Consider the following 72,089-nt stretch of genomic DNA (forward strand, 5'->3'; position numbering starts at 1 on the left):
GATTGGTCCGGTGGCTTATAAAATTCGACTACCAAAGGAACTTAGTAACATACACCTCACCTTCCACGTACCCAGTCTACAGAAGTGTCTATCCAACGAGACTCTTGTTATCCCACTCAACGAAATTGAGGTAAATAAGAGCCTCAACTTCACCGAAGAGCAAGTTGAAATCATGGATAGGGAAGTCAAAAGGAAAAAAGCAAAGTCGTATACCAATAGTAAAAATTCGTTGGAGCACCAAATGAGGACCTGAATTCACATGGGAACGAGAAGATCAAATGAAACAGAAGTAACCACATCTTTTCCCCAACACTTGATGTCCCACTCAAAAATCTAATTTTGGGATGAAATTCCCACTAACGGGGGGATGATGTGACAATTCGCAAGCTTAGAGTCAAACCAAGTCAAAAGATGTACCATGTATAAGTGAAAACCACATTGTAACCTTGTTACATTAAATCACCATTAGCCATGAGGGCATGTTTGTATATGTTAATATAAAAATATAAATTACAAAAAACCATGTTAGAATGAACCTTTGAAATCAATACAAGTTAACAAGAGATTAGGGAGTCAAAGAGGTTAACAAAAGTTAAATGAATTGCATTGTTTTAGTGATTCCGACTTCTAGGCTCCATACCAATGAGTTTTCGGTCGCATAGGACAGAAATCATCCTCATGGATGTACACCATGAACAAAAACACTAGCTTTAGGCACATTAAGGCCGAAATCCCTTCAAAATGGACCAAAATCTCATTCTTGGATGAAGCTAGGACCAAAATCAACACCGTTGGGTGTATGCAAGGAGATTTTTGTCATGCTAGACCGAAATCACTCCCACATTGGCCGAAAATCCCTATAGGATTAAGATATTTTATGCCACTTGATTGGTATATTTGTTTTCCTAAGAAGATTAATTACATTTACCAAAACAAACCTCACATCACCTTATCCTTCCCCTTTCATATCTATCTATATATATATATATATATATATATATATATATATATATATATATATATATACATGAATTAGGATTCATCCAGCCTCATTGACGGTAACACTTCAACACAAATTCTCTGTCAAATATCAAACCCCATTTCTTTCCAAACTCAAAGATCAAACATCCCCTGAAACTTTATACTTCAAGCTATTTCCTTAGGATGCATTGTAAGTTCTTATTATCTAGTGTTTTACAAACCCTTTCTTGTTAATTCATATATTCACACATTATTATGTGTTACGAACTATTAGGATCTTGACTACCTTCAAGTGTTCTAACTTAAAGATCGTCACCGTCACCTCGTTATCAAACCGCAACTACACAAAAAGCTGAGTTCATACCCCCTCATTCTTCACATCTTTTTCTTTATTTTAGGGGGGGGGGATACAAGTTTAACACAAGAAAACTTGAGTTAAAATACAAACCGTTTCTTATGTTTTCTATGTTTTATAAACGTTTTACGTGAAAATACTAATTACACGAAACAACGTTAATACCAAACATATAAATTTTACATGAAAAGTTGTTAAAACATAAAGGCTTTCATTTCAACGAAACAAACATTTGAAACTATAATAGGTATAGTTTGTGGTACATTACGCTATTTTACCCTGTCGGGGTTTAGAAATAATTATAGTAAAGTATAATTATTTTCATACTTGACACACACTATGAAACAGTAATACTTACATCTACAACAAAAAGGGTTTTCATTTAATTTGATGTAAACCTGTTAATGAATAAACTTGTGAGACATTCGGCTTCACGGTACTTTAAAAGTACTGCATTATAGTCCTGTAATTGTAAAAACGATCTCTTGCAGGGAGAGCTTGATACTTGTGTATAGTTATATACGGGACTGACAGTCCCGCACCTAAACTGTTAGCTACAGTTAGACCGCCAGGTATAGGTTGACAAATGTCATAACATTCCAACGCCTGAAGAACGTCATTACAGGCCAACTAGGTCACTAGCATGGTTATGATAACTCATATGGGGTATTAACAATACATATGGTTTACGAGGCTAACAAACACTTAAATGGTTTTATATGTGTATAAAAACTGCATGGAATATTTTAATTATGGAAAAAGCTTATACATTTCAGTCTTCGCACATTTAAGACTACAGCTCATTTTATAGATAATATTGGATTTTCTGAAACAAAAGATATCATTTTTCAAACAACAGCTTACAACTCATTATATGGAAAATATTGGATTTTCTGGAAACAAACACGATTAATTTACACGTAAGGGCATACATTTTCTCATACAAAACATTTATGAACTCACCAACTTAGTTGTTGACACTTGTTCAAAAACAACTTATATTCTCAAGGAATCAGTAATACAGGTAATCACCAGCTTTTTAGGACGGGACACTAAGGCGCTAGTTAAAAACTCATTTTGTCATCATATTGTAATTTATTTTGAAACATGTAACTCATGCAACAATGTAACCTTTTAAATTATATTTATGATGGTTGTGTTTGCTTTCTTTACAATTACCCAATTGTTATGATACTATACATGATGTCATCAGCCCCCGAACGTTTCTGCCATTCTGGTTTGAGGGTGTGACACTCCCTACATGAGCACTGTGACATCCCCATTTTCACGGCTAGACAAGACCAATTTTGTTTATGCTTTGTAAAAATCAGAGTACTTCTTTTCATAAAAATGTTGCGGAATTTGTTCCCAGAAAAACATGTTAAATACGTTATCAAAACGTTATCGAAGAAACATATTTTATTCATTTTAAAACGTTTGGGATGTCATCGTCAATACAAAAACATAAGCATAAACAGAACTTACATTTATTTACACTAGTGATCTACATCTCTTTAATCTCTCAATGTAATGTGACTTCATTACAACACCTGTGATATAAATAAACTGAGTGGTCAGGTTGGGAAACCTGGTGAGTACATAGGGTTTTCAATCCACAATAATATAATTATTATGTTCAATCATCAAACAATTAAACCAATTACGCATTCACATTATCTTCTTTATTCCTAAGTACCCTCCCTAAGGATTTATCCTAAGGGTCGTCTCCTACATCATATTTTACCTCTCATCTCCTTACATCGCATCTCCTTTTATGTCTGTTCCTAACGATTTTCCCTAAGGATCATCACCTACATCGCCTAGACAGTATTGATTCATGGATTACTCCCTCAATACGTGCCTACCAAGGGTTAGGGTATCAACGCATGAATATGTAGTTACAACATCGTCTGAACTCGAAATTCATAGTAAGGGGGTTAGAGTATCATCGCATGAATACGTAGTTACAATATCGCCTGAACTCGTAACTAATCACCTACAGGTTATGAGCATGTTGGTGTTTCCACAAGGTTGTCTATAATAGTCCATGGTCGCCATTTATACTCTGGTAGATGACTATATCTCCAAATTGTCGGACAAGGTTGTAGTATCCTACATCACCAATTCATCATCACCTATCTATCCTCACCTAATTATCATCACCTTCCTATCATCACGTATCTCTTATTATTTTATTTCATCAGGCACCAACTATTTCATCTACCCATGTTTTATCCCAACATATTTGTAGATATAAAATAAATATACAGTTTAAATCATTTAAAACATGTATAAAATCATTCATCCAGCATAGACAATAAGTATTCAGATAATATGCACACATAGCGCGTAATTTATGTAAAATACTTGATATCTATGTGTAAGATGAAAGTAGCTATGCACTCACCTGAGTAGGTGGTGACTCGGTACTCAGACAGTACTTCGTAACTCTTAAAACAATTTTCCTCGACAAAACCTAGTATCAATACCACTAGGGTGTAGTCTAACATTAACCGCGACTAAGTAATAGTCTAGATGTTATTATTATTATTATAGAAGCTTTAAACAACACTATATAACTCATAATAATAGTCCAAATAATTATTTTAAGGTGCTAATAATGTTACTATAATTAATTAGAAGGTATATTAAAAATAGCATAGGCGTATCTCACTTACAACGAGTTTTTTTTCACAAAACCGGGCTTCGCTGGAGCAGCGTTCCCGAGCCGAAAGGCTCTTTTCTCGGAACTTTGGGAGCCTTGGGGCTTCCTTCGGGTGCTAGGGGTTTACCTAGGCTTTAGGGGCTTAAGGGGAGCTAGAGAGAGTTTAGAGAGAGAAAGTGGAAGAGGAAAGGTGTGAGAATGAATCGAACCCGGCACATCTATTTATAGTGTGAAATCCTGATGGAATTGCCGAGTAGGAGGGCCTACTCGCCGAGTTGGTGCCACGTGGCTTCCTCTGATGGCTTTCCTTGGAGAGAAAGCAATGGCTGTGATCGTGCCGCGTCACCCAATATCACGTATCAGCCGCCTGACTTAGAAAATCATAACTCTCGCATACGACCTCCGTTTTCGATGTTCTTTATATCCATGCGTAGTTAAATCAAGATCTACAACTTTTGTTTAGACTCTGTCGGCTAATTCTCGACTGATCTTAAATTTAACTGTAGGAGGAGATTAGACTCCTAAATGACCGCGAAGAATACGTAACTCCTTCATACGGACTCCGCTTTCGTCTATCTTTTTACCGTTGAGTTCCTATTAATGATATCTTCAACTCTCAATTAGGTCGCATAAGCCAAAAACCGCTCGAACTAAAATTCGAGTTTCGGGTCGTGCACTACTAAGCCGAATCTTAGAAAAATCATAACTTCTTCATATGAAGTTAGATTTGGGCATTCTTTGTATGGTTTTTTCTCGGTTTAACATATTCTACGACTTTCTTTTAGGTCGCTAAGGCTAAATCTCGCTCTATCGTAAATTCAGTGTTTACGCTTCCCGGGGTCGTGTCGGTTTCGTCTCGAAACTTCGACGGGTCATAACTTCTTCGTTATAACTCGAATTTCATCGTTCTTTATATGTACGGAAACCCTGAGACATATTCTACAACTTGGTTAAGACTATTTATTTTAATTGACTAGCCCGGATCTACGGGCGTTACAATTATCTCCCCTTAGGATGATTACGTCCCAGAATCATCAACGAAACAGGGCTCGTATAACGAATCCATACGTCATCTCTTCATCCTAGGTAACAATTATAACTTCTATATTCCTTCAAGTCTATCTATTAGACTCATTGACTGTAAGCAGTACTCGATCGTGCACCTGCTCTCTACCTCAGGCTAGACTCCAAATTATGACCTTCAAGTCACAATCTCAATCCTCACTGGATACGAACTTGAGATAAGTTCTTTTATTACTACTATGGATCGATGAGTCATATTCTAATGACCTATCATCATATGTTGCAACTCTTAGACTTACGTCTCTTAGAGTCAAATTCCGGAATGGAATATGCCTTCCTTCATGGTCTAATGTGATATAATAACATTTTAACATGTATCTTTTCTAGCTACCAACTTCTTTAACAACGAGTGTGATACTTCTATTGACCGCTTTGATTTTAATCATTTGGTTTCAGTCGGACGCTACATCAAACTTGGTTCTCTGAACCACGTAACCTACTCATCGTAGTCGGACTCAATGTGACATGACCACCACTAGGGTCGGAATAACAATCGTCTTCTTAGTCATTTACCAAAACGATGGTAACGACATTCTTGAATAAAACGGAATCAATTATTGGCTTCTTGGTAACCTTGTGACTTTCCCTAATCCAAGTGTGAGTCCTGTGCTTCCGGTAGTATAGGCCTCTACTACCATTCACACCTACTCATACTCGTCCCAAGTATTGTCTCGCAGTCTCCAAGTCACCATACAGGAAAATCACATAACAGTTTAACACATCAGATAACAAAACGAGGGCTTTATTATTTCTCGAAATCATTACATATGTGTTCAAGTTCGCCCTAGACTATGCCTCTAATAGGCTACATCATACGATACTATGGCTACTGCATAACTTGATCTTCGGATATGAAGTCCTCATCCTTGATTCCTCGCATGGTTTTCTGCTTTGTCGAGGATCATGTGGAATGCCCTTGGTTTTGGCGGTGCATTTGGTCTTGCTGCTTTGTTTTTCTTTGGATAATCCTTTGAAATATGCCCATTACTTCCACATTCGTAGCACTTCTTGCTGTCAAATGTACAATCTCTAGAATAGTGACCGGTCCTACAACACTTATAACACATCACTTCTCCATCGCATCTTCCGAAGTGCTTCTTCTTGCACTTCTCACACTACTTGGCTCCATTCCTTCGGTTTCCCTTATTATCGTGTCTTAAGGATCCTTTAAACTTCCTCTTTTCACCAACTTCAGATTTCTCTAGACCCTTTTCCCTTATTTAGGTCTCAACATTCTTGGCTGCCCAAATGGCGGCTTTCAAAGTGGTTGCTTGTTTGACCATTGGACCAAAGTCCGCTGGTAATCCATTGGCAAACCTGTTGACCTTGGAAATTTCCGTTGGAACTAGGTAAGGAACAAGCTTCATCTTCTCCGTAAAACTTGCAGCATACTCGGTGACATTCATTTTTCCTTTCTTTAGGTTCTGAAACTCGTTGTTGATCTCTAGTAGATCCTGCTCAGAGCAGTACTGCATTTTCAGTTGCTTCAGGAAATCCTCCCAAGACATCTTGCTTGCTTCTCCCTTGGGCATCGTATCTGCCAATAGCTTCCACCAGCTCAAGACTCCGGTCTTTAGTTGTTTGACCGCAAATACGGTTTTCTGCTTGTTGCTACAGTCGTAACTCTCAAACACCATCTCCATCTCGGAGATCCAGTCAATAATTTCTACAGGCTTCGGGCTCCCTGAGAGACTTGGTGGTCTTGCACTTAAGAAATTCTTGTACATTTGGCCATCCTTGTCGTTTCTCCTCTCCGGGCCATCCCTTCGTTCACCTTGAGTCCCTACTTGGCTCACTTGGCGGCTGTAGTTCCCTTCCTTAGATTGCTCGGGAATAGGCTCGGTCGGCTCCGCATGTATGTTAGGTTCGTCCCTATTTTCGTTGAAAATCTATCTCATTTCTTCCCTTTGTTCAGCTAGCATAGCCCGAATCATGGCTTGAACTCCAGCCGTGGTGATTGGCTTGGGTACATCTTCTACTACGATAGGTATTTGCTGAATCACAGGGGGTTGATTCTTATTCTCATTTGCATTCAAGTTTCCGCTACGGGTCCTTGCCATCTTGATCTATACACCGAATATGGTGAATCTAGATCTTTATTTAGGATAGACGTTTAAATCATCCTTATCACTCTGAAACGTTTACATGTTAGTTCTAATATTGTAGTCGTACGCTTAGAATCCTAAACACATAAGGTTTCCAGATCTGGTCGGCAACAGACCATATATCCGATAAATAACAACATATAAGGTATAAATCCTTTAGCACATAAAAGCATTTTAGGCATAATTCCTAAAATAAGCTAGTGCTCACACCTCACAATCATCGCTTAGCATTCTAAGTTTAAGTCTAGAAATAAATCCATATTCCTAGTTCGCTTAAACTAATGCTCTGATACCAACTATGACATCCCCATTTTCACGGCCATAAAAGACCGATTTTGTTTATGCTTTGTAAAAATCAGAGTACATCTTTTCATAAAAATGTTGCGGAATTTGTTCCCAGAAAAACATGTTATATACGTTATCAAAACATTTTCGAAGAAACGTATTTTATTCATTTGAAAACGTTTGGGATGTCATTGTCAATACAAAAACATAAGCCTAAACCGAACTTACATTTATTTACACTAGTGATCTATGTCTCTTTAATCTCTTAGTGTAATGTGACTTCATAACAACACCTGTGTTATAAAAAAAATGAGTGGGTCAGGTTGGGGAACCTGGTGAGTACATAGGGTTTTCAACCCACAATAATATAATTATTATGTTCAATCATCAAACAATTAACCCAATTACCCATCCCCATTGTCTTCTTTATTCCTAAGTACCCTCCCTAAGGATTTATCCTAAGGGTCGTCTCCTACATCATATTTTACCTTTCATCTCCTTACACCGCATCTCCTTTTATTTTTGTTCCTAAGCACTTTCCCTAAGGATCATCGCCTACATCGCCTAGACAATATTGATTCAGGGATTACTCCCTCAATACGTACCCACCAAGGGTTAAGTTATCATCGCATGAATACGTAGTTACAACATCGCTTGAACTCGTAATTCATAGTAGGGGGTTAGAGTATCATCGCATGAATACGTAGTTACATTATCGCCTGAACTCGTAACTCATCACCTACAGGTTATGAGCCTGCTAGTGTTTCCACGGGGTTGGCTATAATAGTCCGTGGTCGCCATCTATACTCTGGTAGATGACTACATCTCCAAATTGTCAGCAAGGTTGTAGTATCCTACATCACCTATCTATCCTCACCTAATTATCATCACCATCCTATCATCACATATCTCTCATTATTTTATTTCATCACACGCCAACTATTTCATCTACCCATGTCTTATCCCAACATATTTGTAGATATAAAATAAATATACAGTTTAAATCATTTAAAACATGTATAAAATCATTCATCCAGCATAAACAACAAGTATTCAGATAATATGCACATATAGCACGTAATTTATGTAAAATACTTCATATCTATGTGTAAGATGAAAGTAACTATGCACTCACCTGAGTAGGTGGTGACTCGGTTCTAGGACAATACTTCGTAACTCTTAATACAATTTTCGTCGACAAAACCTAGTATCAATACCACTAGGGTTTAGTCTAACGTTAATCGTGACTAATTAATAGTCTAGCCATTATTATTATTATATAAGCGTTAAACAACACTATATAACTCATAATAATAGCCCAAATAATTATTTTAAGGTCCTAATAATGTTACTATAATTAATTAGAAGGTATATTAAAAATAGCGTAGGCATAGCTCACTTACAACGGGTTTTTTTCACAAAAACGGGCTTCGCTGGAGTAGCGTTCCTGGTCCGAAAGGCTCTTTTCTCGGAAGTTTGGGAGCCTCGGGGCTTCCTTCGGGTGCTAGGGGGTTTACCTAGGCTTTACGGGGCTTAAGGGGAGCTAGAGAGAGTTTAGAGAGAGAAAGTGGAAGAGGAAAGGTGTGAGAATGATTCGAACCCGGCACATCTATGTATAGTGTGAAATCCTGTTGGAATTGCTGAGTAGGAGGGCCTACTTGCCGAGTTGGTGCCACGTGTCTTCATCTGATGGCTTTCCTTGGAGAGAAAGCAATGGCTGTGATCGCGCCACGTCACCCAATATCACGTATCAGCCTCCTGACTTATAAAATCATAACTCTCGCATACGAGCTCCGTTTTCGATGTTCTTTATATCCACGCATAGGTAAAATCAAGATCTACAACTTTTGTTTAGACTCTATCGGCTAATTCTCGACTGATCTTAAATTTAACTGTAGGAGGAGATTAGACTGCTAAATGACCGCGAAGAATACGTAACTCCTTCATACGGACTCTGTTTTCGTCTATCTTTTTACCATTGACTTCCTATTAATGATATCTTCAACTCTCAATTAGGTCGCATAAGCCAAAAACCGCTCGAACTAAAATTCGAATTTCGGGTCGTGCACTGCTAAGCCGAATCTTAGAAAAATCATAACTTCTTCATATGAAGTTAGATTTGGGCATTCTTTGTATGGTTTTTTCTCGGTTTAACATATTCTACGACTTTCGTTTAGGTCGCTAAGGCTAAATCTCGGTCTATCGTAAATTCACTGTTTACGCTTCCCAGTGTCGTGTCGGTTTCGTCTCGAAACTTCGACGGGTCATAACTTCTTCGTGATAACTCGAATTTCATCGTTCTTTATATGTACGGAAACCTTGAGACATATTCTACAACTTGGTTAATATCTTTTACCGAAAAGTTGTTTTCGACACTTATTGCCTCAAAATTAACTATCCCGGATCTACGGGCGTTACAAGCACCACCCCTAAAGATGTGATCGAAGTGTCACAATATACCTAAAAAACCTCAACACCGTCCAGCAGGGTCAATACAGAAGCCTCACATAACCTTGCCACAAGGTCTCAAATGCAGTCTGTTGCTCAGGCCCCCAAATAAAATCCACAATCTTTTGAATCAAGCGAGTAAGAGGAATAAAAATCTTGGAGAAAACATGGATAAACCTCCAATAGTTCCCTATCGACCCAAGAAAACTCTAGATCTCAGATGAAGATTTTGCTACCTGCCACTGAATAACCACCTCGATCTTAGTCGGATCAACAAAAATCCGGTTTTGATTAATGAGATTGTCCTATGAGGTCTTGACCTATCACAACCAAAACTCATACTTGGAGAACATGGCATATAGCCTCTCCAACATCAACACTCAATGAAACTCTTGAAAGAACATCTTATGTTGCTCCATGCTCTTGGAGTAAACTAGAATATCATCAACGAACACAATGATTGACCGATAAAGAAGCAGCCTGCATACCTGATGCATCAAATCCATAAATGTTGTAGGTGCATTGGTGAGACCAAACAACATCGCCACGAACTCATAATTCCTATATCGAGTATGTAATGTTGTTTTCTCCACATCCTCCTCTCTAACTCTTGTCTGGTGGTATTCCCACCTCAAATCAATCTTGGAAAACCAAGATACACCCTGCAGTTGATTAAAAAGATCATCGATCCTAAGAAGTGGGTAATGGTTTTTCATCATCCACTTATTTATCTACCGGTAATCTATACACATTCTATGAGAACCGTCCTTCTTCTACACAAATAGAATCGGCGCTCCCCAAGGTAAACTGCTCTCTCGGATAAAATGTATGTCTAACAACTTTTAGAGATGAGAGGACAACACTTTCATCGTTGATGGTGCGAGACGATACAGAGCCTTAGCAATTGGGGCCCCACCTAGGATCATGTTGATCCTAAACTCCACCTGCCTCATGGGAGGCACTTCGGGTAGATCCTTCGGAAAAACAACTGGAAACTCCCTGATTACTAGCATATCCAAAACTAACATCTTCCTCTTAACTCAAGTGTCAACTGGATATGCGAGATAACTTGAACATGCATGCTGGAGATACTGCCTAGCCCTAGAAACCGAAAAAAAATGTTGAACCAACCCTGGTAGCCATGCCATAAATGGTTACTTCTCCCCCATTTGGGGTTCGAACCATCAGAAGCTGCTTCTCACATTCAATCATATCTCTAAACTTGCTTAGCCAATCCATCCTTATGATCATGTATACATCTCTTATGTGAATGGGAATTAGGTCAATTGGGTAGGTCACCCCGAACATCTCCAAAGTACAATCACAGAAAACACTCGAAGCACAAACCATAGGTATGTTGGTGATGGAAACTCGCAATGGACACTCCAAATCCCAAAGGGTCATATTAAAATCCCTATTGAAAGACTGAGACACAAAAGACCGACTCGCAACGGAGTCAAAAAGTACAAGACTAGACAATAAATTCAATATGAATGTACCTATCACAAGCATAAATATAAGCAAATAAAAATTTAATTGGATAGAATTATAAATGATTACATACCAGTAACAACATCAGGCGCCGCCCTGGCCTCCTCTGCAGTCATTTCAAATGCATGAACTCTAGCATTCGGGGCCTTAGCCATGCCCTGAATTCCATTCGTGATCCAAAGAGTTGTAGGAGTTGGTGCATGTACAGGACTAGCAGCATGTAATGGATAGTTAGGCTTCACACAACCAACTTAATCACAGTGATAGCAAACTTGAGAGCCTTATTGTGGGGACCGCTACTGCTGCTGATGATAATCTATAGCAAATAGGCCCTCCATTCCACATTTAGGGAACCCGATCGCCAATCGAAATACACCATTATGCACCTTACCAATCTTTCCAGAAGTACGACCTTTATTTCCTCCAGATCAGGAATCAACAGGCATGAACTGCTTAGCTGCAGGTTAAGTTTGAACTGGGGCCTACCTCTTCTCATTCGCCTGCAACTCAATCTCAATTTCTCTCCTCCAGGAAAATGATTGCATCTATAAAAGAGAATGTTATTGCTAAGTCAACACAAACTCATGAATCTCAGTCTTGGGCATGCTCAAGTATCATGACATCTAAACTTGCTCTGAAGTACCATTCTCGGGGCAGAATAGGGCTATCTCAATAAACATCTTGATGATCTATGTCACTTATTATGTCGTCTGATTCAACGATACATACTCCTAGTCTAACCTCCTCTCTCTCTCTCAAGCAATGTTACATACTCAGCACAGAACATCTCAGTAAACTATCCCACGTCATCATAGCCTGCTCCGTAATAGAAAGACTCCGAGTGTAAAACTTCCACCAATCCTTCCCCCCAATCGAAGAAGGTTCGGTGCAAACTTCACCTTCTAGTTCTCCGTACCTGAACATGTGTAAAAAGACCCCTCAAACTTCGATATCCATCTCATATAAACAATAGGGTTTTTGAATCTGTCTCACTTTGGAGGATTCATGTTGTTGAACTCCTAGTACTGCATAGAACCTCCCCGTAAAGTCCTATAGCTACGATGGCCGCAACGACTGTGCCGGTAGTAGCCTCAATAATGGCAGCATAACGCTCATCAAAACACTCCATCAAGGTGATCTTGACAGACCCAAACACCTCCGAGTTTGCCTCATTTGTTGCCAAAGTCACCTATGTAGTGACCAACTCATGGATCTCATTGTCACCCAAACCTAGCCTTTCTATGCCATTAGCACATGATCCTCCTGAACCTCCCGTAGTCACCAAACTGAAATTAAATCAAAACTCATTAGAAAATTTACATTATTCCCTAACATACTACTCAACCAAACATTCCTTGTAACTTGTGACTTCCTCGATACGTGTATAGGTCCTGTGGTTCTAGCAGTATAGGCCCATACTGCATTTCACACCTACCTGTATTTGTGTCGGAGGGTCGCCATGAATTTCTTAGGCCACTGAGCCCAAATCAACTAGGATATACATACACCCTATACTCACTCTCTCAATAGTCACTATCAATTCCTTACTTTTGCTGGCACTCTAATAACCACGCACATCTCATGAAACCTTCGCTAACTTTATAGTTGCCTTGTCTATGTGTATCATACATCACACTAGATTCAATAGAAAATTGAATAACAGATTTTACTCTAAGCCTACAACCAAACAAGGAACATGAAATAAAGCTAAATAGAGCATTCTCAAGCTATAAAATGTTAGTTATGTACAATCATGATGCATACAATAAACTACAACAATAATAATCATAGTTTCATATAGCATAACATGAAATCCCTAGGCTATCAGGCATCATAAATCTGGAAATTATATCATGCAACTCCTGAATATCCCTATCCTATAAACTAGCATCTAGTTCCAACTTCCAACATATCAACAATATATATATAAAAAAGTGTGGGTATCTTGGGGAATAACTTTTTCCTTGAGCTCCGACTAATTGTATGCATTACATCCTCTCCATTGGTTATTTAAAAGTATTTACGAAAAACCTTTTTGCAGATCCATGGTTTCAGTTTGGAATCACACAAGGGTTCATCCAAATCCCTCAAAATAGAGCTCCGACACCAAACTTTAACATCCTAAAAACCATAGTAGAAATTTTCATTTTTCAAAGTTGTTTTCTTAAAACCACATGTCAATCAAACATTGTTTTTAAAATGTAGTAAAAAAATTAGAGGATCAAATAACATGTCTCAACATAAAAATCCACAATATGATGTATACGAGCAAGCGTTTTCCTTCCCCGAATCCTTCAGAGTACGTAAAGCATTTGAAATCCATAGCAGTACGACAAAGCTCAGTAAGTTCCCCAAAATACCCCACACAATAAAATGTGTAACAACCAAAGTTCTAGGTATAATTTCCTTTATGAATATAGACATTTAAGACTTAAAATAAGACTTTGTAGTGGCCATGACATGGTGATGTTGGCACCACGACGTGGCGGTACCCAAGTTAAATGTGCATTCTTCTTAGGTGTCACGACGTAGAAAGTTAATGGTCATGGCATGGCAACCGTCTACATGCAAACCCCTAGTTGTTCGGACCTTGGGCCCTATTTAAGGGGTGTGATGGCTAAGGTTTTCACACTCTCAGCCTCCATCACCTCCCTCTTGACCTAGAAGCATCCATAGCCTCTATTGTTGAGTTTTTGAAGTTTTCTGGTGATTTTTAGTGAGAAGAAGAAGAAGGAACCCACTGTGAGAAGATCCAACAAGAAAGATCCTATTCCATATTGTAGCACATATTTTGGACCATTAAGAGTGTTCAAGATCTAATCTTTAGGTGTTTCTAGATCTAGACTTTTATGCCTTTTTCTTCATGTTTAGTTTACTTAAGGTGGTAGGATCTCATAAAGTTGGCAACTATATGGATCCTTGAGGTCATATGTGATGGGTTTTGAGAATTCTAACACTCCTATGGTGTACATGATGGGTTTTGAGCATTCTAACACTTCCTAAGTGTACATGCAACCCTAATAAACCTTGGATCTATGTTTGTCTAAGATACATGCAAATAATTATTTTTCCAAGGCTTATATCCTAACTAGCATGGCATGGGGAACTTGAATCAAATAAAGCTAGTAGAAACACTTACCTTGTAGTTGTAGTTGATTCCTTGGAGTTTTAGAGTCTAGCACCAATAATGTGGATGCCTCAAATGAAAGTGACAAATCAGCACAAACTTGGAACTTTGAGAGAATAGTCACACTTCTCTTGAAATCGGCCCTCACCTCAACATGTGTCAACTAGTGTTCACTAGCTTGATTTCAAGAGCCAAAGCCTCCTTTATATAGTGTGGTGGATTAGGGTTACATCCATGTAAACCCTAATACCCATGTCTCTTCATTTCCATGAGATCCATGGGTTAAAGCTCCATGGAGTATCCATGGACTTCTCCATCCAAGCCTAGCCCATTCCAAATAAGCATAAGCCCACACTATATAAATATAGAAGCCCATATTTAATTAGTAATATCTTTGATCACTAAATTAATCCTAGATTAATTATAGATCACTACTAATTAAATAATATGATCTTATATTAATATATTAGAACTTATAATATATTAATAAATCATAACTTGTACTATTCTCAAATATTATCCATTAATGTGTGCGGGTGAAGTGCAACCCAAATGGACCATGCCGGGTCGGGTCAAGTACATACCAAATATAGTTATGGACTTAGACACTATATCCAACAGTCTCCCACTTGGATAAGTCTAGTAACTATATTTGCAAGTATAACTTCAGGAACCGATCAGCAATCGTAGCTCTTTAAACTCTGTTGAACTAGAACGCGCCATTTAGATAAGTGATCATATAATCCTCTGTTCTAGATATCAGCCGGACAAATACATGGAACATTGTCTTGCTTATTGTCCAGCATTTGTTTCCCGATTTCCGATTTGTTTGACATAGAACTCAACTGAACACATCAATTTAGTTCTGACCGGGCCCGGTTCATAGGTCAAAACAAAATCATCGAGGGGCCCAGATATCAGCTTCTAATCCAAGAAGGAACAGATAAACTTCAACTCATATGTTTGTTCTACCACTCATTGAATTACACACAAAAGCACGTTTTATAACATCGAGTTACCAATCGTTTACATACAATCAATGCATAATCAACTCGTAAGTAACAAATCATATCTCTAGGTTTGAAGACTTATATGATATTACCGTCTCACGATCACTCGAGATAAAATTCCATGAAGTGATTCCAGTGAGCGTGGGTTGAGTCCAATGCTCAGAACTTATGAGCACTCATGATTGTTGTAGTCATGTCCAACACCTTAGACCTCTGCAACCAATCATGACAGTCTTGATTCATACCTACTTCCGACATATGACCGACTGTGGAGGTTTGAATAATATGATATACCAAACATAATTATTCTGGAAGTCAAAACATGCAAAAGAAATATAGTAAAAGATCGACAAGAGATAGCAACACTTTACTCATAAATAAAACACCTTTTATTCATCATCAAATGTCAATTACACTTTACAAATTTCTGGGTTATCTAACTACTAAAACTTATATCATCCTTCAGCCCTATGCTCCGAGCATGCTGGAGATGCTTAACCCTACTCAGTCCCTTTGTGAGGGGATCTGCCGGGTTCTCATCCGATGATACCCTCTTCGCCATGAAGAGTCCTTCTTCTATTCGATGTCTGATAAAATGGTATTTTCTGTCGATGTGTCTGGATCTCCCGTGATCCCTTGGTTCCTTGGCTAAGGCAACCGCACAATTGCTATCACAGAAAATCTCCATTGGCTCTTTTATAGCTGGTACAACTCCAAGGTCTCCGATGAAGTTCTTTAGCCATATCGCCTCCTTTGCTGCCTCGCTCGCTGCTATATACTCTGATTCACAAGTGGAATCAGCCACTGTCTCCTGCTTGGAACTCTTCCAAGAAATTGCTCCTCCGTTTAGGGTAAAGACCCAGCCTGACTGAGAGCGGAAATTATCCCTATCAGTCTGCAAGCTAGCATCACTATACCCTACAACTCTCAAGTCATCACTCCCACCGAAGGTAAGAACCCAGTCCTTAGTCCTTCACAGGTACTTGAGAATATTCTTTACCACGGTCCAGTGTTCCTTGCCAGGGTTCGCCTGATACCTGCTAACCATGCTCAAAGCAAAGGCTACATCAGGTCGAGTACACGTCATGGCATACATGATCGATCCTACAGCTGAAGCATAAGGAAATCGACTCATTTCTGCTATCTCAGCCTCACTACTAGGGCTTTGTGTCTTACTCAATCTGGCGTTACACTGAATGGGTAACTCACCTTTCTTGGAGTTATGCATGTTGAATCTTTTCAACACTTTGTCCAAGTAGGTACTTTGGCTAAGTCCAATTAGCCTTTTACTCCTGTTTCTCAAAATCTTTATCCCTAGGATATAGGCAGCTTCACCAAGGTCCTTCATAGCGAAACACTTCCCAAGCCAGGACTTTACTTCCTGCAGGGTTGGGATGTCATTTCCTATGAGTAGTATGTCATCCACATACAGTACCAAAAAACTGACTATGCTCCCACTAGCCTTGATATAGACGCAAGGTTCATCGTCACTCCTCGAAAAGCCAAATTCCTTGAATTTCTCATCAAAGCAAAGATTCCACCTGCGAGGTGCCTGTTTCAATCCATAAATGGATTTCTCGAGCTTACACACTCTATTCGGGTACTCGTTGCTGACAAAACCCTCTGGCTGACTCATGTAAACATCTTCAGCCAACTTTCCATTAAGGAAAGCGGTTTTGACATCCATTTGCCATATTTCATAATCATGAAATGCAGCTATGGCCAACAGAACCCGAATAGACTTAATCTTGGCTACTAGAGAAAAGGTCTCATCATAGTCCACTCCAGGAATTTGAGAGAAGCCCTTTGCAACTAGCCTAGCCTTATAAGTGTGTACTTTACCATCCATGTCGGTCTTCTTCTTGAAGACCCATTTGCACCCTACAGTCTTACGACTTGGTACATTCTCAACCAAGTTCCAAACTTGATTGTCATACATGGATTGTATCTCGCTATCCATGGCCTCTTTCCATTTAGTAGCCTCAGGGCCTGCCATGGCTTCCGTGTAGCTGTTAGGTTCATCCAGACCTACTAGTGTCTCATGACTAATAAGTGTCTCACCTTCCGAAGTAATATGGAAACCATAGTAATGCTCAGGTGCATTCCTAACTCTTATGGAACGCCTCAGAGGTACAGGCTCATCAACTGGCTCAACAGGAGTTTCCTCCTCAGGTTGAGGGCTAGTGTTTGAAGTTCCTTCACCGCTTGATTCTTGAATTTCTTCAAGATCAATTTGCCTCCCACTGTCTCCTTGGCTTATAAATTCTCTCTCTCGAAAGACTCCTCTTCTTGCTACAAAGACCACATTGTCACTAGGTCTGTAGAAGAGGTAACCAAAGGATTGTTGTGGGTAGCCGATGAAAATACACCTCTCGCTTCGAGGTTCGAGCTTATCATGAGTCTCGCGTCTCACGAAAGCCTCACAACCCCAAATCTTGATGTGGTCTAGCTTAGGTACTTTGCCAGTCCACATCTCGTGAGGAGTTTTGGCAACTTTCTTTGTAGGGACAAGATTAAGAATATCGGCGGCAGTCTCTAAGGCATACCCCCAGAATGAGATTGGTAGCATAGCTCGACTCATCATGGAACGAACCATATCCAACAAGGTTCGATTACGCCTCTCAGCCACAGCATTCAACTGTGGTGTCCTGGGAGGTGTCAATTGTGAGACAATCCCACATTCCCTAAGATAGTCGAGGAACTCTGAACTAAGATACTCACCTCCTCGATCGGATCGAAGCATCTTAATGTTCCTGCCCAATTGATTCTCGACTTCCTGTTTAAATTCCTTAAACCTCTCGAAAGTCTCTGACTTATGCTTGATTAAGTAGACATATCCATATCTACTGTAATCATCAGTAAAAGTCAAATAATAACGATTAGCATCCCTTGTGGCATGTTTGAATGGTCCACACACATCCGTGTGTATAAGGTCCAACAAACCTTCACCCCTCTCACACGAGCCTGTGAAGGGTGACTTTGTCATTTTTCCAAGTAAGCATGATTCGCAACTATCATCTGACTTTAGGTCAAACGACTCCAAGACTCCATCCTTTTGGAGTTGGTCTATGTGTTTCTTGCTTATATGTCCAAGACAACAATGCCATAATGATGCTTTATCCAAGTTATTATTATTAGTAGAATCAATACACAAAACATTATTTCCTAAGTTATCTACAACAGATACAGCTTCATACACACCATCACAAGGTAATGCTTTAAAATAAAAAACATTATTATAGAAAACATCTATAAAACCAACTTCATTATTAAATGAAAAGGTAAACCCTTGTTTGTACAAAGCATGAAAGGAAATAATATTTCTTGCCATTCCTGGCGAATAACAACATTTATTCAAATCTAAATTAAACCCACTACTTAGCGATAAAGTATAAACTCCAATCTTGGTAACAGGTAAAGCTTTCCTATTCCCCATGATCAAGTTTATTCTTCCTTGCTCCACATTCTCACTTCTTCTTAGTCCCTGCAAGTCACAACAAATATGAATACCACAACCGGTATCAAGGACCCAAGATTTAGAATGGGGTGAGTTATTAGAAATGATAGTGTAAGTACCTGCATGTTTGGGTTTGACTTTCCTATCCTTCACATCTTGCTGGTACTTTGGGCAGTTTCGCTTCCAATGAGACTTTTCATGGCAATAGAAGCATTCAGCCTCTTTTGGGTCAGAAGAAGGAGTGACGAAACCTTTCTTGGTTCCACTTAAAGAAGAGCCATCAAGGGTCTGAGCCTTGGTACCCTTCGAGGACCTCTTTCTCTTCCTCCATCGATTTTTCCCAATTGCCAAAACCGGAGTTGAGTTTGGAGTAGGAGTGATAGCAACCGACTTCCCCTTAAGACCTGATTCTGCGGTCTTGAGAAGGCCCTGAAGTTTGCTGAGTGTGACCTCTTCCTTATTCATGTGATATGTCATGCGGAATTGATCATAGCACGATGGTAAGGAGTGCAAAATGATATCTATTGCAAGATCCTCAGGGAAGTTCACATTAAGCTTCAGCAAACGATCCACATACCTTTGCATTTTCTGCATGTAGCTCGTGATGGATTCCCCATCCTTCATCATGGTTGTTATCATGGAGTAGATGATTTCATACCTCTCTTGTCTTGCACTTTGATGGTATCTTTCCATCAAATCTTGGTGCATTTCATAAGGGTAGAAATCCTCATAAGACTTTTGGAGTTCCGCTGTCATCGTGGCCATCATGATGAAAGCCACTTTCGTAGCATCCCTTTCATGTGCCCGAAATTCAACGATCTCCTGAGGAGTTGCAGTGGTCTCATCAATCTCCTTAAGCTCCTTGTCAAAGACATATTCTTTGTTCTCGTAGCGGGTAATCATCCTGATGTTTCTGATCCACTCATTGAAGTTGGATCCATCAAAGGTGACTTTCCCACACAAGTTCATAAGGGTAAAGGAGCCATTAGGATTAGAGCCAGAAGCAGCATTGTTTGAAGACATCTAAAAACAAGAGAACAAGATTAGTTTAGATATAAGAGAGTCCTTAATAAAACACCCAAATGTAATATTAAGGCTAGGATCCAATCACAATATAATATAACTTAGAAGAGGTATGCCGTAATCTAAGTTTTACCATATTTGAAAGGTAGGTGAATGACGATTCACCAATTTCCACCACGAAAGCCGAAATATTTAAGTATTAGGTTTTTGATTGGTTCTTAGAAATTCCTAGATTCTTTGAGATTCAATGAACTTTTCAAAGGCATGTTTCAATCTCGAGTGTGCCCTCCAAGTTTTGTGACTGGGATGCCGAGGATCACAAAACGAGGTGTGAAGTAACCATGCAAATCACTTGGTACCCTATAAAGTTTATCACTCAATCGATGTGCCGGTAAACCACACACGCTCCATCGATACTATAATAAACCTTTAAGTCACCCTTTACCTACCTTGTTAAGTCCAAGTTAGTGTGCCGGTTAACCACACACGCTCCACCAACGACTTAAACAAAGTGTAAAGTGTAATTTCATGGATTAGCACCTTATTCACATTTTTCCTAAAGTAACTAAGATTGGGAATTTAATAAAACATTTAGTTACTTTATAATATTCATCATACTTTGAATGAGAATTTATAAGTCCTTGTCTTATCCGTTCGGCTAACGACCCTCCACCAGTCAAGCAAGCGGTGGGTGAGAGTGGACACCCATTAAGTCACCATTTTATAGGCAACAACTTTATACCCACCTTATAGACCGGCTTCGTGAATGAGGCGTACTAGCGGTAAGACGACTTTGTTCTTATACATATATATATATATATATATATATATATAATTATTAAATCATAATAATATAAGTATAAGGGTTGAATTTTAACTTTTAAAATTCTAAGGGTTGGAACTAAAGTTTTAACTTGACTTTACTTGTTCCAAAACTTGAGGGCAAGTTTTGTAAACTTTCAAAACTTTTTATATCTTGTAACTTATGAGTTTAATAGAGTAATAAAATGAAGACTCTTCACTTTTCTAACTCTTGTGTTCTTTTAATGGTTTTCAATCCAAGAGACTCCATTAAATAACATTATGATCAAGAATTAATCTACCACATAGGTTACATATAATTCCTATGATCATCTAAACATCATAAGAACAAGATCATGAACATGAACACTTTCATATATCAAAATCACACGCCACGATGGGATTGAAGCTGCTAGAATTGGTGTGGAGCATCTTCACACGCCACGATGTCAACTATGGGCAGATTCTTTGGGACGATTTCCTTCAATATATCCCCAAAGAGCATCCAAGGGAAAACCCAACAGAGCTCACATTTGCTCGGTTCTGGTCACTATGCATCTCAGACTTGCATGCGGACGCTGGCATTGACATGGGCAGTGACATCAACTTGTTTGTCACTAAGTATCTAAAAAGGTACAACCCCTCTTCTGACCAAACGTTATTTGGACCGATCCGTAGGCTTCCCATTCATATTCTTACTTTTCCTGGTGTTCAGATTGCTGATCTCTCAAACCACATTGAGGCTACAGAGGGTATTGCATCATACCCTTCCACCCCGCCTTTTCCTTCCGCAGCCATTATCCCTGAGGGTACCGCAATCCCCTCTGCCACTACACTATCCAACCTTTCTCAAAGAAGATATTCGTTGGCATCCAAGAAGAAACAAAACACACCTAAGAAGGATGATCCAAAACGAACCACACCATCCAATATTTCTTTAATAGTTCAGTGGTGTATTTCTCTTGATGAATGAATATGCCTTGCGATACTTGTTTTAGTTGAAGACCTAGAAAGAAGTTAATCTCTCTATACATGCTCATTTTGAACTTGTTGGTCATCAGCTTAGCAAATTCATGTACCATTCCTTGATCAGTCGAACCGAAGATGATGTGATCCACATATATTTGTACCATCATAAGATGATCACCGTTTGCTTTTCTGAATAGTGTGGGATCAATCACTCCTCTCTTGTACCCGGATGAGGCAAGGAATTCAGAGAGTGTTTCATACCAAGCTCTTGGGGCTTGCTTCAGACCGTAGGCTTCTTTTTCAAGCTTGTAGCAGTGGTCTAGGAATTCAAAATTTTCAAATCCTGGAGGTTGCTGTAGATAAACTTCTTCTTTTAGTTCCCCATTGAGAAAGGCACTTTTAACGTCCATCTGGTGTACCTTGACGTTTTTGTGGGCTGCGTATGCTAGAAAGATCCAGATGGCTTCCATGCGTGCTACCGGAGCATACGTTTCATCGTAGTCAATGTCTTTCAATTGACTATATCCCTTGGCAACAAGCCTTGCCTTGTTTCTGATTACCGCACCAGATTCATCCAGTTTGTTTTTGAACACCCATCTAGTGCCAACAATGGAGTGAGCACGTGGCTTCGGAACGAGCTGCCACACTTTGTTTCTTTGAAATTCTTCAAGCTCTTCTTGCATTACGGCTATCCAGTCTGGTTCAAGCAGTGCTTCTTTGATCGTTCTGGGCTCTACCGAGGACATAAATGCTGCGTAGCGGCAGTGATCAGATAAGTTCTTGGAAGACCGAGTCTGGATACCTGCGGATGGGTTGCCGATGATTTGACCTGGTGGGTGGTCTTTCGTCCATACGTGAAGACGTGGCAGTAGATGATCAGCAGCTGCGGTAGAAGGAATATCTTGAATATCAGAGAAATCTATGGTTGTAGATGGCAGTTCCCCTGGATTTGAGAACATCCTGCTGAATCATCTTGATCTATTGGAACAGAATTTTCTTGAGTAGCCGGGAGAGGTTCCCCCTGGATTGCGGATGGGAGTTCCTCTGAAACCTGAGAAGGTTTCCCCTAGACTGCAGATGGGAGAGTGACAATCCTTGGATCGGTTCTAGTGTCAATATTCTCTATGAGTTCATCATCCGAATTCGAAGATGCGTTTGATGGTAATGCTTCTCTGCAGGCAGGAATTTGAACAACATCAAGTACTGGAACCTCATCGGTTGCAACTAGATCCGAAGTATAGCTTTCCCCCACAACAGGAGAGGTGGAAGTTTTGAGAGATACTACGTCAGATAGAGATGATCCAGAAACATCATCATGTTGTTGTTCAGCTGTGGGTGACACAAGAACTTCAGATAGTTTTGCCGTTTCAACAGGATCGAAAAGGTCTTCATAATTGACTTCAACTAGATTTAAGGGTCCTGAAGAGGTAGGAATGAAGCATTCCATAATTGGCTTCAAGCATTTTCAGAGCAGTTTTTGAAGATCACCCCTCTTACAATGCCTCAACCAAGCTTATGGTCAAGTATCTCAAAAACCATATTCTGTTTGGTCCCTTCGATGCCTTTACAGACGTAGTTCCAGTGTCAAATCTCTTCACATGTGCTTTCTCTACATATCGTCCATTGGTGAACCCCCAAGAAGTGCATCTCAACCTCATCAATGATTCTTTGGTCATCTTGACCAAAGAGAAGTTCTTGTTCTCCATTAATCTTCTGATTCACCGCTCCATCAACATTTTCTCACCGTCAATGTCTGACGTCACAACCGCACTCTACCAGATGGGGTATCAGAAACCAATCCGAGGGATTGGTGAGTTTAAGAAGAATCAACTACCTGCAGTTTGGCAGTTTGTGTGCCACTTCGTCATCCATTGTCTATCCGGAAGAACCGGAGGCATCGACAATATGGGATTGAAGCTGCTAGAATTGGTGTGGAGCATCTTCACACGCCACGATGTCAACTATGGGCAGATTCTTTGGGACGATTTCCTTCAATATATCCCCAAAGAGCATCCAAGGGAAAACCCAACAGAGCTCACATTTGCTCGGTTCTGGTCACTATGCATCTCAGACTTGCATGCGGACGCTGGCATTGACATGGGCAGTGACATCAACTTGTTTGTCACTAAGTATCTAAAAAGGTACAACCCCTCTTCTGACCAAACGTTATTTGGACCGATCCGTAGGCTTCCCATTCATATTCTTACTTTTCCTGGTGTTCAGATTGCTGATCTCTCAAACCACATTGAGGCTACAGAGGGTATTGCATCATACCCTTCTACCCCGCCTTTTCCTTCCGCAGCCATTATCCCTGAGGGTACCGCAATCCCCTCTGCCACTACACTATCCAACCTTTCTCAAAGAAGAAATTCGTTGGCATCCAAGAAGAAACAAAACACACCTAAGAAGGATGATCCAAAACGAACCACACCATCCAATATTTCTTTAATAGTTCAGTGGTGTATTTCTCTTGATGAATGAATATGCCTTGCGATACTTGTTTTAGTTGAAGACCTAGAAAGAAGTTAATCTCTCTATTCATGCTCATTTTGAACTTGTTGGTCATCAGCTTAGCAAATTCATGTACCATTCCTTGATCAGTCGAACCGAAGATGATGTGATCCACATATATTTGTACCATCATAAGATGATCACCGTTTGCTTTTCTGAATAGTGTGGGATCAATCACTCCTCTCTTGTACCCGGATGAGGCAAGGAATTCAGAGAGTGTTTCATACCAAGCTCTTGGGGCTTGCTTCAGACCGTAGGCTTCTTTTTCAAGCTTGTAGCAGTGGTCTAGGAATTCAAAATTTTCAAATCCTGGAGGTTGCTGTAGATAAACTTCTTCTTTTAGTTCCCCATTGAGAAAGGCACTTTTAACGTCCATCTGGTGTACCTTGACGTTTTTGTGGGCTGCGTATGCTAGAAAGATCCAGATGGCTTCCATGCGTGCTACCGGAGCATACGTTTCATCGTAGTCAATGTCTTTCAATTGACTATATCCCTTGGCAACAAGCCTTGCCTTGTTTCTGATTACCGCACCAGATTCATCCAGTTTGTTTTTGAACACCCATCTAGTGCCAACAATGGAGTGAGCACGTGGCTTCGGAACGAGCTGCCACACTTTGTTTCTTTGAAATTCTTCAAGCTCTTCTTGCATTACGGCTATCCAGTCTGGTTCAAGCAGTGCTTCTTTGATCGTTCTGGGCTCTACCGAGGACATAAATGCTGCGTAGCGGCAGTGATCAGATAAGTTCTTGGAAGACCGAGTCTGGATACCTGCGGATGGGTTGCCGATGATTTGACCTGGTGGGTGGTCTTTCGTCCATACGTGAAGACGTGGCAGTAGATGATCAGCAGCTGCAGTAGAAGGAATATCTTGAATATCAGAGAAATCTATGGTTGTAGATGGCAGTTCCCCTGGATTTGAGAACATCCTGCTGAATCATCTTGATCTATTGGAATAGAATTTTCTTGAGTAGCCGGGAGAGGTTCCCCCTGGATTGCGGATGGGAGTTCCTCTGAAACCTGAGAAGGTTTCCCCTAGACTGCAGATGGGAGAGTGACAATCCTTGGATCGGTTCTAGTGTCAATATTCTCTATGAGTTCATCATCCGAATTCGAAGATGCGTTTGATGGTAATGCTTCTCTGCAGGCAGGAATTTGAACAACATCAAGTACTGGAACCTCATCGGTTGCAACTAGATCCGAAGTAGAGCTTTCCCCCACAACAGGAGAGGTGGAAGTTTTGAGAGATACTACGTCAGATAGAGATGATCCAGAAACATCATCATGTTGTTGTTCAGCTGTGGGTGACACAAGAACTTCAGATAGTTTTGCCGTTTCAACAGGATCGAAAAGGTCTTCATAATTGACTTCAACTAGATTTAAGGGTCCTGAAGAGGTAGGAATGAAGCATTCCATAATTGGCTTCAAGCATTTTCAGAGCAGTTTTTGAAGATCACCCCTCTTACAATGCCTCAACCAAGCTTATGGTCAAGTATCTCAAAAACCATATTATGTTTGGTCCCTTCGATGCCTTTACAGACGTAGTTCCAGTGTCAAATCTCTTCACATGTGCTTTCTCTACATATCGTCCATTGGTGAACCCCCAAGAAGTGCATCTCAACCTCATCAATGATTATTTGGTCATCTTGACCAAAGAGAAGTTCTTGTTCTCCATTAATCTTCTGATTCACCGCTCCATCAACATTTTCTCACCGTCAATGTCTGACGTCACAACCGCACTCTACCAGATGGGGTATCAGAAACCAATCCGAGGGATTGGTGAGTTTAAGAAGAATCAACTACCTGCAGTTTGGCAGTTTGTGTGCCACTTCGTCATCCGTTGTCTATCCGGAAGAACCGGAGGCATCGACAATATGGGATTGAAGCTGCTAGAATTGGTGTGGAGCATCTTCACACGCCACGATGTCAACTATGGGCAGATTCTTTGGGACGATTTCCTTCAATATATCCCCAAAGAGCATCCAAGGGAAAACCCAACAGAGCTCACATTTGCTCGGTTCTGGTCACTATGCATCTCAGACTTGCATGCGGACGCTGGCATTGACATGGGCAGTGACATCAACTTGTTTGTCACTAAGTATCTAAAAAGGTACAACCCCTCTTCTGACCAAACGTTATTTGGACCGATCCATAGGCTACCATTCATATTCTTACTTTTCCTGGTGTTCAGATTGCTGATCTCTCAAACCACATTGAGGCTACAGAGGGTATTGCATCATACCCTTCTACCCCGCCTTTTCCTTCCGCAGCCATTATCCCTGAGGGTACCGCAATCCCCTCTGCCACTACACTATCCAACCTTTCTCAAAGAAGATATTCGTTGGCATCCAAGAAGAAACAAAACACACCTAAGAAGGATGATCCAAAACGAACCACACCATCCAATATTTCTTTAATAGTTTAGTGGTGTATTTCTCTTGATGAATGAATATGCCTTGCGATACTTGTTTCAGTTGAAGACCTAGAAAGAAGTTAATCTCTCTATTCATGCTCATTTTGAACTTGTTGGTCATCAGCTTAGCAAATTCATGTACCATTCCTTGATCAGTCGAACCGAAGATGATGTGATCCACATATATTTGTACCATCATAAGATGATCACCGTTTGCTTTTCTGAATAGTGTGGGATCAATCACTCCTCTCTTGTACCCGGATGAGGCAAGGAATTCAGAGAGTGTTTCATACCAAGCTCTTGGGGCTTGCTTCAGACCGTAGGCTTCTTTTTCAAGCTTGTAGCAGTGGTCTAGGAATTCAACATTTTCAAATCCTGGAGGTTGCTGTAGATAAACTTCTTCTTTTAGTTCCCCATTGAGAAAGGCACTTTTAACGTCCATCTGGTGTACCTTGACGTTTTTGTGGGCTGCGTATGCTAGAAAGATCCAGATGGCTTCCATGCGTGCTACCGGAGCATACGTTTCATCGTAGTCAATGTCTTTCAATTGACTATATCCCTTGGCAACAAGCCTTGCCTTGTTTCTGATTACCGCACCAGATTCATCCAGTTTGTTTTTGAACACCCATCTAGTGCCAACAATGGAGTGAGCACGTGGCTTCGGAACGAGCTGCCACACTTTGTTTCTTTGAAATTCTTCAAGCTCTTCTTGCATTACGGCTATCCAGTCTGGTTCAAGCAGTGCTTCTTTGATCGTTCTGGGCTCTACCGAGGACATAAATGCTGCGTAGCGGCAGTGATCAGATAAGTTCTTGGAAGACCGAGTCTGGATACCTGCGGATGGGTTGCCGATGATTTGACCTGGTGGGTGGTCTTTCGTCCATACGTGAAGACGTGGCAGTAGATGATCAGCAGCTGCGGTAGAAGGAATATCTTGAATATCAGAGAAATCTATGGTTGTAGATGGCAGTTCCCCTGGATTTGAGAACATCCTGCTGAATCATCTTGATCTATTGGAACAGAATTTTCTTGAGTAGCCGGGAGAGGTTCCCCCTGGATTGCGGATGGGAGTTCCTCTGAAACCTGAGAAGGTTTCCCCTAGACTGCAGATGGGAGAGTGACAATCCTTGGATCGGTTCTAGTGTCAATATTCTCTATGAGTTCATCATCCGAATTCGAAGATGCGTTTGATGGTAATGCTTCTCTGCAGGCAGGAATTTGAACAACATCAAGTACTGAAACCTCATCGGTTGCAACTAGATCCGAAGTAGAGCTTTCCCCCACAACAGGAGAGGTGGAAGTTTTGAGAGATACTACGTTAGATAGAGATGATCCAGAAACATCATCATGTTGTTGTTCAGCTGTGGGTGACACAAGAACTTCAGATAGTTTTGCCGTTTCAACAGGATCGAAAAGGTCTTCATAATTGACTTCAACTAGATTTAAGGGTCCTGAAGAGGTAGGAATGAAGCATTCCATAATTGGCTTCAAGCATTTTCAGAGCAGTTTTTGAAGATCACCCCTCTTACAATGCCTCAACCAAGCTTATGGTCAAGTATCTCAAAAACCATATTCTGTTTGGTCCCTTCGATGCCTTTACAGACGTAGTTCCAGTGTCAAATCTCTTCACATGTGCTTTCTCTACATATCGTCCATTGGTGAACCCCCAAGAAGTGCATCTCAACCTCATCAATGATTCTTTGGTCATCTTGACCAAAGAGAAGTTCTTGTTCTCCATTAATCTTCTGATTCACCGCTCCATCAACATTTTCTCACCGTCAATGTCTGACGTCACAACCGCACTCTACCAGATGGGGTATCAGAAACCAATCCGAGGGATTGGTGAGTTTAAGAAGAATCAACTACCTGCAGTTTGGCAGTTTGTGTGCCACTTCGTCATCCGTTGTCTATCCGGAAGAACCGGAGGAATCGACAATATGGGATTGAAGCTGCTAGAATTGGTGTGGAGCATCTTCACACGCCACGATGTCAACTATGGGCAGATTCTTTGGGACGATTTCCTTCAATATATCCCCAAAGAGCATCCAAGGGAAAACCCAACAGAGCTCACATTTGCTCGGTTCTGGTCACTATGCATCTCAGACTTGCATGCGGACGCTGGCATTGACATGGGCAGTGACATCAACTTGTTTGTCACTAAGTATCTAAAAAGGTACAACCCCTCTTCTGACCAAACGTTATTTAGACCGATCCATAGGCTTCCCATTCATATTCTTACTTTTCCTGGTGTTCAGATTGCTGATCTCTCAAACCACATTGAGGCTACAGAGGGTATTGCATCATACCCTTCTACCCCGCCTTTTCCTTCCGCAGCCATTATCCCTGAGGGTACCGCAATCCCCTCTGCCACTACACTATCCAACCTTTCTCAAAGAAGAAATTCGTTGGCATCCAAGAAGAAACAAAACACACCTAAGAAGGATGATCCAAAACGAACCACACCATCCAATATATTCAAACGGAAGACTGACAATGTCAAATACTTCATTCCGATGAATGCCACGCACTGCCTGCCCAAGAAACAACTTGACATCTGCCGGACCACAGTTGAAAGATCAAAGCATACTACTGCAGAAGTCAAGTTTGAAATTTCGTGAAGAATCACATGGCTGGAAAATGTCAGGAAGTTCTAGTGGATTTTGATCAAGTTCCTTAAACTTGATAGTTGAACCGGAGTTAAAGAGGTCACTTAGGGGGAAATTGTTGAATCATAAAAGTGACCCTCTTGAACTCAGCTACCACAACCATCTCTCTGCCGCAACGGTTCAGCACCCGCAGCCAATCCAACACCCGAAGATAGCTCTTCATCAGCAACCGCAATCAATCTATTGCTACCGTAGTCTACTTATCTAGATTACTTATTGTCTTTTATGTAATACACTCTATTATCCAGTATGCCTTGCATGGCTACTTATACAGTTGTAGTCCAGAATAGTTCAGAGTCTCTATAAATAGAGACTTATCCTCCTGTATTAATGATCTCAGAATCTTGAACTCTATCTTTACTCTCAATCACTGATAACTTACGTATTATTCTGAATACATTTCCCCAAGTTATCTTCTTCATTTCTCTATCTTTCTATTCTTCTTACTCATAACTGTTACTAAAGCATATCTGATTATAACCTCTCTACGAAGTAAGTCTTTAAGACTTAATCATTAAGTTTGATCTTCCTTATTAACTCGGAGTGATTGCATTCCTTGTTACGAATCAGCTTAAGTGTATTCTTGATATAACAATTTCTTTGATTTATATTTCTTTACTTTCTGCAACTAACTATCTAACTACATTATTGTTGAGCTTTTAGATCCCTTGAGATCAACTATTCTGCAATATACTTGTTCTAACTTTTGTTCAAGTGTGTCCCCAAGTTTTTCTCTCAACATACATAACTAAGATTTTATAGCCTGAGAATGTCTGATTTAGCCCTATTTCCTATTTCATATATGGTTGTGGGTTTTAGGAAGAATCAAATATTCGACTGTCTATCGAATCCAGTGTTATATAATATTATCATACACAAGGCAATTGCAAATTTAGTGAAGGTTTCATCAGTTAAGTGTGGTTAGTAGTGATCCAACAGAATTAAGGAATTGAGAACTACACTTAAGAGAGTGTACATAGGATGCATGCTTATCCTGGTTGCTCTGGGCCTGGTTATTGGATCTATATGCTCAAGAATCGTTATTGAGTGATATTTCTAGTAACATATGATACTATAAGGTCACACCTTAATCAAGTTGGTACTTATTGAATATTTGTTAAATATTTGATCGTTAATAAATAAATTCAACTCATGCATTTATTTAGAGAAAAGTTATTGTTTTACTAAATAATAATACAAGGAAGAACAAACTAGTTTTTATATCATATGGTATGATTAATAAGTCACATATAAAGCTTTTAGACACTTCCTTTAACCATGGACTTGACAGTTAGTTACTTTTATCATTAAATTAACTATCATAAAGTTTGTCTTATTCTTTTTTATCCAATGGACGAAAATAATCTAAAAAAAGGTAGGTTCCTTGTCAATATCCCTTTATGTGTTCCCCATGCTCCTTATGCTTTATATTACTTTAGAATATATAGGGTTACACCTTAATTGCATGGGGATACATAGGAGAGTCTTATGCATGAGAAAAATAAGTTCTTTTTGTCCAAAATTCTCTATAAAACTGTAACATCCCGGAATTCCGGTTCAACCATTTAACCCTTCATCTTTTCCAAGTTGTCATATTAGGTCCCTTTGTGTTAGGAACTAAGCTTGTGAGTACGTTGGGCGTACAAGGAGTACGCTGCGCGTACTCGTGCACTTATTTTGTACGCAGTTTCATCCGGGTACGCTGGGCGTACCTAAGGTCACGCCGGGCGTAACCGGCCTAGATTTAAAACCCTAATATGACTTGAGGGCTATAAAAGGAATGAGATGGTCTTGTACCTCAACCACCATCTTTCAGAAAGAAACCCTAAGAGTGTATTTCCTTCATTTTTAGCTTGGGTTTGAGTGTTCTAAGCTTCAAAGTGCCATTTCAAGGTGGTGAAAGAGAAGAGGAGACCATTGTGGAGTCTAGAAGTTGGTGGACAAGTGTAGATCTGAGGACTACAAAGGTTGGAGCTTCTCCCTGAGGTAAAAAGTTCAGATCTTGCCTTGTAGTTTGTGTGGTGTGCTTCTTGGACCAATTTCTAGGGTTTTTGGTCCCAAGATGGAGACTTTATGAGCAAATAGTCTCCATTGGCCTAGATCTATCATATTCCAGGACTATATGAGTTGTATGTTCATAAAAATGCAATCTTGGACGTGAATGTTGAGCCATGCATGAGATCTAGACTTTTGGAGGAGAAATGAAAGGTGTTAGAAGGTGTGGGAACCTTTATAGCCATGCAAAGGCTTAAAGGTTTCGACTTTATGGATTAAGATGTATTAGAATGGCCAGATCTGAAATGTGGGGTTATGTCATAACCGTTTAAGACATTAAAATGAGGAAGTAAGAAACTGGGATGTACGCTAGGCGTAATCCTAGTACGCGCCGCGTAGTGGGTCGCGTCCCCCGTTTCTGGAGTGCAAGGGTACGCCCTGCGTACAGGAGCTGGTACGCCCCGCATACTGCTTGCTGTTGACTATTGTTGACTTTTAGGGTTTTGGTCAACATGTGGACTTTTAAGTCAGGGCAAGGTAAAATGGTCTTTTACCCTTCTGTGGGATAGTGGAAAGGGGTGTAGCACAGCCTTGAAAGCCGTTAATGATTGGAATGATTATTTGTTATGATTAGGTGAATCATGGTCGTCGTTTCGAGATTCAGAGATATCGAGCACGTGAGATTCTAAACATCATACGAGGTGAGTCTTCTCACTATACTATACCTAGAAGGGTACCTATGTGTGACCGGAAGGTCTGGTATGCTATGAGATATATGCGTTACATGCTATGAGTTGTCTGTTTCGTATGCGCTATGTATGAGATATATATGCTATGTTTGATATGGGCCGGAAGGAATTATGATATGGGCCGGAAGGCATTATGATATGGGCCGGAAGGCATTATGATATGGACCGGAAGGTCAGGGAGTTATGAACCGGAAGGTCAACACGGGTAGGACCGGAAGGTTTATTGGGTTGGGACGGAAGTCCCTGAGACACATGGACCGGAAGGTCGTGTGGATTATGGCCTGAAAAGGCGTATGTTTGTATGTGGTATCTTGGGGAACTCACTAAGCTTCTTGCTTACAGTGTTTATGTGTAATGTGTTTCAGGTACTAGTGAGGACCGTGGGAAGGCGCCGGCATGACTCGTACACACACACGCACACAGATTTGGATATGATTGATCTTAGGGTCGATATGCTTTGTATTATCACTATGTTACATTGGATTTTATGGTTGTCTTAATTGAAATTATGTTTTAAAGAAATGAAAATTTGTTTTCGAAAATTTTCGTTGTTACAAGTTGGTATCAGAGCCTTGGTTTGAGGAATTCGGATGCACCTTCGAGCGTAACTGAACTCAAACTGAGGATTTGAGGAAAATTCCAAACGATAAAAACTATTTTTTTCTAAAAAGCAAGAGAGTTTGAGACAACCAGAATGGAGCAGTGTGTACGGTCAGCCAACGCCCGAACGGTGAACCCCCAAAATGCCCTTACGTATGTGTTATGAGATATGATATGTTATATTATGCATGCTAGAGCTGGCTAGGTATTCATATTAGGACTAGAGTGCCCTAATTTTGTGATGCCTTAGCCTAGGAAGGAATGTGCTGCTATGTGATGCTTGTGAGCGAGTAGGTAGCAGTGAGGGGCTAATGAGAGGTCTACCGAAGGGTAGCCTATGCCAGTGAGATATAGAGTACTTGTGATCTGGGATCCAAGGATGAGGACTTAGCGTGAATACTAATGCGGTGTAGGCGGTAGTATAAGGGCCCGTACTACCAAAGACACCGGAGCAGTGCGCACTCTAAGTAAGAATCCTTTGGGTACTAAGGAATAGGTAGTGTCGAGATATTGAGTGTGAGCATGCTAGAATGATTCTTTGATATTATTATGTTATATTTCAGAGGCATCATGGTTGGGGCACGTCACAGACCTGAGGCGAGCGGTGTGAGTGACGAGGAGCTTCGTCAGATGATCCACGATGAGGTGGCTGCGGCGATCAGGGCCGATATTCCAGAGATGTTTGGGTCTATCAAGACCACACTGATGGAGACTTTTGATGAGCGGTACGCCGCAGTGACTGAGGCTGCAGCAGCTGTGGCTCTTGCCAAGCCTCAGGGAGGTGACTCGTTGTTGTTCTGGGAGTTCAGCAACACGAAGCCACCCGAGTTTGATGGGACGCAGGATCCGATTGTTGCGATGAGATAGATTGCTGACATTGAAGGATGCTTCTACACATGTTCATGTACGGAGCATCTGAGGGTACGATTCGCTTTGAACCAGCTTCGCTTGGGAGCGAAGGATTGGTGGAAGTTCGTGACAGCGAGCTTCACTCTTGCATAGATTTCAGCGGTGACCTGGGAGAGGTTCACTACCATGTTCAGAGACGAGTATGTTCCCCCAGTGGAGAGGGAATGGTTGGTTTAGGAGTTCTTGACCCTCAAGCAAGGCAATGATTCGGTTACTGTGGTCACCCAGAAGTTTCATGAGAGGGCGATGTTCTGCCCTGAGCAGGTGTCTACTGAGCAGGCACGGATGAGCCGGTATTTGGGTACTCTGAGGAGGGACATCCTGGAGTTCATGTCAAACTCGACATACCGGACATTTGTTGAGCTCCAGGAAAATGCCCGGATGAGGGAGATTGAGTTGGAGACTCAGGCCAGGGAGGAGGCCGAGTCTCAGAGGATGGATCGGCGGCCGGCACAGTCTCAACCGGCAGCCAAGCGGACCAAGTCCGCTGATTCGAGGACTGGAGGCCAGAAGGGCCGCACTTGCGGGAAGTGTGGCAAGGGTCGTGAGGGGGCCTGTCGATCGGGTGCTTGCTACAAATGTGTCAAGGAGGGACATATCGCCAGAGATTGCCCCAAGGGATTCATGGTTTGCTTCCATTGCAATCAGACCGGCCATCGGAAGGCTGAGTGCCCTCAGCTACATCAGGGATCAGTGCAGGGATCTACGCCTACTGCTAGGGTTACCGAGGTTCGACCTGCGAAGGCCGAGACTCCGAAGGCTCGTGGGAGAGCTTTCCAGTTGACTGCGGAGGAGGTCCGTGCAGCGCCCGATGTTGTGGCTGGTATGTTAACTGTATTTTATCTTTTGTTTCAGAAATTATGCTTATATGATGATATGAGTAGGTACTTTTCTTGTGAATTTTGTACCTGCTTTGGTGTTATTTGACTCGGGTGCGAGTCGGTCATTTGTTTCCTTGGCATTTCGTCAGCACATTAGTATCCGCCGAGAGGCGTTGAGTTGACCTCTGCGAGTTTCCATAGCTGATGAGCGAGCAGTGTATGCTTCGGATGTGATTTGAGGATGTATCATTGAGATCTTCGGTGTGGAGTTCCCGATAGATCTGGTCCCGATTGCGATGGGGGATGTGTGTATTATAGTGGGTATGGATTGGTTAAGCCGATTTGGAGCTGTTATAGACTGCGAGCTTTAGTTGGTGACGATACGAGACCCCAGTGGGGGAGTGCTTACGGTGTATGGTGAGGGAACCCGATGTGGGTCAGCGTTTTGTTCGGCTGCCAGGGCGAGGCAGAGTTTGCAGCAGGGCTGTAGTGGATTCGTAGCCTATGTTATGGACACCCGAGTGGCCGCTGTGAGGCCAAGTTCGATTGAAGAGGTTCCGATAGTGTGCGAGTTTCCGGATGTTTTTCCCGAGGAACTATCGGGTGTGCCTCCCGAGAGGCAAGTGGAGTTCCATATCGATTTGGTTCCGGGAGCAGCACCTATCGCCAAGGCGCTTTATCGCCTCGCGCCGCCAGAGATGTAGGAGTTATCCTCGCAGCTTCAGGAGCTGTTGGGGAAGGGGTTTATTCGACCGAGTAGCTCACCTTGGGGAGCGCCGATCCTTTTTTGTCATGAAGAAGGATGGTTCACACCGGATGTGTATTGATTACCGGGAGTTAAACGAGTTAACGGTCAAGAACTGGTATCCGTTGCCAAGGATCGATGATCTGTTCGATCAGTTGTAGGAGGCGTCTTGGTTCTCCAAGATAGACTTGAGGTCGGGTTATCTTCAGATGAGGGTTCGGGATGAAGATATCCAGAAGACAGCATTCAGAACTCGTTATGGGCATTACGAGTTCGTGGTGATGCCTTTTGGGCTCACCAATGCACCAGCTGCGTTCATGGATCTCATGAATAGGGTGTGCAGGTTGATGCTGGATTGGTCAGTGATCGTATTCATTGATGATATTTTGGTATATTCGAGGTCTAGAGAGCAACATGAGGAGCATTTGAGGGAGATCCTTGGAGTTCTGAGATCGGAGAGGCTGTATTCCAAATTCTCCAAGTGTGAGTTCTGGTTACAAGAGGTTCAATTCTTGGGACATCTCGTCAACCGGAATGGGATATTGGTCGATCCGGCCAAGATTGAGGCGGTCATGAGGTGGGAGGTGCCGAGATCACCCACCGAGATCGGGAGCTTTCTGGGATTGGTCGGCTATTATCGGAGATTTATTAAGGATTTCTCCAAGATCGTCGTGCCACTTACAAAGATGACCCGGAAGGGTGTCGCTTTTTCCTAGGGTCCGTAGCAGCACCCCTCATTCGAGACACTTCGCCAGAAGTTGTACGAAGCCCCGGTGCTCGCACTCCCTGAAGGGATGGAGGATTTTGTGGTGTACTGTGATGCATCAATATCTGGGTCGGGAGCAGTGCTTATGCAGAAGGGGCACGTGATAGCATATGCATCAAGGCAACAGAAGCCTCATGAGTCAAGATATCCCACCCATGACTAGGAGCTGGGGGCTATGGTGTTTGCCCTCAAGCTCTGGCGTCACTATCTGAATGGGGTTCGGTGTACCATATACACAGACCACAACACAGACCACAAGAGTCTGAAGTACTTGATGGATTAGCCCAACCTGATTATGCGCCAGAGGAGATGGTTGGATGTGGTAAAGGATTATGATTGTGAGATCCTGTACCACCCGGGCAAGGCTAATGTTGTAGCCGATGCTTTGAGTTGTAGGGCGGAGAGCACCCCGATTCGAGATGTTTGTATGAGGTTGAAAGTGATAACTCCGGTGTTGGACACCATTCGAGGGGCCCAGGTGGAGGTCGTGAGACCGGAAAACCGCAAAAGGGAGCGGGTGATCAGGCAGGTATCGGAGTTCGTTACTGATAGTCGAGGACTTATGACTTTTTAGGGCCGGATTTGGGTACCATTTGTGGGCGGAGCGCGTACCATCTTGATGGAGGAGGCCCATAGGTCGAGGTTCTTGATCCATCTCGGGGCCACTAAGATTTTTTTGGACCTAAAAAGGGATTATTAGTGGCCCTGTATGAAGAGAGATGTCGCATGGTTCGTGGAGAGGTGCTTAACCTGTCGTAGGGTTAAGGCCTAGCACCAGCGTCCACATGGTAAGTTGCAGCCATTGGAGATTCCCGAGTGGAAGTGGGAGCAAATTACCATGGATTTTATCACCAAATTGCCAAGGACTACTAGAGGTGTCGATGCAATTTGGGTGATTGTGGATAGGTTGACGAAGAGCGCTCACTTTCTTGCTATCACTGAGAGCTCTTCTACGGAGAGACTGGCAGAGTTGTATGTGAGGGAGCTCTTCTGCGGAGAGACTGGCAGACTTGTATCCTTCTGCGGGTTAGGACGGAAGTCCCCTGAGACACATGGACCGGAAGGTCGTGTGGAGTATGGCCTGGAAAGGCGTATGTTTGTAAGTGGTATCTTGAGGAACTCACTAAGCTTCTTGCTTACAGTGTTTATGTGTAATGTGTTTCAGGTACTAGTGAGGACCGTGGGAAGGCGTCGGCATGACTCGTACACACACACGCAGGCGGATTTGGATATGATTGATCTTGGGGTCGATATGTTTTGTATTATGACTATGTTACATTGGATTTTATTGTTGTCTTAATTGAAATTATGTTTTAAAGAAATGAAAAATTGTTTTTGAAAATTTGCGTTGTTACAAAAACTATGGGTTTTTCAACACAAGAAGTTTGCTTTCTTTTAAAGTGAGTTTTGCTCTTTAAAGCTTCCTTAAGTTATCTCCTTTAGTACTTACTTGTGTTAAGTGCTTAAAGGGTCAAGATATTCAAGAATATAAGAAGGAACTAGGATTTCAAAGTGCCTCAATTTTTATGGCAAATACTTCTAGAGAAGATCATACTCTTTGATCTTGCCATCTACTTTAACACCCCAAAAGAAAGTGGGTTCAAAGGCTCCAAAGGTTCTCATTATAAAAACTCCTATGGTTGTGTTCAAGGTTCTAAATGGCGTGAGGCATGGCGTGGCGGCAAGGCCAAGCCTCAAGCTTAACGAGCCATGACGTTTTTCAAGGCGTGATGTAAGGCGGCGATTTTGTATTAATTTAAAATTATATTACCACATAAATATAAATTCATATTAAATATAACTACTTTTTAGAAGTGTTGGATCAATAACTAATAACAAAAAGTTAACAAAAACCACAATACTTGTATCTCTGATTTGAAAAGACATAACGAAGAGAAAAAATTGTGTCTCAAACGAAAAAACATGCACCATAACACGCCATAACACACCTTGGCGCGCCATATCACGCCTTGCCACGCGGCACGCCTAACAGCAACGTTATGAAGCTTTTCGTAACGTCGATGCCTTTTAGAACATTGGTTGCGTTTATATCATTCTAACCTGTGTAAAAGGATCATTGGCGATTTTGTTTTTAAATACTCTAAAATAAACTAGTTATTTTTAAAAGCTTCCGTTGTTGGTTTTTTTTTATGAAAAACACTATATTTTATGTATCAAAACTCATCAGTGGTATCAAAGACATCTTTTATATGTTATAATGATTTTTTATCTTTGATAATCTTTGGTTTTTGGAAAACAAGCATGGATTTCTTTTTGGCTAAAGAAATATTCATATTTGTTTTCTTTTGCAACTTGTAGTTTAGATGTGTTTATTGTTATATAACCATTTTTCCATGTATTTTGGTTATAGAAAAGTTGCCTTAGAAAAAAAACAAAGATTTGTTTGTTAATATGCTTAATGTTCTGTATAAACAAGTCACTAGGACATTTGTAGTTGTTATTTAATTATTCATATGATGTTGTAATAAATAAATAGGTATTATTTCATTTGTTCATTTTTTATGTATAATAAATTAGTTTAGACTAGTTTGTACATTTCTTTAAAAAATAATGTAACAAGATGGATCAATGATGACTTTTCCAAGACATGGAGTTTTTGAAGATCTTGAAGCGCCCTAATAAGTCATTTAGGAAATGTCTTAACAATTATTGTGATGGCTCACTATAATCATTGCTAGAAAATGACTTTGTTTATACACTTATAATGCATGCTTGTGATGTTTATTTTTTGTTGTTATAAAATGTTGTATGTATGAAAATATGATTACCATTATAATAAACATTTTGACAAAAATAACATCAAGTTAGGGTTTAGATTTTTAAATAAAAAAATTTCCATCAAAACATGTAAAAAAAAGTTGAGTTTTTTTGTTAAAAAGAGTTTTAATTTTAGAATTGTTAAATAACCAAACTTTTTACTATTTAAAGAGGTTTAAAATATGTTTTAAATTTAATCTAAACTCCATAATTCTATAATAAAAGGAAATTTTATTAAAAGATTAAAAATCGGTTCATATCGTTATAATGTCGATTTATAATTAAGTATTTATTTTAACCAGTAAAATTGAATATAAGATATAAATTCAACTTTATAATTCTGGAAAATTATATAATGTACCATGGAATATTTTATGCATGAAATATTCATGATACAAAATGTTTTAAAATGCTAGTATAATAAAACATTTATAAAGGCCATTATTCCAAAACTTCAAATATAGGCAATCCACTTAAAAATCACTTGTGCGATTCCTGTGGATTTTGGGTCGCCTTATCTATTGGATTATCAATTCATGACCAAGATGCCTTATATTTATTTATGGGATAAAGGTCAGCTAACCATTTGTAAATTATATTTCACAAGTTTATTAAATGGATGATGTGATCAAGTTCTTATATGATAAACTTCACCTAAGCATAAGAATCTTGAGGCATAGCTAGGATTAACATGCCATTGTAACTAAGAAATGTTTTTTTGGATCCCATTATAGAATTACATCAGAGTTGTAATAGGTTATCATAACCTACCGATTAACAAAATCACTTGTGTTATGGGTCACCGCCTCAAGTTATTTTGTGTGATTTGGATCTTAGATTTTTAATATTAATTTAAAGAGTAACTAATTTTTAAAAGGAACAAGGGTTTCTTTATGAATTTTGTCACACCCCAAAACCATGAACGGCGGAAACGTTCTAGGGCGGAGGACGTCATCTACAGTATCACAACAATGAAAAGTAGTAAACAAGCAACAACATCATCCATTGCATTAATAATATAATTTTAATACATGTGTGTTCTGTCAAGTTATGAATAACGCTAAAGTATAAATCAAAATGGAAGATGAGTCTTCAACGAGTTCCATCTTCTCTAAACCTTGCATCGGTACCTGTCTACTGTTGACCTGAGGATACAAGTTATTTTGAAAGAGAGTATCAGCTTTAAAGCTGGTGAGATCATAAGTATTTTAGTGTCTTAATTTGTATGTAAGTATTTGTATGTATTTGAAATGTAAGTATGAAAACATTTTGAACATCCTAGAAAACCATATGTTTCCTACTAAAAGTATCCTTCTACCAAGGCATCCAGTATCTGTGTGTGTGTGTCTCTTGTAAGAGTGTGTATTTTCCCAAATCTGACTATCATTATCCAAAAATATAGTTTCTACATTACCGTGCATCATGTGAATGTTCACGAAGTGAATGTAATGGGAAAATGAAATAGTACTATGGGGTAGTGTCGAACTACAACCGTACTAGTTACCTTAAGTCTATGGTAATTTTGTAAGTATTGTAGTATTTGTAATAAGTGACTACTTTTGTACTAATATTGCCTTATTTGAGGGATAAGGCAAAATGTGATGGCTAGATCCCAGGCTAGACGCTCCCCTGTCAAAGGGATTTTGGGACCCATACACGACCCCTGCATATCTGCAAACCGTGAACATCCAAATTACCATGATCACTTATACCCAATATAACTATCACAATACGTTGTGATTCATTGTTATAGTTAGATCTTGAAATCATTCTATGCTATAGCACCTAGTGATGTCTGTTCTATTATCGTATATGTAAATGCACTCATGTAAACGTATCTATGTAAACGTACTCATGTAAGCGTAATCATGTAATAGTATAGTAGTGTATTGTAATGTTCTGCGTGTGCTAGTTGTACCGTGTGTTCTCTCTCTATCTAGCATGTATGTTTGTTTCTCATCACTATGTATTATGTTTGTTTCTCATCACTATGTATTATGTTTGTTTCTCTTCACTATGTGTTATGTTTGTTTCTCATCACTATGTATTATGTTTGTTTCTGTTCACTATGTATTATGTTTGTTTCTAATCACTATGTATTATGTTTGTTTCTCTTCACTATGTATTATGTTTGTTTCTCATCACTATGTATTATGTTTGTTTCTCTTCACTATGTACTATGTTTGTTTCTCTTCACTATGTATTATGACTCATGTATGAACTGACTCTGTGTATGATTCATTGTTCTAGTATTAGTATTAGTAAAACCCTAAACTACGCCTATTGTAGTTTACTAGTAATATAACTTGTACGTATGAACATGGAAGTATACCTTGCTACCCAAGGGTATTGAATTGACTGGAAGAACCTTTATGAATATATATGTACACATGATACATAAATAATATTTAAACAACCCTCGGACGGATACCTGATACCCACCAGACCACATCCCAACGGTGAAAAGGAAATAGAGCGGATAGCCTTCCTAAGTCCTTTAAACATTTCTTATATAACTATACATATATAGGCATGCAATTGACAGTATAAAAGCATAAAATAATTTTTGTAACACCTTTGAACATGATCACTATCTAAGTAAAGGTCGACTTGATGTCGGCCTATAAAATGAGTTGAAAGTATTTGTTTGATAAAACAGTTTAAGTATAAAGAAACATTTGTTTGAAACACAATTGTAAATGAGTTTGAAATAAAACATACAATGTATAAAGAACAGTTTAATAAGGAGTTTTAAACATATAAAACGTTTATGAAAATCATGTGAAGAATATTGTTTGGTAAAACAACTAATGAGTAGTAAATCATTTGAATGCTGCTTATTAATCACATGTGATTGATATAATAACTAGCATGATTCTACTTGTATCCCCCCCCCCCCATAAAAGCATTTAAAAACATTTAAAACATTGATTAAGGGGTATGAACTCACTTGTAGTGAGTGGTACGGATGAACTGAAGATGTAGGATTGCTAGGTGTCAAGTGAAGTCTTGAACATACTCTATGATCCTAGTTAACATATAATATTACATATATGTATCCAATTAGTGATTTAAACAACTAATAAACAAAGTTAAGACACCCTAGGACATGCTAAGTACCTTATACAAGTGTCATAAGTCCCAAGGATTGCATCTAAGAGTTGTAGGGAAGGGCTAGTGTGTTTGGGGTTCAAGGATCACTCCATTAGGGAGTTTACGGTTTTGTGGTCACTAGCAAAAGGGTTTACAGTTGTAAACCCTTGGGTTTACGGTCGTAAGCTCACCCCCTTTGTGACCATTTTTTGTTTGAAGCTTTCTAAGCCAATCCAAGCATTCCTACTTCATGTTTAAGCCTTAGGAAGTGTTGTGTGTCATCAAAACACTCCTAAATGGAGTTTACGGTCTATGGACCATTTATCCATGAGTTTACAACTGTAAACTCTCATGGACTTAGGTATTTTGATGTTTTCGAGTCCTAAACACTTCAAGGTACTAGCATAGGTTAGATTCTAGGCATAAGAAGTAAATATGGGACATTTATACACTTTTTGGGGTGTTTACGGTTTTGGGAGATCCCCAAACCGTGAACACATATAAATGTGATATTTTTGTGATTTTTGGGTGATAAACTCATCAAGGATGGATCTAGACAAGTCCTTAAGGCATCATAAAGCATCTAGGCACCCTAAGGCACCCTTTGGCACCATTACTTGGTGTTTACGGTTCAAGAACTTCTTGAACCGTGAACACCTTGTTCTTTGTGTTCTAGGGACTTTTCCTTGATGTAAAGATGTATAGAAAGCTTTAAAATACTCTAGGATAGAAGTACTTACTTTGTGGAAGCTTGAAATGAGTTAAAAGTCCAAGAACACTAATGTGTGTTCTTGGTGTTCTTGGTGAAAAGGAAGAATCAACCTTTTTGGAATGATTTCACGGTTAGAAGTGTTTTAAAACACTAAATCTAAGCATATAATCACTTAAGGAAGATAGAAACACTTACTAGATTGAAGATCTTGAAAATCTTTTTGGATGATACTTGAGAGAGAATAGTTTTGGATCTTGAGAAGTTTTGGAAAAAGTTAAAATAATGACTAGATCTTCTATATATACTCTCAGATTTAGGGTTTTTGTCAGAAAATATTTTATTCAAGTAGTAAACTCTAATTTCTTAGAGTTTTGGAATAACTGCATTGCACAATAACCCTAGTGCATCCTCTCTCCTGTTATCACTAAAGTGTGAAATCCTGAAATACTCAAACTTACTCTAAAAAGTTTGAAAATTGACAGCAATTGTTCTGACTTCTATTGACTTGATATGTTTGTACAGAATAGAAATTTCGAGTTGTCACAAATTTCACCTTTTGGACAACTGTTGTTATGTACCTAGTATAACTAGAAATGTTATCTCCACTTTTTTTGTATGAACAAGGGTTTCTTTATGAATTTCACCTTCATTCTCGAACCATATATGAATTTCAAGATAATATATTCTATTTTGAGACTTATCCCAACAATGAAATATATATGATTGATTTAAATGGTCCATACAACAAAGAAAATTCAATTTACAACCAACCCAATAATAAGAAGAAAAAGTTATACTTTGATAATAAAACTTATTTGTGGCATTGTCACCTTGGGCACATAAACAAAGCTCATATCGCTATGCTTCAGAATGACGGAATCTTAGAATCAATAGACTTAGAGTCTTTTGATGTACGTGAATCATGTATGTATAGGAAGACGACCAACGCCCCTTTTACCAATGTTCGTGAAAGGCCTTAGGATCTATTAGGACTCATACATATTAATATATGTGAACCTTTTAGGAGAATAACTAGAAACAGTGAAAGATACTTCATTATATTTACTGATGACTTCAGTAGATTTGGAAATGTGTATCTCATGAAACACAAACATGAAGCATTCGATGTCTTCAAGGTATTCCAAAATGAAGTAGAAAATCAACTAGGGAAAAACATTAAAGCAATACGATCAGATCGTGGTGGTGAATATCTAAGCTATGATTTTGATGAACGTCTTAAGAATTGCGACATAGAGTCATCACTCAATCCACCAGGAACACCATAATACAATGGCGTTTCGGAAGGGAGAAATTGTATTCTAATTAATATTGTATGATCAATGAGTCATACTTACCTACCTCATTTGTTTTGGGGATATTCCATCGAAACCGCAACCCGTATTGTAAACATGGTCCCAACTAAAAATGTTAGTAAGACCCCCTACAAGTTATGGCATGGAAAAGTTCCAACCATGTCTTACTTAAAGATTCATGGTTTTGAATCATATGTAAAAATAGAGACTTCTAAAAAGCTTGAACCTATATCCCAAAAGTATATCTTTATGGGATACCCTAAAGAAACCATGGGCTATTACTTCTTCCAAAAAAAAGAGAAGCGAGTGTTCATAGCCCGAAAAGCAGTGTTTCTTGCACTACCTTTATTTTGAATAAAAGAAGTAAGTAACCCATTAATCTTGATGAAATTACATAAACACAACCTTTATTTGAGAATATTAATCAACAAAACATTTTTGAACCTGAAACTATCATTCAGATGCAAATTAACATACGAACTATGAAACGCTTAAGTAGACCTCATCACAAAACTGGAAGATTTGGATTTTTCATTCCTAAAGAGGAACTCTTCTTGATGGATCAGTGTGAGCCCATCAAATTCAAGGAAGCTACTGCAAATCTAGAATCTAATAAATGGCATGAAGCGATGAGAGATGAAATTCAGTCCATGAATGCCAATCAAGTATGGGACATGGTTGACTTACCTCTTAACAATAGGACTATTAGTGTGACAACCCGAAATTTCCATTTTTTACGAACATTAACTATTCAATAGAAGCTAGTCCAGTTTCAATGAATTTCAAACTTTTCCGAATAAGTTTGTATACATTAGGGTTTACGTTTAAGCAGATATCAGGAGAGTGGATGCTCATGGGTTTGTGAAACTTGAGCATTTCAAAACTTCATATTGTTAGAGTCCAATTCCGGAATAAAAATATTTTTTGCCAAAATATTTCAGGACTATAAATAGATTTATGAACTAAATTCATTCATTATTCACATTTCCAACTAGAGAAAAGCCATTTTCTCTCTCACGGATCTTCGGGTTTTCATCCCATATCGTGAGTACACTTTCCTAGTTGTGTTATAATGCTTGTTTTATGATTAATAACATAAATTACTTGTCAAATATATGTGATTCGGGAGTTTACCGCCCAAGAACGTTCTTGGGGAGTAAACTCCAAAATGAAGCTTAAAGGCCATCTAGTCCCATTTCCATGTTAGGTAACTAGTTTAGGATGATATGTATGATCATTTGAGAATAGAAAACAATCAATAACACCTAGCTTTGGGTGTTTACGGCCCAAGAGTTTCTTGGACCGTAAACACCAAATTCAAGGGCTTAAATGTGCCCTAATCACTCCTAAAGGCCTTAGACTTTAATCCTCAATTACTTCTAGCTAATTTGGGGACTTTAACACATCAAAAACACCCCTTAAAGGGAGTTTACGGCCAAGGAATACTCTTGGGCTGTAAACACTAAATAAGGGCACCAAAGTGTGCCTAGGGTCCTCCATAGCCTTAAACAAATGCCTAGAAATTATCCTACTTGTGTTTGGGACTTGAAAAAATTAAAACACCCATCCCATGAGAGTTTACGGCCATAAACTCTAAGGGATATGGTCTTTTGGCCGTAAACTCCTCAAAGGAGTGTTATCTATGCCCTAAACTACCCAAAGGATTAAACCACCAAGCTAGGCTTATTCTAGAAATCATTTAGCACTTTAAAACACCTATTACCACCAAGATTTGAGTTCACCGCCGTAAACTCAAGGGTTTACGACCGTAAACTCCTTGTGTGGGGTTTATTGGGTAGTAAGCTCTTATATAAAGCCCTTTGGTACATTAAACCCCTTTAGCCTTGTCCCATAGCAACTTAGATGCAACCATTAGGACCTATAACACTTATTCAAAGTATTTACATGTTCCTGACTGTCCCAACTTATTTCATTAAGTTATTATTTGGCTAATTAGTTATATATATGCTCATTATATGATAACTAGGCTCGTACGTGTGAATAAGTCTCCGTTTGCCACCTAGCACAGTATCCGACACTACAATCCAACCCACTCACCACAAGTGAGTTCATACCCCTTTAATTAACCTTTGAAATACTTTTAAATGTTTTAAATACTTTATGGGGGGAACACAAGTTAAATGCTTATAGTTATTGCATCAATCACATGTGATTACATCAATCACACGTGATTAATAACTAGAAAACCAATGATTTTATCACTGTTCAAACTGTTTATCAAATTGTTTTACTTCAAAATGTTTTACAAACTCTTTTACTTATCAAATACTTTTATTTAAACTTTGTTATACTTCTTATAAATTGCATGCCCATATATGTATATATATATATATATATAAGCAATGTTTAAAGGGCTTAGGAAGGCCATCCGCCCTATTTCCTTTTCGCGCTTGAGATGTGGTCTGGTGGGATTTCAGGTAGCCCTCCGAAGGTCGTTTCAATATTAATTATATATCAAATGTACATATATAGACATAAAAGTACTACTTTATTCACGCGTATCAGTACATCATTAGTAAGTTACCATCGGGGTAACACAGGATCATACTACTACAATTTCTAGATCAATGAGTCAGTTCATTCATGAGTCAATACATTACATTACTATGAGAACATATACAACTATACTAGGAAGAGAACAGATACAACTATACTAGAACAGTTCATTACATTACATATACAAGAATACGTTAACAATTGTGATCCACTGTATGGGAGCATGCCTTAATTGTCATGATCCGAGTTGTAGCCAGAGTCTCTTGAAGGGAGAGCGTGAGTTTGCATATAAATCTATACTGGATTGACTATCCTACACCTTGCTGCTAGCTATAGCAGGACCGACAGGTCTGCGGGTGCCAAACATCATACCTTATTTTTCGACTATACGTTGTCGATGTTACCAGTCTATAGTATGGTGCAATTTATCACATAATACCTTAATATAAATCCGGTGTAAGGTAGTTCGTATAGTAGTAGTTCCTATAATACAACACTACAGTACTACAATAATTTACCCATTACATACATTTAGTGATTATTTCACTTAAACATTAATGTACAAACTATATTTTATTAAACGATAGTTACACTTGGGAAATTACACACTTTTACAACAAACGAGCATACAAAACAGTTAAGCCTTGGTAGAAGGCTACTTTAATAGAAAATATAGGTTTTTCTGAGAGATTCAAACTTGTACAAACACTTACAAACATTTACTTACATTTTACAAACTTACACTTGAGACATGTTCAAACGTTTTTGGATAACAAACACCGCCACTAAAATACTTATGAACTCACCAGCTTAATGCTGATAAACTCTTTCAAAATAACTTGTACTCTCAGGTCATCAGTAGACAGGTACCGAGGCCAGCTTTTGAGAAGATGGAGCGCATTCAAGACTCATCTTAATATTTTGATTTACATTATATTTTTGGTGTCTAAAACTGTACAGAACACGCTTGTATTAATATTTTATATTTAATGCAATGGATGATGTTGTTTGCTTATTTACATTTACTATGTTGTGATACTTTACATGACGTCCTCCGCCCCAGAACATTTCCGCCGTTCTTGGTTTTGGGGTGTGACAGATGGGTATCAGAGCATTGTTTATAGTGAATCAAGTATATCAACCCATAAAAGATATACTACACTATAAACCCATTAGGGATTAAAGCACTCTGACCAAGAGTCTATACTTTAAATATTAAAATATTTAATTAAGTATACTACTTTGCATTCATACTAAAATCAGTGTCACAATGACAAGAACAAAAGTATTACGATTGTTAAATATCACAAGTGAGCTCGGGGATGTATGGTCAGTCCTAGGAATGTCATAGCCTGATCAACTATGTTGGTCCTAGGAGTGATTAGCATATGCCCTAGAATGGTTGTGATGTGTTAACAAGTCTAAAAACTTACCAACAATACCACAAGAAGATCAGTAGAACTTAAACTTAAAATACTATAGGTGTATTTTGTACTACTAGTTACATGTATACTATATTCTTATACCTCTCTTGTTGCGTAGATTTAAATGGCTGGATTCCATCACGGCGACCCGTACTTTCCAAATGAAGGCAATGCCGGGTGGATCGAAGAAGAGCCCGAAGATGAGCATCCAATCCCTTTGGATGATCACCTCGCAGAAGGCTTTTCTGATGGATCTGACTCCATGCCTGAAGTCAACAACCTACCGCCAGTAGGTCAAGCCCCGAACAACAACCCCATACCAGTTTTTCCAGGTCCTACTCCCTTGTGGGCAACCAACTTGAATCACTGGAGTGATGAATAGGGTCAAACCTTACCATACTTTGGGGATCGAAGTTTTTACAAAGTCAGTGAAGGTGGTTCTGCTGACCGAGCTCTGCCCGTCATTATCCGCAGAATAGCTCGTAATGTTGAGCAAGATCGAGCGGCCATCGACCGGGTCATGGAGATTGATGCCAACTCAGGTGTCAACACAATCCGCATCCGCCGTCTTGAAGAAGACATGGAACAGACCTGGAGAACCAATGGAACCCTGCAGCAACAGTTGGCTGCCTCCCGAGCTGAAGTCTTAGAACTTCGAGCCCGCCAGAGGGCTAAGGAGCAACACCTTCAAGAGGTGTTTCGTCAAGTGTCAGACCCCAAGGCTCGCCCGAGGAATTCCCATCGCCGTTAGATGATGTCTAGTACATCTCTGTCTTTTGGTTAAGGAATAGCCTTTAGCATCTGTGTTCTATGTAACACTTGTCTGTAAAATATTCCTAACTTTCAGTACTCTAATTAGGAATCTAAGAACTGTCAAACTTTTCTGTATGGTATGATGTAAGACCTACTGTTAGGCCGATTTTCCCTGAAGTTATTACATCAGTAATACCAGTATTATTGACATCTATCTAATCTGTGGGAAAAATCTGTACATTTGTATTTCCTACTAATATTCCTTGTTGTGATATCAAACAATCATTGAACTGTTGGGCTATGGTTAGTTAGTCCATGTGTCACTCTCACGTTGCTTAGAAATTGATTCTTGCCATTTTCTTATCTTTATAAACTTATAGCTGAAAGATGCCTCCTCGCAAATCTCCCAGGAATAACCCTGCACCTCCACCACCTCCTCCGCCTCCGGTCATCGATACTGCAGCCCTGAATGCTTCCGTAGCTGTAGTAGTGGCAACTGCCATGGCTCAGTATCACTCATCTGATGCCAGCAGAGGTGGAACCCCTGTCGAATCAATTCCGATTGAAACCCCTGTGCGCTCGAGAGAGTGCTCCTACAAGGATTTCACAAATTGCAAGCCGAAGTCTTTCCATGGCACCGGCGGAGTCATTGCCCTCTCGCAATGGTTCGAGAAGACTGAATCAGTCTTCGAAATCTATTCATGCCCTGCTGCGAGCAAAGTCAAGTATGCCGCATGCACCTTTGAAGGAAAGGCCCTGACATGGTGGAACGGCCATGTTAAGTCACTAACCCTCGTCATAGCCAACGACATGGGCTGGGAAACGATGAAAGACCTCATGATTGAGGAATACTGCCCGAGGGGCGAAATCCAAAAATTGGAGCAGGAACTTTGGAACCTGACTATGAAGGGCTCCGACGTAGTATCCTATACCGCCAGGTTTAGCGAACTGGTGGCCCTCTGCCCCAGTATGGTTCCCACTGAAGGGAAAAAGATCGAAAGGTACATATGGGGGCTAGTGCCTCCGTATCAAGGGAATGTTCTATCATCAAACCCTGCTACCTTCGACAGTGCCAAACGATTGGCACAACGACTCATTGACCATGGAGTCAAAACCCCTGCAACCACAGCAAACCTAGCCTTCTCAGAACCCTCCAAACCCGCTAACACAAAGCGGAAACTCTGGGAGGATAGGAAGAATACGAAACGGGCTGCCAAAAAGTAGCAAATTGTGGCAGTGCATGCCACAATAACCCCTGTTGCTGCTGCTACTACTGCTCCAGTGGGTCAGTATGCTGGAATTTGCCCAAGTGCAACAAATGCAACTACCACCATAATGGCCCCTGCCATGAAATGCAGTGCTCTAACTGCCACAGGAAAGGACACACAGTCCGTTTCTGTAAATCTCCGGTGAAACCAATCGCCCAAGTCCCCGGCTCTGGCGCGAGCCCGACCTACTATGGATGTGGTGAAGCAGGCCACTATAAGAGGGACTGCCCCAAAGCAAAGAATGTTGGTGGAGCAGGAAGGGTACTAGCTATAGGCCACGGGGAAGCAGTTGCTGACCCGACAGTGGTGACTGGTATGTTCCTCCTCGATAACTCCTATGCATGCATTATGTTCGATAGTGGAGCGGAGCGAAGCTTCGTAAACCATAAATTTGCTCGCATGCTTAAGCAACAACCACACACACTTAAGGAACAATTCACAGTAGAAATGGCTAATGGGAAAACTGAAAGTACGAATAGCGTATACTTAGGTTGTACCCTAACTCTAGATAACCATTCATTCCCAATCGACCTCATGCCGGTCTCAATTAAAAGCTTCGACATTATCATCGGCATGGATTGGTTAAGTCTTCATCGCGCCGACATAATGTGCTTCGAGAAAGCAGTCCGTCTAAACCTCCCATCTAACGAAACTCTTATAGTCTACGGCGACAAACCTGGTGTGAATCTTCGTATAATATCAAATATTCAAGCTCAAAAGTATCTGCGTAAAGAATATCACGCATTCCTTGCTCACGTCGTCGACACGAGCCTCGAAATGAAAGAACTAAAGAACATCCCAGTAGTGAGCGACTTCCCCGACATTTTCCCAGAAGAGCTACCTGGATTACCTCCGCAACGACAGGTCGAGTTCAGAATCGACTTAGTCCCAGGAGCTACCCCAGTAGCCAAGTCGCCCTACCGCTTAGCAACAGCTGAGATGCAGGAACTCTCTGGTCAACTTAACGAACTGCTCAGCAAGGGCTTTATAAGACCGAGTTTCTCACCTTGGGGAGCACCGGTCTTGTTCGTTAAGAAGAAAGACAGATCATTCCGTATGTGTATCGACTACAGAGAACTCAACAAACTGACGGTCAAGAATCGTTACCCTCTGCCTCGCATAGATGTTCTATTTGACCAACTGCAAGGGGCGAACTATTTTTCCAAAATTGATCTGAGATCCGGATATCACCAGTTACGAGCACTAGAGGAGGATGTACCAAAGACAGCCTTCCGAACTCGTTACGGACACTACGAGTTCGTGGTGATGCCATTCGGATTGACCAATGCACCCGCAGTCTTCATGGATCTGATGAATACAGTAGGCCGACCTTACTTGGATCAGTTCGTCATCGTTTTCATTGATGACATCTTGATCTACTCCCGAAGTAAGGAAGAGCATGGTGATCACCTGCGACAAGTCCTAGGGACATTACGAAAGGAGAAACTTTATGCGAAGTTCTCGAAATGTGAATTTTGGATCCGAAGAGTCGAATTCTTAGGACACGTGGTAAGCGAAGAGGGAATCCACGTAGACCCATCCAAAATTAAAGCCACTGAGAGCTGGTCAGCACCGAAGACGCCTACTGAAATTCGTCAATTTCTAGGCCTCGCTGGCTACTACCGCAGATTCATTCAGAACTTCTCCCGAATAGCGAAAACCCTTACAACCTTGACCCAGAAAGGCGTGGCCTTTGACTGGGAAGAGAAACAAGAGAGAGCATTCCAAACACTCAAACGAGCCTTGTGCACCGCACCAATACTATCCCTCCCCAAAGGGATAGAAGACTTCGTAGTCTATTGCGATGCATCAAATCAAGGGCTCGGGTGTGTTCTGATGAAACAAGGTAAGGTCATCGCCTACGCCTCCAGACAGTTGAAGACACACAAAGTTAACTACACAACCCACGATCTCGAACTGGGAGCAGTGGTGTTTGCTCTGAAGATCTGGAGACACTACTTGTACAGAACGAAAAGCACTATTTTTACCGACCACAAGAGTTTACAACACATTTTCGATCAGAAGGAGCTCAACATGAGACAACGACGGTGGGTCGAGCTACTCAGTGACTACGAATGCGATATTCGTTATCATCTGGGTAAACCCAACGTAGTAGCAGACGCCCTAAGTCGGAAGGAATATTCTGGTCGCAAAGTCAAGTCATTGTCAATAACCATCCATTCACACTTGTCTAAGCAAATTCAGGCGGCCCAACTTGAATCCATGAAACCTGAAAATGTGACGAGTGAATCCCTTAGAGGAATGGACAAGAATTTAGAAGCCAAGGGTGACGGAGCCTTATATTTCATGAACCGGATCTGGACACCGAAACACGGTGGTTTCCGAGACTTGGTCATGACCGAGGCGCATAACACTCGGTATTCCGTCCACCCAGGTTCAGATAAGATGTATCTGGATCTTAAAAAGCTATATTGGTGGCCTAATATGAAAGCAGAGATTGCTACCTTCGTAAGTAAATGACTTACTTGCGCAAAGGTTAAGGTCGAGTACCAGAAGCCCTTTGGTTTACTGCAACAACCAGAGATTCCAGAATGGAAGTGGGAGCGGATCACTATGGATTTCATAACCAAGTTGCCCAAGACAACGAGTGGACTTGATACCATATGGGTCATCGTCGATAGATTGACCAAGTCTGCACACTTCCTGCCTATCAAAGAAACTGACAAAATGGAGAAACTTACGAGAACATACATTAGGGAAATCGTACGGCTACATGGTGTACCTATGTCCATTATCTCCGATAGAGATAGTAGGTTCACCTCAAGATTCTGGCAATCACTACAGCACTCCCTAGGAACAAGGCTGGACATGAGCACAGCCTACCATCCACAGACCGACGGACAGAGTGAGACGACCATCCAAACACTGGAAGATATGTTGCGAGCCTGTGTGATTGACTTTGGGAAGGCATGGGATACTCATTTACCCCTTGTCGAGTTTTCCTATAATAACAGTTATCACACGAGCATCAAGGCTGCTGCATTTGAAGCCCTCTACGGCCAAAAGTGCAGATCTCCTCTGTGCTGGGCTGAGGTGGGTGATACCCAACTAGCCAGGGGGCAAGCTTCTGACAGTACTCTCACCGGTCCGGAGATCATTCGGGAAACGACAGAGAAAATCATTCAGATTCGTGAACGATTGAAAGCCTCTAGAGATCGACAGAAGAGCTACAATGATAAACGAAGAAAATCTTTGGAGTTTCAGGTGGGAGACCGAGTCCTTCTCAAAGTCTCACCCTGGAAAGGCTTGATACGCTTCGGCAAGCGTGAGAAGCTTAATCCGAGGTACATAGGGCCTTTCGAGATTCTTGCAAGAGTCGGCCACGTAGCTTACAAACTCGACCTACCCAACGCACTTCGTAACGTACATTCTACCTTCCACGTATCTAACTTGAAAAAGTGTCTGTCCGACGAGACTCTTGTAATCCCACTCGACGAGATCGAGATCAAAGAGAGCCTCAACTTCGTGGAAGAACCAGTAGAGATCATGGACCGTGAGGTCAAGCAGACGAAGCAAAGTCGTATCCCTATCGTGAAGGTTCGCTGGAATGCCAAGCGAGGACCGGAATTCACTTGGGAACGCGAGGATCAGATGAAACTGAAATACCCTCATCTTTTCGCTTAATTGTTTGTAACTTCTTATTTGCTTAAATTCTAATTTCAAGACGAAATTCCTTCTAACGGGGGGATGATGTGACAACCCGAAATTTCCATTTTGTACGAACATTAACTATTCAATAGAAGCTAGTCCAGTTTCAATGAATTTCAGACTTTTCCGAATAAGTTTGTATACATTAGGGTTTACGTTTAAGGAGATATCAGGAGAGTGGATGCTCATGGGTTTGTGAAACTTGAGCATTTCAAAACTTCATAATGTTAGAGTCCAATTCCGGAATAAAAATATTTTCTGCCAAAATATTTCAGGACTATAAATAGATTTGTGAACTAAATTCATTCATTATTCACATTTCTGACTAGAGAAAATCCATTTTCTCTCTCACGGATCTTTGGGTTTTCATCCCAAATCGTGAGTACACTTCCGTAGTTGTGTTATAATGCTTGTTTTATGCTTAATAACATAAATTACTTGTCAAATATATGTGATTCCGGAGTTTACCGCCCAAGAACATTCTTGGGGAGTAAACTCCAAAATGAAGCTTAAAGGCCATCTAGTCCCATTTCCTTGTTAGGTAACTAGTTTAGGATGATATGTATGATCATTTGGGACTAGAAAACAATCAAGAACACCTAGCTTTGGGTGTTTACGGCCCAAGAGTTTCTTGGACCGTAAACACCAAATTCAAGGGCTTAAATGTGCCCTAATCACTCCTAAAGGCCTTAGACTTTAATCCTCAATTACTTCTAGCTAATTTGGGGTCTTTAACACATCAAACACACCCCTTAAAGGGAGTTTACGGCCAAGGAATACTCTTGGGCCGTAAACACCAAATAAGGGCACCAAAGTGTGCCTAGGGTCCTCCATAGCCTTAAACAAATGCCTAGAAATTATCCTACTTGTGTTTGGGACTTGAAAGAATTAAAACACCCATCCCATGAGAGTTTACGGCCGTAAACTCTAAGGGATATGGTTTTTTGGCCATAAACTCCTCAAAGGAGTGTTATATATGCCCTAAACTACCCAAAGGATTAAACCACCAAGCTAGGCTTATTCTAGAAATCATTTAGCACTTTAAAACACCTATTACCACCAAGATTGGAGTTCACGGCCGTAAACTCAAGGTTTTACGACCGTAAACTCCTTGTGTGGGGTTTATTGGGTAGTAAGCTCTTATATAAAGCCCTTTGGTACATTAAACCCCTTTAGCCTTGTCCCATAGCAACTTAGATGCAACCATTAGGACCTATAACACTTATACAAACTATTTACATGTTCCTGAGTGTCCCAACTTATTTCATTAAGTTATTATTTGGCTAATTAGTTATATGTATGCTCATTATATGATAACTAGGCTCGTGCGTATGAACAAGTGTCCGTTTGCCACCTAGCACGGTATCCGACACTACAATCCAACCCACTCACCACAAGTAAGTTCATACCCCTTTAATTAATCTTTGAAATACTTTTAAATGTTTTAAATACTTTATGGGGGAGAATACAAGTTAAATTCTTATAGTTATTGCATCAATCACATGTGATTAATAACTAGAAAACCAATGATTTTATCACTGTTCAAACTGTTTTACTTCAAAATGTTTTACAAACTCTTTTACTTATCAAATACTTTTATTTAAACTTTGTTATACTTCTTATAAATTGCATGCCCATATATGTATAGATATATAAGCAATGTTTAAAAGGCTTAGGAAGGCCATCCGCCCTATTTCCTTTTCGCGCTTGAGATGTGGTCTGGTGAGATTTCGGGTAGCCCTCCGAAGGTCGTTTCAATATTAATTATATATCAAATGTACATATATAGACATAAAAGTACTCCTTTATTCGCGCGTATCAGTACATCATCAGTAAGTTACCATCGGGGTAACACAGGATCATACTACTACAATTTCTAGATCAATGAGTCAGTTCATTCATGAGTCAATACATTACATTACTATGAGAACATATACAACTATACTAGGAAGAGAACAAATACAACTATACTAGAACAGTTCATTACATTACATATACAAGAATACATTAACAATTGTGATCCACTGTATGGGAGCATGCCTTAATTGTCATGACCTGAGTACTAGCCAGAGTCTCTTGAAGGGAGAGCATGAGTTTGCATATATATCTATACTTGATTGACTATCCTACACCTTGCTGCTAGCTACAGCAGGACCGGCAGGTCTGCGGGTGCCAAACATCATACCTTATTTTTCGACTATACGTTGTCGATGTTACCAGTCTATAGTATGGTGCAATTTATCACATAATTTCTTAATATAAATCCGGTTTAAGGTAGTTAGTACAGCAGTAGTTCCTATAATACAACACTACAGTACTACAATAATTTACCCATTACATACATCTAGTGATTATTTCACTTAAACATTAATGTACAAACTATATTTTTTTAAACGACAGTTACACTTTGGAAATTACAGACTTTTACAACAAACGAGCATACAAAACAGTTAAGCCTTGGTAGAAGGCTACTTTAATAGAAAATATGGGTTTTTCTGAGAGATTCAAACTTGTACAAACACTTTCAAACATTTACTTACATTTTACAAACTTACACTTGAGACATGTTCAACCATTTTTGGATAACAAACACCGACACTAAAATACTTATGAACTCACCAGCTTAATGCTGATAAACTCTTTCAAAATAACTTGTATTCTCAGGTCCTCAGTAGACAAGTACCGAGGCCAGCTTTTGAGAAGATGGAGCGCATTCAAGACTCATCTTAATATTTTGATTTACATTATATTTTTGGTGTCTAAAACTGTACAGAAAACGCTTGTATTAAAATTTTATATTTAATGCAATGGATGATGTTGTTTGATTATTAACATTTACTGTGTTGTGATACTTTACATGACGTCCTCCACCCCAGAACGTTTCCGCCGTTCTTGGTTTTGGGGTGTGACAGTTAGAAGCAAGTGGATCTTCAAGAAGAGGATCGACATGGACATAAATATACAAACATTCAAGGCACAACTCGTCCTTAAAGGGTATACCCAAATTGAAGGCAATGAATATGAAGATACTTTCTCGCTAGTTGCCAAAATTAAATCTATTAGGATTATCATGGCCAAAGCTGCATATTACGATTATAAGATATGGAAAATGGATGTCAAAACCACTTTGCTTAATATATATCTTGAGGAAGATTTCTATATGAAATAACCTGAAGGTTTTTACGACCTAGAAAACCTAAAGAAGGTGTGCAAACTGATGAAGTCTGTTTATGGATTGAAGCAGGCATAAAGGGATTGGTATCATCATTTTGATGAGAACATCAAAAAGTTTGGTTTCTTAGAAAGCCCCAATGAACCATGTGCATACATCAAAGCAAATGGGAGAAAAATTGATTGGCTAATTTTGTATGTTGATGATATATTACTGATCAGGACAGATATCACAACATTGAAAGAAACCAAGACTTATCTTAGTAAGTCCTTTCAAACTAAAGATCTAAGGGATGCTACATACATACTAGATATTAGGATCTATAGATATAGATCACAAAGACTCATTGGTCTGAGTCAGAGTAGGTACGTTGACAAAATCATAAAACGCTTTTCAGTGGATAACTCAAAATCAGGAATTCTACCCATACTGCCTGGCATCATTCTTTCTAAGGTAGACTGACTAGTATTGATGATGAGATCAAAAGAATGAGTCGCATCCCATATGCCTCATCAATATTTTCAACTATGTATGGTATGACATGTACAAGGTGGGGTGTAGCTTATGTTATTAGTTTGACTAGTAGATATCAATCTAATCCTGGAAAAAAACATTGGATAGAAGTAAAGAAAATTCTTAAGTACTTAAGAAGGACAAAAGACATGTTTCTAGTTTATGGAGGAGTTACTAAAGAGTTTGAGGTAAGATGTTACATCATTACTGACTTCAATATTGATTGAGATAACTCGTGATCACATTCAGGCTACATGTTCACACTTAATGGAGGAGCCATTTCATGGAAAAGTTTAAATCAAGAAGTGGTTGCACTTTCTATAACAAAATCTGAGTAGATAGTTGCAACTGAGGCAACTCAACAAGTTGATTGGATGAAGAAATTCATCGGTGATCTAAATGTTGTTCCAAACATCAAAATTTTATTGAGATGTTTCGTGACAACACTGATGTTATCGTTATCGCAAGAGACCCAATGGTCACTCTAATAAGACTAGACACATTCAATGGAAATTCAGCTTCATTCATCAAGAATTGGAATTGGGAAATATGCGCGTTGAGAAGGTTCATACGGATGATAATCTAGCAGATCCATTCATAAAGCCTCTTCCTCATAACAAGTTTAAGGCCCATACAAAAGGAATCGGTCTCTGATTAGCTAGTGATTGGATTTAAATTTGTATTTTCTAATATCAAGATCTTATGAAATTTATAGCATTGATATGTAATCTCTTTTGATGTATGAGATATCTCTTTTGTGTTATATATTATTGTATTCTATGTTATCATGTAATTTAATACTTGTACTGATTATTCAAAATTATCCATAGTCAGTCACTGTTGTGGGAGAAACTATGAATTAAGACTAATATGAATCGAATAGGTTGATTTCAGGTGGTGAAATAGCAAAGTTTTGCATCCAAATTCATATATACTTGTTAGAGAACAAATATTGGATATGACACATCAATAATCACTTCATGGATCGTTATCATAAGTGAATCTTGAACACTAGTAAATATCTTTATGTCTTTCACCTTGAGATACATATTGGAGAACTCAAGTATGGGAATTGTTGTACTTTGACATGGTTAAACACTGTCTGTAACCGTGTAGTCATAAACACCATCGTTGGGTATAGGATGAACTGTGTGAGAGTGTGTATGTAGTCAAGATAGGATTTATTCCTTTTATGTGTTGAGAGTGAGACATCTAAGGCATCTTACTAGAAGTTGGATTCCAGATTAGATGATCACGTTCCATGTCTCATATCCAACATGATGTCTGTAATAAAGACAATATTGATAAACTTACCTTATACTTCAATTGTAGCTTTTGAGCTCTTGGAAATGAATGTTAATTTAAGGCACCCCTACGTATGTTGTTAGGAGCAGTAGCCGATTGCTAGACGTCAGCTACTGTGTATACCCATCTATAGAGAATCTTGTGCAAGTGGGAAATTGTTGGATCTACATGCTCAAGGATCATTTTCAAGTGATATTTCTAGTAACATATCTCCTATAGGGTCACGCCTTAATTAAGTTGGTAGTTATTAAATATTTAATAAATATCTGATTATTAATAAATAAACTCAACTCTTGTATTTAATTAGAGATAAATTATTTTTTTACAAAATAATAATAAAAGAAAGAGAAAACTAGTTTTTATATCATATGGTATGATTCATAAGTCATGTATAAAGTTTTTGGACACTTTGTTTAACAATATACTAGCTAGTAAGTTACTTTAATCACTAAAGTAACTAGCATAAAGCTTGTCTTCTTCTTCTTTTATCCAATGGACAAGAATAATCTAGAAACATGGGAGGTCATTTGTCAACATCTATTTATTTGTTCCTTGTGCTCCTTATGCTTTATATTACATTAGAATATAATATTAGGTCGGACCTTACTTGTATGTGGATACATAAGAGAGTCTTATGCATGAGTAAAACAAGTTCTTTTGTCCAAAATTCCCTCTAAAATTGTGGTTTTTTCTACACAAGAAGTTTGCTTTCTTTTAAAGTGATTTTTTGTGGTTAAAGCTTCCTTGAGTTATCTCCTTTAGTAATTACTTGTCTTAAGTTCTTAAAGGCTTAAAATATTCAAGAATACAAGGAACTAGCATTCCAAAGTGTCTTACTCTTGGTGGTGGAACTTCTAGAGAAGATCATACTATTTGATCTTTCTGTCTACATCAACGCCCCAAATTGTCCTGGTGATATGAAACCCAAATGGACCATGCTACTCTCGGGTCAAGTACATACCAATTATAGTTATGGGCTTAGACACCTAATCCAACAGTCTCCTACTTGGATAAGTCTAGTAACTATTATTACAAGTACGACTCCAAAATCCTGACTAGCAATTGTAGCTCTTAAAAGTCGTTGTCGAACTCTGACCTAGTCAATGACGCGTCCATTAGATAAGGAATCATATAATTCCTCCATTTTGGATATCATATGGACTGAGACATGGATTATAATCATTTTCTCCATCCATCTGTTGTTTCCCGATTTCCGATTTATGACAACCGACTAATTGAACAAATCAAATTAGTCCAGGCTTGGCCAAGCACTTAAGTTTGTCATCACTAAATCATCAAGGGGCCCACAGATATCGCTTATCTCCACATGGGGGCAAAAGGAATGGATAAACTTTGACCCAAATTCTTGCTTGTACTTACTCATCAAATTACACACAACAATATGTTTTATAACACCAAGTTACTAGTGTGTTTACATGTGTCAATGTACAACCGACTTGTAAATACAACTCACATGTCTATGTTTCAAGAATATAAGATATTATCATCTCACAATCACCCGTGATAAAATCCATGAAGTGATTCAGATGAGCGTGGGTTGAATCCAATACTCAAATCTTATTCCAGGAGTGCTCATGAACACTGCAACTATGTCTAAACCACCTAGACAAACTATAGAACCATTCATGACAGTCTTGCCGTAATACCTACTTCAAAAGTATGATCGATTGTGGATGGTTTGAAAAACCTAGCTATTTGGGAAGTCAAAACATGCAAAGTTAAACACAAGAATAATACTAATCCTATATGACTCCAAAACTTTTGAGTGCCATATTGATTACTCGTTATTCATTGTATAATGTTTCGTATAATCAACTTAATACTTGAATTAAAACAATAGTTTTCCCATGCTCCAATCATGCACACTATGTTTATCTATGATCCTTACTTCGTGAAATAGATCAATTGACAACATTTCAATGATGCTCATTTCACAATTACAAATCCTTACCATAAATGTAAGAATATCAAATTCTTGCCATTTACTGTAATCTGTTATATTCTAAACTTATATGTAATGATCCTCTTGTAATAACTATGCACAAAAGTCATAGAGACTTGGCAACAGACATTACAAAGTATTCCAATGGAGATCAATTCCATGGAAACGAAGTCTGAAATTCAAAGTACATTCCTCTGAACATCCTTCTTGCATTAAGTTTCTTAATCTTACACAGTTGTAAAAAATAACTTCCATTTATGGAAACATTTCCATGTTCCCGTTTTAACTATCACGTCTGAACAAGAGTTACTTCTTCTCAGAGTGTGTCAATATGGTCCATCCATTTTTATACTTCCAACTACAAGCGACCAATCATTGGAGAACCTTAGATTGTCCTTAACAGTTGTTAACCACTTTAGTCATATACTGTGCTAGTCCTTTTTCCCTCTTAATGCCCTAGGCATTTGGAAAATTAGAACACGAGAATATTATAGCATATGCAATCGATCCTCTACCTGAAGCATATGGAATACGATTCATAATGTCTAACAAAAAGACATGATACTTGATTAGCCTTTTGCTATAATATTTCTATTTGCCATGTTCTCACAATTCGAATTATGAAGAGGGATGTCATAATCATAATCAAATTTTGAGAACGCAATGAACATTTCCATATATAGAATTTTCTTATGTTGAACCATTCCAACATAACTTTCATATATATTTGACTAAATTTCATTGAAACTCAATCTAAGCTTTTAGAATTGAAATGAAGTATGAATTCATCTCCCTTAATTATAGCAAAACAACTTTTCAAACCCTGCAACTTTGCGATTTGAAACTTTTTGTTTTCTATAATTTACATTGCTAACTTGCATTAGTTACCATAATAATTATGCTACCACTAGCATAATAATTATTATCTTACTACCACAACACTTATGTTCCCACTAGCTTTGGCATGTATTCAGAAATCAGTTGGACTTTTAGAAATCAATACTTATTGACTTACATTACCGAATTTCAGATTTCTGATACGAGATGCTTCGATAAGACTTTATCTAGGCTTCTCAAACTCATACACCTTTCTTTAGATAGCTCACATGTATGTCTAAACAATTTTAGAACTTGAAACAATAAGTCTTAAATGTTTAGACCTTTTCCATTTCTCATAATTCGAACTATGAAGAGGGATGTCGTAATCATAATCGAATTTGAGAATGCAAATAACACAATTGCTATCTCCTTAAAATCTACTTAGTGAAAGCGTTTCCTCATAATCATTTTCATGAACTGGAGATAAACCTTATGACACTTAGATTTTATGGTGTATGTGTTCCTATCCATATGAATTTGTCATAACCATAATCACAAGACAAGGTTAGTAACAAATCTAAACTTATATGGACTGAACTTGTTCAATCTTAATTTCTTGTCAACTGGCAGCATAAGGGTCTGTCATTACTTCTAGGTTGTTATGCAAACAACTGAAAACTCATATAACTCACATGCATAGTCAACTTAACTAGAATGGGCACAGAAACAAGAAGATGTCAGCACGATAGGTTACAAAGCTCAAGTCGTGTGCTAGTGTTTAACAATAGGTTTACTCTTGATTAGTTCTTGAAACTTTCAAGATCTTTAAGACTCCCACTGACCTCTTGACATATAAGATTCACTTTGTCAAGGAACATTACTTGACAAACAAATATTCAAGAGTTAGTGTGGTTTCTTATCAAGACAAACACTTCACACAATTGGCCTCATTTGGTCTTTGTTTTATCCAAAATATCAGAACTTTCCAATTTCAAACGTACAAGAGTAGAATACATTTTACTCTACATTTGATAAGTGCTATAAACCTTTCTTAAGATTATGTCACTCAAGGCTCAATATTGGAGTATGACTCTAAGACTTGTTTTGGAATGAAGTATGACTCATCTTCTACATTTAACCATTTCAACAATTCACGATTCCTCTTCTTAGCTATACAAATGCACTAAGATATCCTTAGAGGACCAATTGTGACATGGTTTTCCAAAATCATTAAGATGATCATAAAACACGATACTAAAGTATTCCCCCATCTTTTCAGATTGGAGAAGCTTTTATCTTTCCGCCTAATTTGATTCTTCTCATTCGTTCTGCCATACATTGAAACTTTTCCAATGTTTCAGAATTATACTTAAACTTGTAAGCATAACCACATTTACTAAACTTTAGTAAATCATGAAGAATAGTCTTAGCGTTCTTTATGGTGGACCTGACCAACACACACCTAGTGTACCCTATCCCCTAGTCCTTCACTTGACTCACATATACATGTGAACAAGGAATCAATCTTACTTTCCCAAAGATGAAAATTCTCATTCATCACACAATACAAGTTGCATGATTCCAAGTTCCAATCCAATTGAAATTTAGGTGATGAGAATCTTTCCTTATTTGGTAAATTCTCGACACTACCACAAACGAAGGAATCAAATTCATATTGCTAACATACAAACATCAATTTTCACAAAATGCCATTGCAAGGAGATATAACAAAATAAAAACAAATTTTTATTTATTTATAAAATGCGGAAATTTTTTTCCTTACAATGTAGTTACAAATGAAAACTATGTTACTACATATTTCTAAGCAATCTATCATAACTCTTTAAGCAGCAGCTCAAAAATCTGATCATCGAACCATGCGATTGAAATCCAACTTCGCGACCAGATTCAGCATAGTCTTCCTTTAAGCTTCCTTCCCTTTGCATGATCCTACAAAACATCAAAATGCAACCTTGTCACATCATGTATTAAGAATCAACAATTAAGAACTTAATAGAGTCAGACATTAGACTTACCTGAAGCAGAGTCAAACTTTTTGATTCTACCTTCTTTCAGATCTTTCAGCTAGTCAGGGCAGCTTCGCTTCCAATGTCCCTTCAAATGGTAATAGAAGCAAATGGCTTCTTTTGCATTGGCACATGAGATAATCACAGACTTAGCCTTCCTCTTACCATTTGGTCAACCGGGCTGACTATGGCTGATCCCATTCCATTGGGGAGAGAAATCTTTTCTGAACTTCCAATGTTACCATTATCAATGTCCATGTAAATTTGAGAAGTAGATCTTCCAATCAAATTTGCTTTTCCAGTGCGCCAAATCATTACTGATTCATCAGCAACAAGCAAATAAGTAAGATCAATAAGGGCCATGTCATGGTCTGTCACATAGTAGTCCTTAATGACCTCACTATATGACTCGGGAAGTGATTGAAGAACCCAGTCAACAGCCAACTTCCTTGAAATAACAACACCCAATACTCTTAGCCTTTCAATATGTAACTTCATCTCCAAGACATGAGTACACACAGGTCTTCCATCTTGATGTTTCATTGCAAGTAGGGCTTGAGTAACCTTGAACTTGTAGGTTAGGGAGAATTATTGGAGGAGGTGGAGGAAGTGAAGTATGATTTCCATTTCCACTAATGCACGACAAATGGATTAATCTTTCACCTTGATCGCCACGTGGGATATCATCTTCAACAGGAAAGCATGTTCCAAGAAATTTGGGAAGACCATAGTTGTCTGAATTAGACATCTACAGTGGGAGAAATTCAAGTTAGTTGATTTAAGTCCTTAATATAACACCCAAAATGAAATATTAAGGATAGGACCCAACACAATATTTTTGTTACACCCAAAGTTTTGAAGACCAAGAAAGGAAATAAAACCTTAAGTTTAGGGGTCGACTCGGCGAGTCCAAGGAAGGACTCGGTGAGTCCGAGCGGGATCCGGGCCGAGGAGTAAGTGACCGACTCGGCGAGTCGGCCAAGGTGACTCGGCGAGTCTGGTCTGTGCATGGAAAACCCTAAATTCGGGAATTGGAGCCTATATAAACGTCTTAATCTTCTTCCTAGGGCTCCTTATTGCCTCTTTAGCCCTGGATACCAAACCCTAGCGGTCATATCCATTGATTTAGCCAATTATTGCCTTGAAGAGTGCATTAAGCTTGGAGAAAGAAGAAGAATCTTGAGAGTGCAAAAAGGGGGCTGTAGATCCGGGATTGGGAAGACATTTCTAAGCTTTTGGAGGTAATAAGCTAGTCCTTGGACTCCCTTGCACCTAGATCTATGTGTGTGTGTTAGGCATTCTTGGCATGAGAGTAACCATTTCGAGCTAGAAGTCCAGATCTGAGGTTGCTACCTCAGATCCATGCTTGTTTTGGTCTAGTGTCCCATAAAGTATCTGCCCTTGAGCTAATTATGGAGCCTTCTAGCCTTAAACCCTAGTTTATGGTGTATTTTGCTTAGATCTCCTTCTCTACACGTAAAGTTTGCAACTTTACGTGAGGAATAGGCTTGGGAAGGGTAGATCTATAGATTTGAGTCCCTGCATGACTCAAAAGTCCTCTGCATGTATGAAGGACCGGATGGACTCGGCGAGTCCTTTGAGTGGACTCGGCGAGTGGCTTGAAGATGAGGAGGAACTCGACGAGTGGGATGAACAGCTCGTCGAGTCGGATGAAGTTCGGCATGTACTCGGCGAGTTGGAAGAACAATTCGGCGAGTTGGATGAAGATTGCCTTGTACTCGGCGAGTCTGTTCTTGGACTCGGCGAGTCAGGTCGCGAAACCCCAAACCCTTCGAGTTGAGACTCGAAACAGTGAGTCGAATGGAGACTTGGTGAGTTTGACACGTCAGGACTCGGTAATCGGTAGACTCGGCGAGTCATGGACTGACTCGGCGAGTCGAGTCGCTAAGAGGAGGACTCTAAGCATATGAACTCGGCGAGTCAATAGGGTGACTCAGCGAGTAGGGTTGACCTGGAAGGTTGACTTTGACTAGGACTTTGACCTTGACCCGAGTTGACTTGGTTGTCTTTCGGGGTTCAGTTAGACTCAGTGTTGCTTTGACATTGGTAGCTCGGGGAGCGAGTGGAGCAGGAGCTCAGAGAGTCGTCGGTCAGCAGCCAGAGGATTATCAGCAGAGTTCGGCAGTGCGAGGTGAGTCTCCTCACTGTTTGTATGGGTCTAAGGCACCAATTCCGGCCCATTTAGAATATGCATGAAAGACCAGGGGGCGGCTCATGGCACATAGTATGTTATTATGTATGATAGGAAGACCCAGGGGTTAGCCCTAGGCAATATGCATGAAAGACCAGGGGGCGGCTCCTGGCACACAGTATGTTATTCTGGATGATAGGAAGACCCGGGGGTTAGCCCTAGGCAATATGTATGAAAGACTGGGAGGTGGCTCCTGGCGCATTGTATGCTATTACGTATGAAAGACCAGGAGGTGGCTCCTGGAGCATTGTATGCTATTATATATGAAAGTACAGGAGGTGGCTTCTGGCACACTGTATGTTGTTTAGCTAAGTAGAGTAGTATGTATAGTTGTCTTTGTGATACTTGCATAAAAGACCAGGGGGTGGCCCTTGGCACATGTTTGTAAGACCAGTGGGTGGCGCTTGGCACTTGTCTGTAAGACCCAGGGAGCGGCCCAGGCTTGACCAGGAAGACCACGTGCGGCCCGTGGCATAATGGCAAGACTATGTTTGGCACATAGCACCTTACTTGATTATGGATAAGTCGGTTATGTATGGTTCTTGGCTATGAATGGTTTGTATGGTATGTGGTATCTGGGGAACTCACTAAGCTTCGTGCTTACGGTTTCCAGTTTTGGTTTCAGGTACTACCGGTAGTGGACGATGGAGCTCGGGATGATCGCATGGCACACACCATAGATTTGTCAATCTGGGAATGTTCTACTCTGATAATGAACATGTGTTTTGAAAACTAATACTCTATTTATGTTTTGAAATGACGATTTTACATTAATTAATATTTTATTAAAAGAAATTTTTAGTCTTGAATTTTGGGACGTTACAAGTTGGTATCAGAGCCTTGGTTTGAGGGATCCGGACATGCTCTCGGGTGTGTCTGAACTCAAACTGAGGAATTGGTATAAAAGTTTTCAAATGAAAAGTCAGTTTTGTAAAAAGAGAGTTTTTGAGAAAGAAAATGGTTTTAGAAAAGCAAAAAGAATTCAGAAAGAAAAGAACTTTGAAAAGGGAAAAGAGGTGTGGTGCATGCAATCAGCCGAGCTCAAGTAAGTACCCCAAAAATACCCATACAAGTTTATGTTATGATTATCAGTTGATAGAACAGCATGCTAGATTAGGAATAAGGATCTAGGAATGATGCCTTATGTGTCTATTATATGTGTTTGAGCTACATGATAGTGCTGATTAGACAGTAGTAGGATAGACTGTTTAGGTTATGCCTGAGTTATGAGTTTGTGTTGCATGCTAGTTCAGATTTTTGCTATGTGTGTACGATTGCTTGAGTATGTTGTGGTTAGATTTTTCCCCTTGTCTGAATGCTGCTTGCTTTGTGCATTGTGGGATTTTGAGTGATGGGAGTTAGCCATTAAGTGGATACGCCACGTCACATGTGATCAGGGTTGAATAATCTCAGAGTGCTAGATTTGGCCCTATTGCGCAGCTCTCGTCTGAGTCTAACCGTTGTAGGGACGAGTCTTTTACTCGAAGGATTATCTGAGCCTCGTCACATGTGATGGTATCCAGGTGATGGCTAATTGGCATCGCGAGGAAGCCTTTAGCAGCTGAGGACTGGTTTGAGTTGAGTCAGAGGTTTCCCTAGGGTCAACCTAGGATGAGGTAGTGCTGGAAGCAGAAGTAGTAGAAAGGGACCTGGTGGAGTCGAAGCAGTTCCTGAGGAAAGTATGGATAGATGTGGAAGGTAGTATGGGCCCGTACTACTGAAAGCAAAGGATCCGTACTCGATTTGGGAAGGGCCGAGACAAGACCGGGAACCTGGTAGTGCGTGTGTTGGACCTCGCAACAGTGATCAGTATTCTGATATTGGTTGTGTTATATTTTCAGCATGGTGACGTTGCGAGAGAGACCAGTGGGCGGGTCAGGATCTGGTTCAGGATCAGGTTCGGGTGTAGGATCCGAACCAGTTGATGATGGGTTCCGCGAGTTCATCGCATCTGAGATTACGAGAGGCATCCTTGAGGCGACCCCGGTCATTTTCGGGTCGATCAAGGAGGGGATCATTGAGCTGATGGAGGATCACCTCCAAGCATTCAGGAGTGATTTGGCGTCTGGCCAGGCAAGTACGTGCACGCTGTCCTTCAAGGACTTCAGAGAGTGTGGTGCGCCGGATTTTCATGGGGTGAAGAACCCCATTGCTGCCAGGAGATGGATCGCAGACATTGAGTCTGCACAGTTGACGAGCTTCTGCCCGGATGGGTCGAAGGTCCGCTTTGCGGCGGCATGTTTGAGAGACAGAGCTAGAGATTGGTGGGAGTCAGTTGGAGACTCATTGGGAGCCTCAGTCATCGAGGCTATGACCTAGTCAGACTTCGTGACCAGGTTTAGGGCGGAGTTTGCGCCGGCAGTGGAGCTTCAGCAACTGGCCAGAGAATTCCTAGACATGAGACAGATGACAGAGTCGGTGGCGGAGATTACCGCCAAGTTTCGGGAGAGGGCGCTATTAGTTCCTCAGTATGCAGGGGATGATGAGATGTAGAGGACCCGCTATCATGACATGTTGAGAGCGGAGATTCGGGAGCATGTCAGCTTCTCGGCATGCCCGACCCTGGACTCTATGATTGCCATAGCTAGGGAAAGGGAGATCGATCTGGAGCACATTGCAAAGAGGAAGTCAGATCAGACATTCACTTTGGAGGGTCCCGGGAAGAGACCCAAGAATTCAGATCAGCGATTAGTGGGTCGGCAGGGCCAAAGTCAGTGCAGCACGTGCGGGAAACCGCACGAGGGAGTGTGTCATTCCAGGGGTTCCGGCTGCTACAAGTGTGGCAGTGATGGTCACGTCAGCAGGGACTGCCCACGGGGGGCAAGCCCATTATGTTTTCACTGCAATCAGGTGGGCCACAAGAGGACCGACTGCCCGACGATGAGGGGAGGAGCAGGGAGTGCACCTGCCCAACGACTATGAGGTTTACAGATGGGCGAGAGGGTAGTGCCTTGCAGTGACAGATGCAGAAGATCTAGATTACAGCAAGGAATGTTGCAGGTACATATCTATGACTATTTTCATTCCGATGTGAATTAGGGAAGTCGTTACCCTGGACTCAGGCGATTTTATGTATGATTTGTCTCTCTGCTTGTATTTGGATCGTATTTTGGAATTGTCATATGCCAATTGCATACCAGGAGCTATTAGTAGCTAGTGTAGGTCATCTTTCACTTCGGGTTCGAAGTGTCCAATATCATCTCGGTTACGGTTGAAAATGGTTCAGGGAGTGGTCAGCCACCATCACCAGGGTTTGATGATTCTAATCTGGGCATTCGGGATGGCTTTCGGAAGCATCAAGGAAAGTGGCTTATCACCAAGGAGTTTGTGCCCAGTTATTCGGGCTATAAGGACAGTAGTCAGAGCTTAGAGGATTTTTTTTAGCATCAAGGATGCGGGAGGTGTTCATCTAGTATTCGGTAATCATACGGTAGTTGGAGTGGGCTAGAGACGGATCGCTAGCAGGGATAGGGCGATGGTGGTGATCATGCCTTTCATGTAAGGAATGAAGGAATGGAAATCTTCGGGTTTTCGCAGGCAGTAAAGACTTAGCTGAGGCTAAGTGGGGGGAGAAACAATCAGGTTATGGGAGTAGAAGGGTTTTTGAAACTAGGTTAAGTTTCGCTCTCCTGTTAGGAAGAAAGACGGCTCAAGTGACTGTATGATTGGAGGATAGTGTAAATTGGAAGTTAGGAAAAACTTGCCAATTGTGAGACCTCATTCTCGAAATTTCTGGTCGCGGATTACATAGGAATTGGTTGGGAGTTCCATTTGGGACATGAGTACCACTTGGGAGTACTCGATTGTGCTGTATGATCAACTATGGGTTAGTCGTAGCATCCACTAGCAGCTAGTCGGTGTGGAAAGGTGTTGTCAGACTACCGGATGGCCGTAGCATTCACCAGTGGCTAAATAGTAAGAGAAGTATATTAAGACTGCGGTGTGGTCTGTAGCAATCGTATGTGAGGATGATTCGTAAGACTGCGGTGTGGCCCGTAGCATTAGATTAGACTGCGGTGTGGCCCGTAGCATTAGATTAGACTGCGGTGTGGCCCGTAGCACTGGTGTATCAAGACTACGGGGCGGCCCGTAGCTTTTGTTGGCTGGCAACATAGAAGTATTGTAAGACTACGGGGTGGCCCATAGCATTCATCGGTCCCTACTCGTTAGAGCGAATGTGTCAGGTGTATGATTTAGTGGCAGAGTGGATTGAGCGGTTATTGGTAAAGTTTCTTCGAAAGTCGCTGGGAGCGATTAGGAGTTGAGTAGGGGCTACCGACCGATGGGAGCCGGTAAACCATATATTGGTAGATTGGTAGGGACCAGGATGGTCTCAGTTCATCCGAAAGGCAGATAAGGAATAGCAGAAATTTCCAGCCAGTAGCAGTGCTGGTAAGCAGTCTATGGTGAAATTCAAATAGTTGTTCGAGGGGTGCTCGGCACCAAGTTCTGGCAGAGAGGAGTGTCAGTGATTACCGACGGTGATGACCCGACATTTCCATTTTGTACGAACACTAACTATTCAATAGAAGCTAGTCTAGTTTCAATGAACTTCAGACTTTTCCGAATAAGTTTGTGTACATTAGGGTTTACATTTAAGGAGATATCAGGAGATTGCATGCTCATGGGTTTGTGAAACTTGAGCATTTCAACACTTCATCATGTTAGAGTCCAATTCCATAATAAAATATTTTTTGCCAAAATATTTCAGGACTATAAATAGATTTCTGAACTAAATTATTCATTATTCACATTTCCAACTAGAGAAAAGCCATATTCTCTCTCACGGATCTTCGGGTTTTCATCCCAAATCGTGAGTAAACTTCTCTAGTTGTGTTATAATGTTTGTTTTATGCTTATTAACATAGATTACATGTCTATTATATGAGATCTGGGAGTTTACCTCCCAAGAACGTTCTTGCGGAGTAAACTCCAAAATGGAGCTTTAAGGCTATCTAGTCCCAATTCCTTGTTAGACAACTAGTTTAGCATAATATGTAGGATCATTTGAGGCTAGAAATCATTCAAGAACACCAGGTTTTAGGAGTTTATGGCCCAAGAATTTCTTGGACCGTAAACACCATTTTCAAGGGCAAAATGAGCCCTAATCACCCCTAAGGCTTTAGACTATTACCCTCAAATACTTGTAGCTAAAATGGGGACTAAAAAACATCAAAATCATCCCTAAAGGGGAGTTTACGGCCAAGAAATGCTCTTGGGCCGTAAACTCCAAGTAAAGGCACCAAAGTGTGCCTAAAGTCCCCTTTAGCCTTAAACAAAAGTCTAGAATTTATCCTTTGTGTGCAAGAGGATTAAAAGAATTAAAACACCCACCCCATAGGAGTTTACGGCCGTAAACTCTAGGGGATATGGTCTTTAGGCCGTAAACTCCTCAAAGGAGCATTCTAAGGCCCTAAACTACCTAAAGGATTAAACCACCAATGCTAGGCTTATTCTAGAATTCATTTAACACTTTAAAACACCCAAAACCACCAAGTCAAGAGTTCACGACCGTAAACTCAAGGGTTTACGACCGTAAACTCCAAAGGTGGGGTTTGTTGGGTGGTAAACTCATATACAAGGTCATTTGGTACATTAAACCCCTTTAGCCTTGTCCCGTAGCAACTTAGATGCAACCATTAGGACCTATAACACTTATACCAAGTGTTTGCATGTTCCTAAGTGTCCCAACTTACTTCATTAAGTTATTATTTGGCTAATTAGTTATATATATATATATATATATATATATATATATATATATATATATATATATATATATATGCTTATTATATGATAACTAGGCTCGTGCGTGTGAACAAGTCTCCGTTTGCCACCTAGCACGATATCCGACACTATAATCCAAACCACTCACCACAAGTGAGTTCATACCCCTTTAATTAACCTTTGAAATACTTTTAAATGTTTTAAATAATTTATGGGGGGAATACAAGTTCAATGTTTATAGTTATTGAAATCAATCACATGTGATGGCATTAATCACATATGATTAATAACTAGAAAACCAATGATTTTATCACTGTTCAAACTGTTTATCAAACTGCTTTACTTTGAAATGTTTTACAAACTCTTTTACGTATCAAATACTTTTATTTAAACTTTGTTATACTTCTTATAAATTGTATGCCCATATATGTATAGATATATAAGAAATGTTTAAAGGGCTTAGGAAGGCCATCCGCCCTATTTCCTTTTTCTCGATTTGGATGTGGTCTGGTGGGATTTCGGGTGACCATCTGAAGGTTGTTTGAATATTAATTATATATAAAATATACATATATAGACATAAAAGTACTTCCATATTCATGCGTACTATTCACATCACTAGTAAGTTACCATCGGGGTAACACAAGATTATACTACTACAACTTCTAGATCAATGAGTCAGTTCATTCATGAGTCTATACATTACATTACTACGAGAACATACACAACTATACTAGAAAGAGAACATATACAACTATACTAGGAGGAAAACATATACAACTATACTAGAACGAGAAACATTACACTACATATACAAGAATACGTTAACAATTGTGATCCACTGGATCGAAG

Source organism: Lactuca sativa, chromosome 9 (genome assembly GCF_002870075.4).
Source record: "Lactuca sativa cultivar Salinas chromosome 9, Lsat_Salinas_v11, whole genome shotgun sequence".
In the NCBI taxonomy this organism is placed as follows: domain Eukaryota; kingdom Viridiplantae; phylum Streptophyta; class Magnoliopsida; order Asterales; family Asteraceae; genus Lactuca; species Lactuca sativa.